This window comes from Oncorhynchus nerka, linkage group LG7 (genome assembly GCF_034236695.1).
Source record: "Oncorhynchus nerka isolate Pitt River linkage group LG7, Oner_Uvic_2.0, whole genome shotgun sequence".
Lineage (NCBI taxonomy): Eukaryota > Metazoa > Chordata > Actinopteri > Salmoniformes > Salmonidae > Oncorhynchus > Oncorhynchus nerka.
This window is the reverse complement of record NC_088402.1, coordinates 32,078,564-32,150,652: the sequence shown is the minus strand read 5'-3', so window position 1 is coordinate 32,150,652 and position 72,089 is coordinate 32,078,564. Positions and strand designations below refer to the sequence as shown.

Here is a 72,089-nt window from a genome sequence, read left to right as displayed (position 1 = left end):
CTTAACCAGCATGGCTAACACAGCATTCTGCAGCGATACGCCATCCCATCTGGTTTGTGCTTAGTGGGACTATCATTTGTTTTTCAACAGGACAATGACCCAACACACCTTCAGGCTGTGTAAGGGCTATTTGACCAAGGAGAGTGATGGAGTGCTGCATCAGATGACCTGGCCTCTGCAATCACCCAACCTCAACCCAATTGAGATGGTTTGGGATGAGTTGGACCACAGAGTACAGGAAAAGCAGCCAACAAGTGCTCAGCATATGTGGGAACTCATTCAAGACTGTTGGAAAAGCCTTCCAGGTGAAGCTGGTTGAGAGAATGCCAAAAGTGTGCAAAGCTGTCAAGACAAAGGGTGGCTACTTTGAAAAATCTCAAATTTAACTTTTTTTTGGGGGTTACTACATGATTCCATGTGTGTTATTTCATAGTTTTGATGTCTACACTATTATTCTACAATGTAGAAAATAGTAAAAATCAAGAAAAACCCTTGAATGAGTCAGTGTGTCCAAACCTTTGACTGGTACACACATTTTATATATAAAATATTTTGGGGGGCATTAATATGTGCCACATATCAGTTTGCAAACAATGTATAAACTAACAATTATTGAGTTAATAAAGCTGCATACATACATGCTCTTGTTTTGCTTTATTGAGCAAGGCAGCTCCAAAAGGCAGGTGTTTAAGCCTAGCTCAGCTTTCTGTGGTGGTGGAAAATACAGAGCTTAGGGGTTGGTAATGTTCTCTAGTTACGCCGTGATTGGCTCAGTGTTCTGTCACTCATGGGGATACTACGTCACCGCAAAAACTATGGGCAGAGTAAAAAAATTCAAACTCCTTGGGTGCTGCCATAAAGTTACAAAAGAAGTGCCCATCCAAGAAGGCTCATGGTCATTGGCCACAGATAAGCTAGATATAACGTCATTTTATCTTTGATTGGACTGATCATGTCAACATCATACTTTCTGAATCTTAGCTAGCAAGCAGTCTTCATAATGAATCACGTCGACAATCTACTTGCAAATCCTTTTCAATCCTATGAAGATAAATTATAGATACAACGTATCGGTGCTCATCGGCCATTGGACATAAACATTACACAAGTTGTGTTTTGGAAGGAAGCAGTGGCTAACTGCAAGTGTTGCAAAGCAATCACTATCCTGCTATTCAGTGGAGTGGGTGTGTGGTCCAAGTCAGGGTTTAAAGGTCTCTTTTCCAAGATAAACATTCAACACCATGGGCTAGAATAGGTTGAATACATTGACCATGCTGTCAATCCAGCATGACTTCTGCCGCGTTCAAAACAATTGGAAATCAGAGAGTAATGGACAAAGGGTAAACATTAACAAAGCCGGATTGCATCACAGCACTGTGGAGAGCGAGAGAGAGAGAGAGAGTCCTTACCAGTCCAGGCAGTGGGAAGCCAGGGAAAACGCACCAACCAATTTACAGATTATAAACTAGTCATGTATTACTGTACGATCACGACTGTTACATACATCATTTGACACCATGTCAATTGAAAATGTTCAATATGACACAGTAGCTTTCAAAACTCAGTCAACACAAGGTCAGGACTTTTCCAGACCAGAGAACAACTAAGCAAATATATTCTAGGACTAAAAGTGAGCAAGTAAAAACAACTGTTACAGCAAAGTGACAAATACATAAAAAAAAAAAAAGCAGTTAGATTCACCTGCCCCCCCAATATAGAAAAGACTATAAAAGTTTACATTCTAATTCGCTTTGTTCAGTGATAGATCTAGCCCGGATCCAGATTGGTTTGCGCTATGACAATAAGAGTTGGCAAGACAGCACAAACAGATCTGGGACCAGGCTAGTGATAGGACTCGTCATCTCCCGTTATGTAAAAGATAAATACTCTCAAGGCACAACAAGAGCATGTTGACATAATACAGTGACTACACAAGGTGTTTACTATAAAAATATACTGTGTGTATAGTGGCAAGAAAAGTATGTGAACCCTTCGGAATTACCTGCATTTCTGCATAAAATCTGTCAAGTTTTATCTGATCTTCATCTAAGTCACAACAATAGACCGTCTGTTTAAACTAATAACACACAAACAATTATACGTTTTCATGTCTTTATTGAACACACTGTGTAAACATTCACAATGCAGGGTGGAAAAAGTATGTGATCCCTTGGATTTATTAACTGGTTGACCATCCTTTGGCAGAAATAACCTCAACTGAACGTTTTCTGTAGTGGCGGATCAGACCTGCACAACGGTCAGGAGGAATTTTGGACCATTCCTCTTTACAAAACTGTTTCAGTTCAGCAATATTCTTGGGATGTCTGGTGTGAACCGCTCTCCTGAGGTCATGCCTCAGCATCTCAATTGGGTTGAGGTCAGGACTCTGACTGGGCCACTCCAGAAGGCGTATTTTCTTTGTTGTCCTGTTGCATCACCCAACTTCTGTTGAGGTTCAATTGGCAGATAGCCTTACATTCTCCTGCAAAAACAAAATCGTTTTCCCGTCAATGATAGCAAGCTGCCCAGGTCCTGAGGCAGCAAAGCAGCCCCAAACCATGATGCTCCCTCCACCATACTTTACAGTTGGGATGATGTTTTGATGTTGGTGTGCTGTGCCTTTTTTTCTCCACACATAGTGTTGTGTGTTCCTTGCAAACAACTCAACTTTCTGTCCACAGAATATTTTGCCAGTAGCGTTGTGGAAAATCCAGGTGAACATTTGCAAACTTCAGACGTGCAGCTATGTTTTTTTTTGGACAGCAGTGTCTTCTTCCATGGTGTCCTCCCATGAACACCATTCTTGTTTAGTGTTTTATGCATCGTAGACTCGCCAACAGAGATGTTAGAGTGTTACAGAGATTTCTGTATTTCTTCAGCTGACACTCTAGGATTCTTAACATCCACTCCTAGGGAGAGTAGCAACAGTGTTGAACCTTCTCCATTTATAGACAATTCGTCTTACTGTGGACTGATGAACATCAAGGCTTTTAAAGATACGTTGGTAACAAGGCATGGTTCACATAAAGGCAATGGTTCTTGTGAACAGCAAACTCAAATTGTGTGAGTTTTTTATTTTTAATTTTTAATAGGGCTAGGCAGCTCTAACCAACATCTCCAATCTCATCTCATTGATTGGACTCCAGGTTAGCTGACTCCTGACTCCAATTAGCTTTTGGAGAAGTCATTAGCCTAGGGATTAACATACTTTTTCCAACCTACACTCAATGTTTAAATTATGTGTTCAATATAGACAAGAAATATACAATCATTTGTGTGTTAGTTTAAGCAGACTGTGTTTGTCTATTGTTGTGACTTAGAAGATCAAATTGAAATCCAGGTAATTCCAAAGGGTTCACCTACTTTCCTTGCCACTGTACGTGCATGTCTAATCTTACGTAAGGTTTACATTGACGGATTCATTAATACACTTTCTCAGCAATTGGTCCAGTACAGCCTTGATTTGTGACCCTACATGAGAAATACTCAGTTTATACTCTCATAGGTGAAAAAGTGCAATGTGGGTAAGTCAATTTGTCTGCCTATAAAAGTGCTCTAGACGTGGATAGATTGGTCTGGCATTAAAATGTGAAACTCCTATAAAAAGCATAGTTAGCAGTATTGTTGATATTCAGAACCACGCCCACTACACAGTATGCTTCCTTTTCCAACATAATCCTACTTTGAAAGTGAATAAACCATCCCTTTAAGATCAATTCATTTCATTGTTTGAGTGCCGACAAGGACTCATATCACAATGTTTCTTGGCAGTAGTTAGACATACGTTGTTGTAAAAAACAAAACAGAATGGAACAAAACTAGCACAAATTTAACAAAAGCATTGAGACATGATTAGACAATACTTCCGTCATCGTCAAGGACACAGGTGCTGTAGAGAAACATTATATTATAGAAGCAAACTCGAGCAGGCTAGGGAGTTTGTGTCGAGTCGAACAAGGCCACATTGATCACTTTGGTATCAACCCAGCGGGCAAATCTGGGCATAAGTTTTTGGCTGTAATAACGTCAACTCATTTCAACCAGTTTTGCCCACAGGGAAGTGATTGTAAGTCTCCTACACAGTGACCTACCCAGTTCATTTGGACTTGTCTCTGCAGTTAAGCAACCGTTTTGCTTTCCTTGCAATGAAGACTGCTATGCAGACACAGGCCACCAGCGTGGCTCCATACTGCACCAGATAGACAGTGGATACTCCCTCTCCGTGTAGCTGTGTGTAGAGTGGCCGTCGGCCCAGGTAGTCCAGGTGAGAGGCCTGGATCTGACAGAGAGTACAGATAACCAGGAAGACGTGGAACAGCTGGTGGCCCTGCCCCAGGAAGTCACAGTGGCCTGGGAACAGACGCTCTGGGAGGGGGTTGGTGAAGAAGAACGCACTGGACAGGAAGAAGGCTACCTGGCTCCCATGGAAGGATATAGCCGGGTCGCCGACTATGCCACTGGCGGGGGCAGCGATGTCATCACTGTGCGACGTGGTCCAGAGGGACTGGAGGAGGCGGTGGAACACCGGACTAGTATCCCAGGCATAGGCCATAGCCGAGGGAATCACCTGGCCCACCTTCCGGACCCAGACCCGTAGGCTGTAGTTGCGATACTTCCCATAGCAGCAGCCCAGGCAGGACAGGCAGCAGAGGAAGGTGGCAGTGGGCATGAAGACTGGGGAGACCCACTGGTGGTAGTTTGGTTCCACAGCATAGTAGAAGTGAGCCACGGCGCTGCCGTACTGATACTGAGCCACTCCTACATAATCCAGGAAGAAGAAGCAGTAGTGGTAGAACTCTGATTTGGCGGCCAGGAGGTGGGCTACAGTGCTGCAGGCCATGTAGGCCAGGGAGGACAGCAGGAGAATGAGGAGGGGCCAGGCGTGGGCGTCATCGATGAAGTCCACCGTCTCAGCTAGCTGTAGGAACTTGACCAGGACCAGGAGAGACCCTAGCAGGTGGGTCCACACGTTGATGGTCTCGTTGTGACGCTGGAACAGCGACAGGAAGTAGTACCTGTATTGATCAGGAGACGGGACAACATTATGTTCGCTTCTTTAAGAGACGTCTTTACTATGATAAAACCGGATATGATGTACATAGCATTATGGGTAATGTAGTACATGTTACAGTACCTCCAGCCCTGGTGGAGCGGTCGGTAGCCGGCGTGGATGTAGCGCTCTCTGAAGAATCCGGGCACTTCGGTGTCCCGTAGCGTGCCTGGCATGGAGGGGGCGGCCTCTGTCAGCATCTGGGGCAACGCCCTTACCTGCTGGAGGTTGATGAACAGACGCCCAATCCGCTCCATAGCGATCGTTGCCATGAGGGATAGTTTGACGGGGGGACTGTTGTTGTTGCTGACTGGACAGCTTCAGGAGACTGGCAACTGAAAGAGAAGGAGGGTAACACCATTAGAAAGACATGCTGACACTTAAAAGGCTTAAAAATGAAAACTAAGAACAAAAAAAAGGTTCAAAATGACCATTTATTTGAAAACTGCAGCGCAAGTACAACTATTGGCAAACATAACTGACACACAGGTAAAAAAAGTGCAATTAAGTGCAATTATGTGCACCTGTGTCAGTATGCCAACGCGAAATGAAAAAATGTAAACAATCAGCAAGACAATAAGCATTTGGGGTGTGTGCAATTGGCAATCAGCGCAGGCTAGGAAAACTTTGAATGTTGAAGGAAATGGCAATAAATTATTATTTTTTTAAAAAATGAACACATCACATTACTTGCTTCAGCAGTTCAATTACTTAAAATGAGTCTCTAGTCCAAGTGAAGGTCTCTTCTTTAACAGTTCCTCTGTAAAATGCTGCCACCTCAGTAGAGAGGACTAGCCTGGTGAGTTCATGTTCAGTTTAACCAGGCAAACAGAGGACACCCTTTATGCTGGCCCTACCTGGCTAAGACACCAAGGCCTGGGACAGGAGGCCAGAATACACCAGACATGTTTTGATTCCTGCAGCAGACCTGACAATTTATTAACAGTAGTTAGCCTTAATCTGCAACTAATATGCAGTTAACATTGGAGGGAGAGGAACAGGGGGAAGAACAACATGAACTCTTCAACCTTGAAGATGAGCAGAGGGCAGAGATCTTCCTGAGCAGTGCGATGTATAAACCGAACTTTAAATGCTCCAGTAAATCATTCTGGATAAGACCGTCTGCTAAATGACTAGAATGTAAAATGTCATGGGAGCGTACCAACTAAACACGCAAATCTGTTTTTAATCAAGAAATCAAGTTTTAATTTCCTGAACTGGTGAAAGAATGTATTTTCAGAAGCATACAGCATATGCATGTCATCCAACCACAAAGCACTATCAGACATGTTTACACAGTAACTTTTTTTAGTAGATATTGGCCACATGCCCATATCTGATAAAACAGAGTTGCTTATGAACAGCAACTTAGTTGCAACACTTTCAAAAACGGGATCCTTAAAAAAGAATGACATGATAACAAGGCATATGCAGTCAAGTAATATAATTTAATCAACACCTATTTCCAACCCTGTCAAGTATTTGCCTATGGCTTATGAGACTGAGGGATTTACACTGTGGCACCCGTGGATGAAAAATATTGTTGACACCCGTGGAGGCTCCTCAGAGGAAGGACCCTCCTCCTCAGTGAATTTCATATAAATAAAAAGTGAAACATTAAAAAAAAGTTATCATATTTAGATTAAACTATACTAAATATATTCACGTCACCAAATCATTTATTAAAAACACAGTTTTGCAATGAAGGCCTACAATAGCCTCAGCAGCACTCTGTAGGGTAGCACCATGGTGTAGCCGGAGGACAGCTAGCGTCTGTCCTCCTCTAGATACATTGACTTCAATACAAAACCTAGGAGGCTCATGGTTCTCACCCCCTTCCATAGACTTACAAAGTAGTTATGACAACTTCCAGAGGACGTCCTCAAACTTATCAGAGCTCTTGCAGCATGAACTGGCATGTTGTTCACCCAATTAAAGGATCAGTGAATGAATATATTACTGAAAGCATAAGCTACAGCTAGCTAACTAGCACTGCATACAATGTGGTGAGTTGTTGACTCAAAGAGAGAGAAAGACAATATTGGAACAGTTTTTAATATTTGTTTAAATAAAAAAATTAAGGAGAAGCAAGAGGGAGAGAGATTTATTTTTTCACTTTCACTTAGCTAGCGAATGCAGCAGCTCGTTTAGCCTATTCAAACACCCAGCTCAAACAGAGAGGGATGCTATGTTAGCTAGCTGGCTATGGCGATCCATAGACCTCTTCCAAGTAAAGGTAAGCTTTTGGTTTTATTAATTTATTCCCACCGGGGCCAGCCGGTGTAACTGCAAAACTGATTGCTGACTGTACACTCTACTGCATGATTGTAGCAGGTTTACTAATGCATTAGTTCTAGTAGCTAGGTTGATTAGCTAATATGGTGACAATGACTTAGGCTGTGTGTAGCAGTTATGAAATGGTTTGGCTTGAAAAGTTTTTTTCACCTGTTTACAGACAGCTGATGTTGTGCACTGAAGTCCACAAGCGAAGGGACAAAGTGAGAGGAGGAGAGCATGAAGATGAGAGAAGGAATAATGCAACAAACAAAATGCTCATGCTGTTTGTATGCAGCTGCTATGATAGTGAACTGCGTTTGCGTGTGATCAGGGATATATTCATTCCGCCGATTCTGTTGAACAACGTTTATTAAAACGGAAGAAAGCGGAACAAAATGGGGATAAAATTACAGAAATGTTCCTCCCGAGTGGTGCAGTGGTCTAAGGCTCTGCATCGCAATGCTGGAGGCATCACTACAGACCCGAGTTTGATCCTAGGTTGTGTCGCAGCCGTCCGTGACCGGGAGAACCATGAGGCGGCACACAATTGTCCCCGCGTTGTCTGGGTTAGGGGAGGGTTTGTCCGGCCAGGATGTCCTTGTCCCATCGTGCTCTAGCGACTCCTTGTGGTGGGCCGGGCGTATGCACGCTGACTTCGGCCGCTAGTGGTACAGTGTTTCCTCCAACACATTGGTGCGGCTGGTTTAAGCAAGCAGTGGGTCAAGAAGCAGTGCGGCTTGGCAGGTTCGTGTTTCTCAGGACACATGGCACTCGACCTTCGCCTCTGCCGAGTCAGGAATTGCAGAAATGGGACAAGACTGTAACTTCCAATTGGATATCACGAAATTGGGGAGAAAAAGGGGTAAAAACTAATTCAAGAATTTGTACAATGGAAATTCTTGTTTGCAACTGTTGGACTAATGATTACTCCCTACATCAGCTCGATGCAAGCAAGAGTGTGCAAGGCGGTATTGAATAATCACTGTCTGTCACCTTGATTACTCAAATTTGTTTGTTGTAAACTTTCATTCATAGGCTAGGTTGTAGCAACCTCATGATGGGTATAGGGAAAATTCTAATATCATGTAGTAGCCTAAACATATTGATATTACATTGAGCTGGGTGAATGGAATATTAATGAAAGTCATCCAATATGCTGTAATAGAAATAAGGCAATGCTCAAAAAAAGAACGCTCATCCGCCCTCATCTTAAACGTCACTGACAGCAACTGGTTGACACCCAATAATAACTAACTCAAGACCTCACATAAACCTACAGTATACATCTCTCCCTTCAGCATCTCTCTTCAGCATAAATGTTTCCCTTTGCTGTGGCAATAGTGATCGAATCAAAGCAATATTAGCCATTTCAATGCAACATACCGAAACAAAACGAACCAAGCAAGATATTTTGTTGTAGGCATAGGAGTAGGATTCTATTGTGCATAACTCAGCCCATACTCTACACAGACGGGTGTGGCATAGCCAATCAGAGCTGCAGTAGGCCTATATGCAAATTGACCATTGCTATATGGATATGTGCCATTTACTTTGAACTGGACTGTGTTTACAGCTGTGGCCATGAGTAGATGCACTTGTTTTGAGATCAAAGCAAGAGCTGCATGTAGCCACATTTTGTTCATATCCTGTGCTAGTTAGTGAGTTATTAGCCCAGTTATAGAAAATGTGTAGTCAGCAATAGGGGAGTGACTACTTCTTACAAGAGCACAGAATGTGTACATTTCTAGACATCTTTGAAAAGCTAGTCAGGTAAAGAGTTTGTCAGGGTCTTAAAGGGGCAGTGTTGTATTTTGAGACAGGCTTTAATAACCTAAGTAGCCAATAGGTAGAGCATAGCATAATTTGTCTGGTTCTATCTAATAATGGTATGGGAATTATAATGCATTTTATTTTGTAAAGTGGTTTCTTGCATCAAACACCACAACATTTCAGTCACCTCCTTGTCTGGAGGACAAGTGGATAAACCGGTTAATGTCAAGCCCTGCATGTTCTTTTCATAAGTATCATGGAATGTAGGCCTACATTGAACACCACACATTGGCTGCTACTGTAGGCTGAATGATAGAACAGCTATTTCCATGTTAAAATGCATTTTCTCCATTGTTTTTGACAGTAGGCCACTACATCGTGATCAAATAACCGCAGAAGACTACTTGGCCACCTAAAACTGTAACTTGAAGCAGGTACGCCCAGTGTTCACAGTAAACGCGTGCTGGAAGCTGCACAGAATTTTCACAACGTTCAGGTTTGCGCTCAGCTGACCTGAAATTTGCTCAGTGCCCCAAAAAATGAGGGAACGTTGACATACATTCAGTTTCATTTGGTATAGGCTACACTAAAATAAGTTGTGCTCTTTCTTGCGTACATTGTTTAACCTGAGAAGTAAAAAGTTAGAAAATATTGCGCAAGACAAGAGGGAGGAAATACCAATGCATGTGGTTCTTCCTCTTCAAAGCTGCTGCTGTAGACCTACTTTATTAGACTCCACCAGACGCAGGACAGTCGGCAGGTTCTTTCACCTTCAAGATGTGATGATCGTCCGACTGTCTCCGTCCCTGTGCCCTCCGACAGTCATCGGTCGCCACGCCTCCCCGACCGGTGTCAGCCTTGTCATCCACTCATATACTGGAATGCAACAGATGTGTGTAAAATATGAACAGGAGTTGTCCAATGGCAAGTAAAGTAGGCGGTGGTTAGCAGCAGAGGACAGAGAAGAAATATGGTATTTATCTTGGCTACGGGAAACTTTGAGTTGGACGTCTGATTGACTGCGAAATGTCCGTCATGCCTTTCAGAAGAGTCACCATGTAACTGTTTCTAGTCAAGTTTAGATTGCTCTCTGTTTCACATGCTGGTGAAATTGTTTCAATAGGTTAACACAGTAGTAGCCTATAACCTGTTGGTTTCGAGAGAAGAATACCGAGGTACAAAATACTGACGAAATTACTTTCTGAAAAACCACACCCTCTTCAGCCGGAAAAATAAAAAATGAGAACTCCAGTTGAAATACATCAAAAACGAAGTGGCCTAGATTTTAGCCTGCTGTATAGCTTCTACGTGGAGTCTAAATATAAAATGTCATTTAAGTCCCAATGGTATAAAACGCCGCAAATACAACAACACAAACTCCAGAACATGGGCTCATCAGGGACATTCTTTCGCATGGATGTGTCCAGAACGTGGTATCATGGAACGAAAACTTTCCTGCCTGTGTGTTTAACCGGTTTCAAACAAGGAGAGGCAATGTCAATGGCATAGCACTATTCAAATGTTTGAGGGGTTATATGTCTATGGGTCTTGGTGCCTTTAATTTCAAATATGTAATATTCTGTATTATCAGCAAAAGCATTTGAAGTGGGCTACACAATCAGGTTTTTAAAAACTGCCCTATCCTATTTGTGTCTGCAGTTAGGTAACTCAGTATTGCCTGCATATTAAACCTGATTGGAAACCATACCACGGATGTTTGTCAGAGCATATACAATGTACAAAACAAACTAAGAATGAACTGCTTCAGATAATCAACAAAGGTCTACTTTGTAGCTTGGAAGCTCCCTTCAAATGGTGCAGACAATTATGTAATATGTTGACATTACCAATTTGGGCAGTACCTCATTGGCAGTGCCCTACTCATGGGGTTGTTCCCCAAAAGATGTGGGGAGGACATTTTCCTCTGCTGCTGAAAGACCCACTTTAGCTATTTTTGAACTATAACAAAAGATAAAGGGGGTGTTCTTGGCAGCTCCAAGCTCGTTCTTAGAATTTGGTTGAGTGTTACCTTTTCCCTAGGGTTCTCTGGGTGTACTACACTATATATACAAAAGTATGTCGACACCCATTCAAATTAGTGGATTTGGCTATTTCAGCCACACCCGTTGCTAACGGGTGTATAAAATCGAGCACACAACAATGCAATCTCCAAAGACCAACATTGGCAGTAGAAGGACCTTACTGAAGAGCTCAGTGACTTTCAACATGGCACCGTCATAGGATGCCACCTTTTCAACAAGTCAGTTTGTCAAATTTCTGCCCTGCTAGAGTTGCCCTGGTTAACTGTAAGTGCTGTTATTGTGAAGTGGAAACGTGTATGAAGAGGAACAGCTCAGCTGCTTAGTGGTAGGTCACACAAGCTCACAGAAATGGACGGGCGAGTGCTGAAGCACGCAACACTCACTACCGAGTTCCAAACTGCATCTGGAAGCAACATCAGCACAATAACTGTTCATGGGGAGATTCATGAAATGGATTTCCATGGCCGAGCAGCCGCACACAAGCCTAAGATCACCAATGCGCAATGCCATGTGTCGGCTGGAGTGGTGTAAAGCTCGCCGCCGTTCGACTCTGGAGCAGTGGAAACGCATTCTCTGGAGTGATGAATCACGATTCCTAACCCTACAACATACAGTGACAGTCTAGATGATTCCGTGCTTCCAACATTGTGGCAACAGTTTGGGGAAGGCCCTTTCCTGTTTCAGCAAGACAATGCCATCATGCACAAAGCGAGGTCCGTACAGAAATTGTTTGTTGAGATCGGTGTGGAAGAACTTGACTGGCCTGCACAGAGACCTGACCTCAACGCTATCAAACACCTTTGGGATGAATTGGAATGCCGACTGCAAGCCAGGCCTAATTGACCAACATCAGTGCCTGACCTCACTAATGCTCTTGTGGCTGAATGGAAGCAAGTCCCCGCAGCAATGTTCCAACATCTAGTGGAAAGCCTTCCCAGAAGAGTGTTATAGCAGCAAAGGGGGACCAACTCCATGTTAATGCCTGTGATTTTGGAATGAGATGTTCGATGAGCAGGTGTCCACATACTTTTGGTCATGTAGTGTATTTTGCTTCATGGTATAGAGAATACACCGAAGTGGTGAAAACATAGGTGTGTAAAGCCTAAATTCTGTGGGTAAGTAGGTAGGTATACCCAAAACACTTATCTAGCACAACAGGTGGGTTAACCCCAAATGCAAAATACAGTTAAAGGGATAGTAAACGCAAATGACAAAATGACACATTGGTTTTCTTACCCTGTAAGCAGTCTATGGACAAGGTAAACTGAGTTTACTTGAATTACCCTCCATTACTGATCCTCTGCTTTCAAGATATGTGTTAATGGTCAGCTGTAAGCAACCTAGAAAACAAATAAGTGTAGGTTACTGTCGCCATTAGCCAGCATTCAAGCTTTTCTTGTTCAGATAATTGCTTGGGGATTTTTCAGTTTCTGCCTTGTATTTAAGAATTATGTTAAAATATCTGAAACCCCTAAAGAATCATCTGGTCAGACACAACCGCTAGGCTGCCGTACGGACTCTAAAGGTTACATAACATTTAGGGCTGGATTCACAGATTCAGATTTTCCATTGAGATTTTTTTTTTTGTCCAGGAGTTGGCTTAATCTGGGTGTGGAAAACCCTTCCTTAGAAAAGCTCTTTTTTTGCCAAACTATTTGAAATCATTTAAAATATATCCACTGTGTGGCACTGTTTCCTTTCACATTGATGTACGCTGAGTACACAACATTACGAACACCCCCCCCACCCCACACACACACATTTTGCCCTCTGAACAGCCGAAAGTGTCGAAAGTGTTCCACAGGGATGCTGGCCCATGTTGACTCCAATGTGTCAATTTGGCTGGATGTCCTGTGGGTGGTGGACCATTGATTTGATTTAATTCTTGTTGCACACAGGAAACTGTTGAGCGTGAAAAACCCAGCAGTGTTGCTTTTCTTGACACAAACCTGGCACCTACTACCACACCCTGTTCAACGACACTTGCATCTTTTGTCACGCTATGAATGGTACACATACACAAACTGTCTCAAGGCTTGAATATCCTTCTTTAACCTTTCGCCTCCCCTTCATCTACATTGAAGGGGATTTAACAAGTGACTTCAATAAGGGATTATAGCTTTCACTTGGTCAGTTTATGTCATGGAAAAAGCAGGTGTTCTTAATGTTTTGTATACTCCGTGAAGGTTACATGCAGAAATGTGGAGTGAGCAGAGCTCACATATTTGTATCTCTTCATTCTCCTGGTTGTGAGATAAAAATGGAGCTTTGACCCGATAATTTTATATACATGTACGATCCAGATGTTTAGAATGTACTCAACTTTGATTGAGCATAAATATCTCCAGCATCTTCTGTAGGGTTGTGCTTTGCTCTCGTGAGTTGTGAAATAGAGCAGCTTGTGGAATAGATCAGATCTATCCAATCCATTTGATTAGGTCCCATTTTTAATGGTCCTTTTATATATATATATATATATATATATATATATAAATAATTATTCTTCTTTTTCATATATTGGCCTCTTATTTCTTATATTTGAAAATCATGTCAACAATTTATTTCTGATGGTAATCAATCAATAACAACAATGTCAGCTAATATGTTTGAGTTAGAATGAGGGTAATGGCCATCCATTGTGCATCTACTTCAATACCGTAACATACACTTCCAAGGCAATCTTGCTGTTTCCCTTGCAATATATTGCTCTATACATTAATCTTCCTGAAATGACCATCCATGCAAACACATTTATAACAAAACTTTTGGGACCTTATCAATCAATATTCCTCATTGTTGATGATGTTGAAAACCAATGAGCCAGTCTGTATTGACAGCATCATCACAAAACATTTGCCATCTGTTATAACCTAAACAATATGACCCCTTTAAATTGCAGCATAAACACTAACAGATCGCTAAAGGAAATAAACATTTTCATGGACAAAACCATTAGGATACTGTGGTCTCTAAGGATTGCTTTGTACTGCCTATTTCCCTATTTCACATTACAGTACATTACAGTATTCACTTTAGGCTATACACTCTACCCAACAAAATTGACAGAGAATCTATCATTTCCATAATATCTATTCAATACAGTGAGGGAAAAAAGTATTTGATCCCCTGCTGATTTTGTACGTTTGCCCACTGACAAAGAAATGATCCGTCTATAATTTTAATGGTAGGTTTATTTGAACAGTGAGAGACAGAATAACAACAAAAAAATCCAGAGAAACGCATGTGAAAAATGTTATATTGATTTGCATTTTAATGAGGGAAATAAGTATTTGACCCCCTCTCAGAAAGATTTCTGGCTCCCAGGTGTCTTTTATACAGGTAACGAGCTGAGATTAGGAGCACACTCTTAAAGGGAGTGCTCCTATAAAAGACACCTGTCCACAGAAGCAATCAATCAATCAGATTCCAAACTCTCCACCATAGCCAAGACCAAAGGGCTCTCCAAGGATGTCAGGGACAAGATTGTAGACCTACACAAGGCTGGAATGGGCTACAAGACCATCGCCAAGCAGCTTGGTGAGAAGATGACAACAGTTGGTGCAATTATTCGAAACACAAAAGAACGGTCAATCTCCCTCGGCCTGGGGCTCCATGCAAGATCTCACCTTGTAGAGTTGCAATGATCATGAGAATGGTGAGGAATCAGCCCAGAACTACACGGGAGGATCTTGTCAATGATCTCAAGGCAGCTGGGAACATAGTCACCAGGAAAACAATTGGTAACACACTACGCCGTGAAGGACTGAAATCCTGCAGCGCCCGCAAGGTCCCCCTGCTCAAGAAAGCACATATACAGGTCCGTCTGAAGTTTTCCAATGAACATCTGAATGATTCAGAGGCCAACTGGGTGAAAGTGTTGTGGTCAGATGAGACCAAAATGGAGCTCTTTGGCATCAACTCAACTCGCTGTGTTTGGAGGAGGAGGAATGCTGCCTATGACCCCAAGAACACCATCCCCACCGTCAAACATGGAGGTGGAAACATTATGGACCTGGAATGGCCTAGACAGTCTCCAGACCTTAATCACATAGACAATCTGTGGAGGGAGCTGAAGGTTTGAGTTGCCAAACGTCAGCCTCGAAACCTTAATGACTTGGAGAAGATCTGCAAAGAGGAGTGGGACAAATTCCCCCCTGAGATGTGTGCAAACCTGGTGGCCAACTACAAGAAACGTCTGACCTCTGTGATTGCCAACAAGGGTTTTGCCACCAAGAGGGGTCAAAAAATGTCCCTCATTAAAATGCAAATCAATTTATATTTTTTTTTACATGCATTTCTCTGGATTTTGTTGTTGTTATTCTGTCTCTCACTGTTCAAATAAACCTACCATTAAAATTATAGACAGATCATTTCTTTGTCAGTGGGCAAACGTACAAAATCAGCGAGGGATAGGGCCTCCCGGGTGGCGCAGTGGTCTAGGGCACTGCATCGCAGCGCTAGCTGTGCCACCAGAGACTCTGGGTTCGCGCCGGGAGGTCCGTGGGGCGATGCACAATTGGCCTAGCGCCTGTCCGGGTTAGGGAGGGTTTGGCCGGTAGGGATATCCTTGTCTCATCGCGCACCAGCAACTCCTGTGGCGGGCTGGGCGCAGTGCACGCTAACCAAGGTCGCCAGGTGCACAGTGTTTCCTCCGACACATTGGTGCGGCTGGCTTCCGGGTTGAATGCGCGCTGTGTTAAGAATCAGTGCTGCTTGGTTGGGTTGTGTGTCGGAGGACACATGGCTTTCGACCTTCGTCTCTCCCGAGCCCATACGGGAGTTGTAGCGATGAGACAAGGTAGTAATTACTAATAATTGGATACCACAAAATTGGGGATAAAAAAGGGGGTAAAATTGTAAATAAAAAATCATCCAGGGATCCCCCTCACTGTATGTTATCAAAGGTGTGATCAATGACATCCTCTACAATCATTCATGTAAAAAATATATATATTTTTCAGATATAATTGTAACATAGGATAAGTGTACTGTCTGTAATCAAATGTAAGAAATTATACTGAACAAAAATAGAAATGCAAAATGTAATGAGCATAATAGGACAAATAGGATACATTGAAATATAGGGGCCAAAATACCAGTACAGGATAAATCATTGACAAACAGTTTAGGGGACAACCAGTGATATGAGGAGGTTGGTTTAAAGTGTGGTAGACATACATAGTGCCATAGATAATACAGCAATCATCGCTTGACTGTAACCTTGGCAAACCTTTAAGTGTCAAACTAAAGGGACTTCCAGGAAGAAAATAACTGGAGTGTTTAGTGTGAATAGGAAGATGAGGAGGAGAGGTTGGAGGATGCTCAATTGACTTCCAGGAAGAAAATAACTGGAGTGTTTAGTGTGAATAGGAAGATGAGGAGGAGAGGTTGGAGGATGCTCAATTGACTTCCAGGAAGAAAATAACTGGAGTGTTTAGTGTGAATAGGAAAATGAGGAGGAGAGGTTGGAGGATGCTCAATTGACTTCCAGGAAGAAAATAACTGGAGTGTTTAGTGTGAATAGGAAGATGAGGAGGAGAGGTTGGAGGATGCTCAATTGAGACTGACGGCAGGAAAAACACCGTCATCATTATCTGAAAAAACCTAGTGGGTGGTATTCCTTTCCAAACTATTTTACTACTGAAGAACTAATACTTAGAAATCAGTGTTGGGGTCAATTCGAATTGAAGGCAGTCAATTCAGGAAGTGATTTGAATTTAAATCAAAAAGGAAAAACGTTTGGAAATAAATACACTGAACAAAATATAACATGTTAAGTGTTGGTCCCATGTTTCATGAGCTGAAATCAAAGATCCCAGAAATGTTCCATATGCACAAAAAGCTTATTTCTCTCAAATGTTGTTTTGAGCATTTCACCTTTGCCAAGGTAATCCATCCACTGGTGTGGCATATCAAGAAGCTGATTAAACTGTCATGTATTGTCATGTTATGTCTTGTCCCTGTGCTTTCTCTTCTCTTCGTTTCCCCCTGCTGGTCGTATTAGGTTACTTTCTCTCTCTCTCTCTCTCTCTCTCTATCGTTCCGTTCCTGCTCCCAGCTGTTCCTCATTCTCCTAAAGACCTCGTTTACTCTCTCACACCTGTCCCCTCTTTTGCCCTCTGATTAAGTCTCTATTTCTCTCTCTGTTTCTGCTTCTGTCCTTGTCGGATTCTTGTTTGCTTTGCCCTTGTCCCGTCCTGTCGTAATCTGCCTCTTCATCAGATGCTGCGTGTGAGCAGGTGTCTCTGTCCTCTACGGCCCGCGCCTACCCGGAGGGACCAGCAGTCTGTTGCCGCTAGCCCTGCTATTCTCCTCTACTACTAGAAGGGGGACTCTCCTGTAAAGATAGAGGATTTATGTTTTCCCTGTTTGGACATCTCCTGTAAAGATTGAGGATTTATGTTTTCCCTGTTTGGACATTAAAAGACTCTGTTTCTGTTAAATCGCGTTTGGGTCCTCACTCACCTGCATAACATAAACAGCATGATCATTACACAGGTGCACGTTGTGCTGGGGACAATAAAAGGCAACTCTAAAATGTGTAGTTTAGTCAGCGGCCAATTGGCATGCTGACTGCAGGAATGTCCACTAGAGCTGTTGCCAGAGAATTCAATGTTCATTTCCCTACCATAAGCCACCTCCAATGTCGTTTTAGAGAATTCAGCCCTACGTCCAACCAGCCTCCCAACTGCAGACCACTTGTAACCACGCCAACCTAGGACCTCCACATCCAGCTTCTTCACCTGCATGATTGTCTGAGACCAGCCACCCAGATAGGTGATGAAGCTGTGGGTTTGCACAACCAAAGATTTTCTGCACAAACAGGAACCTAATCTGTGTGCTCGTCGTCCTCACCAGGGTCTTGACCTGACTGCAGTTCGGCATCGTAATCGACTTCAGTGGGTAAATGCTCACCTTCAATGGCCACTGGCACGCTGGAGAAGTGAAATCTTCATGGATGTATCCCAGTTTCAACTCCACTGGGCAGATGGCAGACAGTGTGTATGGCCTTGTGTGACTGAGTGGTTTGCTGGTGTCAACCTTGTGAACAGAGTGCCCAATGGTGGCGGTGGGATTATGGTATAGGCAGGCTACAGTGATGGATCTAGCTTGTATGGCTCCCTGGGTGACCCCAACTTCAGCCTCCCCCCCACCAAAAAAGCACCATTCTGAACTAACTGTAATTTTTATTCAGACATTTGGAACAACACCGAATAAATAATCCTAACATTTAAACCATGTAAAAATATATACTAAAGTAAGACTCATATCAAAAAGAAGTAACAAAGACAAATAGAAACAAATGTGTTGATTTGGCACTCGAGCATCAATACATTACCCATCCACCAACACTGTCAAATAAGAATCAAGACTAAACCAATTCACCTTGCTGCTGTGCAGACTGGTTTTATATTATTCTGAACCATTTCACACAAACCAGAAAAACATGCAACAGTATGTCTGTGAAACTATATATTCACAGTAATATGAAGGAATTGTGGTTTATTTGGTAACATTTCGTAGTGTGACTGATTTTACTAATTGCATTAGTACTGTACAAAGTTAGAGGTGCGCTATTTGATAGATTCCCCCACTCCCCATACCTCGGGCTTCAAGTGGGGAGACCTGAGGTCAACCTAACCCCACCCCTCCCCATCTCGTACTTCTGAGTGGGAGACCTTCTCAGGCAGTAGCCTGCCTAGCTCACAAACTAGAATCAGGGCGCCCAAATGGTGACATGATATCATCGACGTGACGTGCAAATGAGCGATAGAAAACCGATCGCGCAAATGTCACCATTTTGAATTTGTTTGTGCGGACGCCCTGTGCTGCCCAGGGCAAGATGGCGCCCTGTGCTGCCCAGGGCAAGATGCCGCCCTGGGCGGCTGCCCATGTCGCCCATACCTAAATCCGCCACTGGGCAGGCATAAGCTACGTACAACAAACACGATTGCATTTTATCGTTGGCAATTTGAATGCATAGAGGTACCATGACGAGGCCACAATCAACAACCTGATCAACTCTATGCAAAGGAGATGGGTCACGCTGCATGAGGCAAATGGTGGTCACACTAGGTACTGACTGGTTTTCTGATCCACGCCCCTACCTTTTTTTTTTAAAGGTATCTGTGACCAACAGATGCATATCTGTATTCCCAGTCATGCGAAATCCATAGATTAGGGCCTGATTTGATTTGATTTGATTTGGATCTCTTTTAGTCCCCATTTGGACTAATATTCCAAGAGTCCTTAAACATTAAAATACAATTTATAATACGAACACATTTCCACATATAACACACTATTACAACTGCAGTACAGCGCCCTTAACCACTGCGCCACCTGGGAGGCCGGAGGCGACTAAAGTCAGCTTACAGGTGCCCGGTCCACCAGAAGGAGTCGCAAAAATGTGATGGGACAAGGAAATCAAGGCCGGCCAAACCCTCCCCTAACCCGGACGATGCCATGCCAATTGTTTGCCGCCTTATGAGTCTTCTGGTCGCGATGCAGTGCCTTAGACCACTGCGCCACTTGGGAGGCCCATATCCTGCAGACTTACCGGTTTTCTTGGCGAAATGTTCTCATGATCGAATTGACAGTTGATCTTTTCAGATTGGGGTGAACTAATCTGGCAGCCTCGGCCATGGTAAGGCCTCTGTTTACCACATGGGCAACGACAGTGGCCCGGACTTCATTAGACACAACAGTTCCCTGCCGTCTACCTCCCTCTCTCTGATGCCCACCTCTCTGATGGGCCTCTTGTCCACAAGCTCTTTCATTTCTTCCTCTCCCTTGATGTCTATCCTGCTCCATGTCTTCCTCTCCCTTGCTGTCTATCCTGCTCCATGTCTTCCTCTCCCTTGATGTCTATCCTGCTCCATGTCTTCCTCTCCCTTGCTGTCTATCCTGCTCCATGTCTTCCTCTCCCTTGATGTCTATCCTGCTCCATGTCTTCCTCTCCCTTGCTGTCTATCCTGCTCCATGTCTTCCTCTCCCTTGCCGTCTATCCTGCTCCATGTCTTCCTCTCCCTTGCTGTCTATCCTGCTCCATGTCTTCCTCTCCCTTGATGTCTATCCTGCTCCATGTCTTCCTCTCCCTTGCTGTCTATCCTGCTCCATGTCTTCCACTCCCTTGCTGTCTATCCTGCTCCATTTCTTCCTCTCCCTTGCTGTCTATCCTGCTCCATGTCTTCCTCTCCCTTGCTGTCTATCCTGCTCCATGTCTTCCTCTCCCTTGCTGTCTATCCTGCTCCATTTCTTCCTCTCCCTTGCTGTCTATCCTGCTCCATGTCTTCCTCTCCCTTGCTGTCTATCCTGCTCCATGTCTTCCTCTCCCTTGCTGTCTATCCTGCTCCATTTCTTCCTCTCCCTTGCTGTCTATCCTGCTCCATTTCTTCCTCTCCCTTGCTGTCTATCCTGCTCCATTTCTTCCTCTCCCTTGCTGTCTATCCTGCTCCATGTTGAAATAAATTGCAAGTGTTCACACACACCCTTTTATATGGTGACCAATTGTGGTGACCACTTTGTGAAATCAATTAGCAGTAACAAGTAGTCATTATGTATGGTTATCATGTGTCCTACATGGACTTTAGATGTTTATACATGGCAAACACACATTTTATTTATGTAGTTCAAATTCCATATATAGTAGACAAACCAGTTTAAAATCTATAGGTTTACCAAATGGTTAAGTGAATTAAACACAGTTGGATTAACTGATGGTCAAATGTATTTAAACGAATGAGAAGAGAATCATATGAAAACTATTGTGAGCCTTGCATTGTGAAAGACAATTACTTCATATGGAAGGTATTTCTAGATGAAACACAGATTAGGTTTGGGGAAAAGAGTTACATTGTAATCTTATTTGTTGTACTTAGTCAATTGAAAATGTGCTTAACATTTTGAAAAACAGCCTTTTTGATTTGAGTTTTGTACTAAGAGTTGGGAAATTGTACCACATACTTGTGAAAATAGTCCCAAAGCGATTAAAAAAACCTGTAATAGACCCTCACCAAACCTTTCATGTTTCCCCAACCAGCTAAACAGGGCTCATCTGGAAAATGGACCTTGGTTTCAGCATTGACTTCCTGTCAAATAATGGTGAAATAAAAAATAAAGGTAATCACAAATATGAGTGTTGGGAGGATGAGAAGTTCACGTATTGACATTTAGTATTTCAAACCTTTTGACTTGAAAAGGAACCTCAAGCTGCCATGGAGTCACAGCAAGTGCTATTCTCCACATCCTGTGGCCTAATTGGAGAGGATGGTTGTGGGCCAGTGTTAGCTGGATATTGAGGTGGCATTTCGCTGGAGAATTCCCTTGGTTCCACTACGACCAGCCCGCTGTTCCTTCCTCCTTCCTTCATTTATCAACGTCTGCCTGCTTTTGCTGAGTAGTTTGTTTTTGCCCTTCGCACAATATATCACCTGTCATGTTTAATAGGATGCTGCATGGAGTACACTGAACCCAGCCACGTCCCATGGGTTCCTCTCTGCTTCCAGTTTCAGTATTGCATCGCCATAGATATAGAACTTCTTTAATAGCTGTGTCTTCCTCTGCTTCTGCCTGCAACCTGTGCACCTCCCACTCCACCTCTGAGTACTTCTCCTCTCTGTGCTGGCTTGAACATAAGCCAAAACTGTCTATTTATGGAATATAAAGCAAATATTGATGGATTTAAAGTCCCATAAACCACCTGTAATCCACGATTTAGCAGAACTTTAGGGGGAATGTTAGTCAGTGCATCTATACGGAGCAAAAATATATATGCAACATGTAAAGTGTTGGTCCCATGTTTCATGAGCTGAACTAAAAGATCCCAGAAATGTTCCATACGCACCAAAATCTTATTTCTCTCAAATGTTGTTTACATTTAACTAGGCAAGTCAGTTAAGAGCAAATTATTATTTACAATAATGGCCTACCCCGGGCAAACCCTAACAATGCAAATAGTCTAGGTAGCCATTTGATTAGCTGTTCAGGAGTCTGAAGGCTTGGGGGGTAGAAGCTGTTTAGAAGCCTCTTGGACCTAGACTTAGCGCTTCGGAACCGCTTGCCATGCGGTAGCAGAGAGAACAGTCTATGGCTAGGGTGGCTGAAGTCTTTGACCATTTTTAGAGCCTTTCTCTGACACCGCTTGTTTTAGAGGTCCTGGATGGCAGGAAACTTGGCCCCAGTGATGTACTGGGTCGTACACACTACCCTCTGTAGTGCCTTGCGGCCGGAGGCCGAGCAGTTGCCGTACCAGGCAGTGATGAAACCCGTCAGGATGCTCTTGATGGTGCAGTTGTAAAACCTTTTGAGGATCTGAGGACCCATGCCAAATCATTTCAGTATCCTTTGGGGGAATAGGTTTTGTTGTGTCCTCCTCACGACTGTCTTGGTGTGCTTGGACCATGTTAGTTTGTTGGTGATGTGGACACCAAGGAACTTGAAGCTCTCAACCTGCTCCACTTCAGCCCGGTCAATAAGAATGGCGTGCTCGGTCCCCCTTTTCCTGTAAGTCCACAATCATCTCCTTTGTCTTGATCACGCTGAGGGAGAGGTTGTTGTCCTTGCACCACACGGACAGGTCTCTGACCTCCTCCTTATAGGCTATCTCACCATTGTCTGTGATCAGGCCTGCCACTGTTATGTAATCAGCAAACTTAATGATGGTGTTGGAGTCGTGCCTGGCCGTGCAGTCATGAGTGAACAGGGAATACAGGAGGGGACTGAGCACGCCTCCCTGAGGGGCACCCGTGTTGAGGATCAGTGTGGTGGATGTGTTGTTACCTACCCTTACCACCTGGGGGCGGCCCGTCAGGAAGTCCAGGATCCAGTTGCAGAGGGAGGTGTTTAGTCCCAGGGTCCTTAGCTTAGTGATGAGCTTTGAGGGCACAATGGTGTTGAACACTGAGCTGTAGTCAATGAATAGCATTCTCACATCGGTGTTCCTTTTGTCCAGGTGGGAAAGGGCAGTGTGGAGTGTAATAGAGATTGCATCATCTGTGGGTCTGTTGGTGTGGTATGCAAATTGGAGTGGGTCTAGGGTTTCTGGGATAATGGTGGTGATGTGAGCCATGACCAGCCTTTCAAAGAATTTCATGGCTGCAGACGTGAGTGCTACGGGTTGTGTATGGTGTGTATGGTGACATTTGGGCGAGTGCTTTGCTGATGTCAACGTTGTGAACAGAGTGCCCCATGGTGGCAGTGGGGTTAAGCTACGGACATTGAATACAATTGCATTTTATCGATGGCAATTGGAATGCACAGAGATACCATGACGAGGCCACATTCAACAACTTGATTAACTCTATGCGAAGGAGATGTCACGCTGCATGAGGTGGTCACACTAGATACTGACTGGTTTTCTGATCCACCCCCTACCTTTTTTTAAGGTATCTGTGACCAACAGATGCATATTAGTATTCCCAGTCATGTGAAATCCATAGATTAGGGCCTAATGAATTTATTGATTGATTTCCTTATATGAACTGTAACTCGGTAAAATCTCAGTAAAATTATATTTTTGTTCAATATAATTGCAAATAGAAATATGGGTTTAGAGACTGAGAACTCAGCATTCACAGTCCTGGCTGTCTGATTGTGAAGTGTCTATGTTGTTCCCTTTCCCCTCTATATAGGCCTATTGGCTTTTTATAAGTGAAGTGACTCTTCACTTTTTCTGTATGTCTGTAATTATATTGTTTGCGATTGAGAGTTTTACATTGTTGAATGTTCATAGAGATAATATGACATTTGAAACAGGACAGGTGGTAGGATTTTTCTACAATGTGGTTTTAATCTGTCTTCACATATTGTTCACATAGCCTGGAAATAATTTGATCTTGTTTATTCTATATATCTTGCAGAAGCTCAACGATTTAGGGGAAGACTGTAGCTAATTCTGATCACTGATACTGCTGCTTGTAGAGTGCGGACACCCTGGAAGTTCGCGCCTGCTGTCAAAAGGGAGACGCTGGTGGTTGTCACTTGCCAGGAAGTGGGGCGAATGAAGTCAGAGACTAAGAGGAGAAGCGAGAGGGATAAGTGGGCCTAAAATCTGTCTTCTCCAGCAGGTGGCGGGTTTTCGTTTTCTTTCGCTCACCGAGCAATTCATTTTTGTATGGACGTCAATGTGTGTCGAATTTTGTTAGCAAACAAATATAGTTATTTATTTGCTACGTGTGGCTTATTTGATCGAATACAAGTTTCGTAATGATTAGGTTTTTATGAATGTACTGATATAAGTAGGACACGTAACATCATAGCAATTTTGAGAAAAAACACTTTATATCGGAGGTGTGCCTAGGCATCACTAGTTCAAGCACATCGGTAAAGTCATAAACCCCGTCTTTCTACAATTTCTCTTCTTAAAATGGGATTTTAAAACTAACCCTAACCACACTGCTAGTTTTATGCCTACCTTTAAATTAAAACCCTAAATATGCATTTTCAGGACTTTTTACGTTTTAGACAATGTTCATGTTGTGCTGTGGTATTGTAACTAGTGCCTGTTGTTCACTCTCGTATCTGCTCTCTCATTGGCTAGAATGGTCCCACCTGATCATGCCTCTTCCCGACTGTCTTCCATTTGTAAATACATTTATTTTCATTGGTAGCGCGGCCACTAGAGTATCTGGTCAATATAATGGAGAATCTGTGATGAAGTTCATTTTTCACAGTTGGTGATGGCGGGTGTTGTCGAAATCGACACCATGAAGAATTACCACATAGCCTTTGAGAGAATAGACCCCGATACGAGTCGTTATCCCTACTGTATTGTGTGGACACCTATCCCCGTGCTATCGTGAGTTCCCGGATTAAACATGCATGTTTACTTTGTTTTGCGCGTGATCATAATGGGGCGAGTTATTGGTGACAGCTCGGTAGCTAACGTTAGCGAGCTGGCTAGCCATTTGCTATCAGTCAGTTTATTAACTGTTCTCAAGCCCAGTCGGTTAGAAATGCCGACAGGTTCAGATAAAAAAATATAATTTAAAACGCTGACTTTCCTTTTTCGACGGACCCAGTCGGGACAGTTGACAGCATAGCCCCGTGGCTAGTTAGCCTTTGCTGATATAGAAAGGCACACAGGCTAAATATGTTATTTTAACGTTAGCTACTTGGCTACAATATGATTAATCCAACAAATTGGTTTTGTATCAAAGTGGTTTAATACAATCTATCCGTTTCAGCCAGGCAACTCGCTACATTTTATCAAAGCCACGAGCTGCTATAGTAGTTCAAAGTTACGTCATCTTCACACACAGGTTGTAGGCTGCTATATCATTGGCATTTTGCACATTATACGTTTTTATCAGCCTACCAAAACAAAATCGGCTAATTGCTAGGGTTTGGCTGTTTCAAAACAAATGTGTTTTATGAAATCACCAGTTCTTTAGTCTACCTGTTAGCTATGATTTTGTTGTGGTGTTGTAGGGAGTGTGTTTTCGATCAACCAGGAGACTGAAACTGAATGTGTACTTAATGGAACCCTATTCCCTTTATAGTGCACTAATTTTGACTGGTCAAAGTTAATACACTAAAGAGAATAGGGTACCATACAGTCCTCACAACCTGCTTTTTGGCCAATAACCCACCCGCCCTACATAATATCTCACTGCTTAGTATTTAGGTCGGCATGACTGCACTGCACTCTCTCCAGGAATCCTGTGAAATTAATATTGGATCAGGCATTATCTAGGATGCCTCCTCCTGCACCATTTCACTGTTGCAAAATGACATCTCTTGAATGCATAATATAAGGGTATCATTGGTATAAACCAATCATATGAATATGCTCTTAAGCGGCTGCCAGATTTATGAGCACTTCTATAGAAGAAATTATGTTCTATGTCCAAAAGGCACCCTGTACCCTATGTACTGCACTATAAAAGAAATAGGGTGCCATTTGGGACTTAATCGCTGTAACTCGATGCAGTTATGCCTCGATCAGACCGACAGCATCATTGCATCAATGCTGCATAATACATTTAAAACAATTTTTGTGGATATGTGTGCAACAAAAGTTCAACATTCACATTTTGCTACTATTTCTGTCAAGTCTACTCACACACTTTGATGCATATGTTGGGTAAATCCAACGAATGCACCACACAGAATGCACTGCCTCTGCAAAGCAATACTGCAAGGCAAACGCAGCATTTCTTTGGAAATGAATGTACTTCTGGTGTACAAAAATGCAATGCTGCTGTTGGTCTGATCAAGGCGTGAGGGTTCGTGGACAATACACTGCCCAATTTGTTAATTTCAGCTAGGCTTTATTCCACCTTGGAACTGGAGAGAACCTTTGCATTGAAAGTCATCCACAGTGAATACATTGTGTAAATCCTGAAGAACTTTACAATTATTTGTTTTATTTTTATTGTGACAGTGTGAGGCAGGCTATTTTATATTTTAATGTCTATTCAAATCATATTCTTCGTTTTCAGATGGCTGCTACCATTCATTGGACACATGGGAATCTGCACCTCTTCAGGTATCATCCGTGACTTTGCTGGGCCCTACTTTGTCTCTGTGAGTACTTCTGTTCTTCCTCTCCTCTCTTCTTCGGTTCTTTCTTTCCTCCTCTCTTATTTTCTTTCTGTTCTTCCTCTCAAGCTGCTGAAGGAAATTGACACGTAATTTGGTTGAAATCCTAACAGGCCTAGACACACTACACACACTGGCATAGATTTAGGGCCCATTTCCCAGAACCAGATTAAGCCTACTCCTGAAGATGAATCTTGGTCAGTGGGAAACCGCCGTCACTGTTCCAGAATGTTGAGTTTCGTCTTTAATACTTGTTTTCCCAGACGTCATAAGAGTTGGCAAACAGATTTGGGACCGGCGGCAAGTATACATTGGAGCTGGCTTCAAACCACATTGAAATATCTCTCGGCTGCCTGTAGAGGGAGTGAACTATAGATTTTTATATACAGTGCATTCAGAAAATATTCGGACCCCTTGACTTTTTCTGCATTTTGTTACATTACAGCCTTATTCTAAAATTGATTAAATAAATGTTTTTCCTTATCAATCTACACACAATACCCCATAAAGATAAAGCAAAACAGGTTTTTATAAATGTTTGCAAATGTATTCAAAATCAAAACAGATACCTTATTTACGTGAGTATTCAGACCTTTTGCTATGCGACATGAAATTGAGCTCAGGTGCTTCCTGTTTAGGGCTGTCCCTGACAAAAAAATCTTGATCAACCGAAAGTCGTCTGTTCTTTCGACCAAACGTTCAAAATAATTTTTTAAACATGTATTTTTCCATTATATAGACACACCATATGTGTTTTTAATAAAATCAACTAAACTCAGCAGTTCATAAATATTTGTATGAACATAACAAGATTCAACAAATGAGACATAAACTAAACAAGTTCCACACACATGTGACTAACAGAAATGGAATAATGTGTCCCTGAACAAAGGGGGGGTCAAAATCAAAAGTAACAGTCAGTGTCTGGTGTGGCCACCATCTGTACTGCAGTGCATCTCCTCATGGACTGCACCAGATTTGCCAGTTCTTGGTGGAAGAGGTATTTGGATTTTTACGAATTATCTTTGAAAGACAGGGTCCTGAAAAAGGAAGTTTATTTTTTTGCTGAGTCTATATGCATTGAGCTTGTCTTATGCTTAAGGTTTGATGAAATAAGACAAATGCCTCAAGAGGGCACCAGAGATCTAGATAACCCGAAGAAAAAACCTTAACCTGACCCAACTTTTCTCCTCCTGCTCTTGCTGGCTTTCGCAGATTCTGCCATTACTCTCCTGAAGTTGCCGGTAATGGGCTACACGAGGAGTCGGCAACATTTCTCATGTGGAATGTGCCAATTTATCTTACAATTTCTATCGATCTGCTTGCCAGTTATGGTTTTGATATGCATATTTGTGAAACTGTTTAATTTAATTTATAATATCTCAGTCATTGTCATGTGCTTAATCAAAATTCTATCCAAATCTTAAACTAAAAAGTAACTTCTATTGCTATTGCCAACTATTTGAAAAATAGCATACATAAAGCCAACAAATAACAACGTTGTGTCCTGCAGGTAGAAAATATCAGGCTAAAAATAAATATCCTATAAATCACATTGGCTACACATGGCCTGTCTGCAATTAACTTGCAACCTTTTGTTAACTTGGGTCAGTCTGAAGCTTCCATTAGCAAACTTGCAACATTGTATAAAATATTCTGGGCCTCAGTTTCCTGTGTCAGTGAGCTTGGGACAGACACAGCTGTAGGATATTTGCGCAAGGGATAAGAAGCAGTGCTTGACCTGGGCAGGAGCTCACTGGAGCCGAGTGCCGGAACCTCAAATTTTCTAAAATGTTTCCCTTTTACGCTTAGTGGTTATCAAAATGGAGAGAGCTGGAAAGATTTTTCAAATACATTGGCATTCTCTCAACCTACTTCATGAGGTAGTCACCTGGAATGCATTTCAATTAACAGGTGTGCCTTGTTAAAACCTCTATGGGCTAGGTGGCCCGCTAGCGGGATAATAAAGACAACTTCCTGTGAAATTGGAGAGCACCAAATTCAAATGACAATCGTATATCCATGAATGTTTAATATTACAAGTGTCTTACATCATTTAAAAGGTTAACTTCTTGTTAATCCAACTGTGTTGTCAGATTTCAAAAAGGCTTTACGGCGAAAGCATACCATGTGATTATCTGAGGACAGCGCCCCACATCAAACTACTTTTTCAACCAGCACCGGCTTCACAAAAATCACAAATAGCAATAAAATAAATAATTAACCTTTGAAGATCTTCCTCTGTTTGCAGTCCCAAGGGTCCCAGCTGCACAATTAATGTTTTTTTTGTTCGATAAAGTCCTTTATATCCAAAAAAGTCAGTTTAGTTGGCGCCATTGATTTCAGTAATCCACTCCTTCAACATGCATACAAAGGAATTCAAAAAGCTACCTGTAAACTTCGTCCAAACAAGTGAAACAATGTTTCTATTCAATCCTTCAGTACCTTAATATGTAAATAAATGATCATATTTCAGGTGGGTAGAACGGTGTTCAATAGGAAAGGAAAATAACGAAGAGCGCGCCCTCATTCACGCGCGCCAAAAGCCTACCTTTCCTGATGACAACACCTTGGACAAACTACAACTACTTGTTTGTTTTTCAAAAAACAAGCCTGAAACCCTGTATAAAGACTGACATCTAGTGGAAGCCATAGGAACTGCAATCTGGGAGAAATTTTGATATATAGACCCATAGACTTCCATTGGAATGGCCTGTGACCGCCCCCCCCCAAAAAATTACGAATGGATTTTCCTCGGGTTTTCGCCTGCCATATCAGTTCTGTTATACTCCGACATTATTTTAACAGTTCTAGAAACGTCAAGGTGTTTTCTATCTAATTCTACCAATTATATTCATATCCTAGCCTCTGGGCCTGAGTAACAGGCAGTTGACTTCAGGCACGTCAGTCAGGCAGAAATTCAGTATACTGTCCCCTAGCTCGAAGAAATTAAAAGCTAATTTGTGGAATTCCTTTCCTTCTTAATGCGTTTGAGCCAATCAGTTGTGACGAGGTAGGGGTGGTATACAGAAGATAGCCCTATTTGGTAAAAGACCAAGTCCATATTATGGCAAGAACTGCTCAAATAAGCAAAGAGAAGCGGCCTTCCATCATTACTTTTAGACATGAAGGTCAAACAATATGGAAAATTAAGGACTTTGAAAGTTTCTTCAAGTGCGGTCGGAAAAACCATAAAGCGCTATGATGAAACTGGCTCGCATGAGGACCACCACAGGAATGGAAGACCCAGAGTTACCTCCGCTGCAGAGGAAAAAATTCATTATAGCTACCAGCCTCAGAAATTGCAGCCCAAATAAATGCTTCACAGAGTTCAAGTAACAGACAAATCACAACTGTTCAAAGGAGAATGATTTTTTAATTTTTTATTTCCACCTTTATTTTACCAGGTAGGCTAGAGAACAAGCTCTGATTTAGAACTGCGACCTGGCCAAGGTAAAGCAAAGCAGTGCGACACAAACCACACAGAGTTACACATGGAATAAATCAGACCTTCATGGTTGAATCGCTGCAAATAAACCACTCCTAAAAGACACCAATAAGAAGAAGAGACTACCTTGGGCCAAGAAACACGAGCAACGAACATTAGACCGGTGGAACTATGTCATTTGGTCTGGAGTTCAAATTGGAGATTTTTGGTTCCAACTGCTGTGTCTTTGTGAGACGCGATGTGGGTGAACGGATGATCTCCGCATTTGTATTTCCCACTGTAAAGCATGGAGGAGGAGGTGTTATGGTGCTTTGTTGGTGACACTGTCTGTGATTTATTTAGATTTCAAGGCACACTTAACCAGCAAGGCTACCACAGCAGTCTGCAGCGATACGCCATCCCGTCTGGTTTGTGTTTAGTGGGACTATCATTTGTTTTTCAGCAGGACAATGACCCAACACACCTCCAGGCTGTATAAGGGCTATTTGACCACGACGGAGAGTGATGGAGTGCTGCATCAGATTACATGGCCTCCACAATCCTCCAACCTCAACCAAATTGAGATGGTTTTGGACAGCAGCGAGAAGGAAAAGCAGCGAGCAAGTGCTCAGCATATGTGGGAACTCCTTCAAGACTGTTGGAAAAGCATTTCAGGTGAAGCTGGTTGAGAGTGTGCAAAGCTGTCATCAACACAAAGGGTGGTTATTTGAAGAATCTCAAATATAAAATATTTTGATTTCTTTAACACTTTTTTGGGGTTACAACTTGATTCCATGTGTTGTCATAGTTTTGATGTCTTCACTATTATTATACAATGTAGAAAATAGTAAAAATCAAGAAAAACCCTTGAATGAGTAGGTGTTCTCAAACTTTTGACTGAGTGTCAACAATTGAAGTTGGAAGTTTTCATACACTTTAGCCAAATGCATTTAAACTCTGTTTTTCACAATTCCTGACATTTAATCCTTGGAAAATTCCCTGTCTTAGGTCAGTTAGGATCATCACTTTTATTTTAAGAATGTGAAATGTCAGAATAATAGTAGTGATTTATTTCAGCTTTTATTTCTTTCATCACATTCCCAGCGGGTCAGAAGTTTACATACAGTCAATTAGTGTATGGTAGTATTGCCTTTAAATTGTTTAACTTGGGTCCCACAATAAGTTGGGTGAATTATGGCCCATTCCTCCTGACAGAGCTTGTGTAACTGAGTCCGGTTTGTAGGCCTTCTTGCTCGCACTCGCCTTTTCAGTTCTGCCCAGAAATGTTCTATAGGATTGAGGTCAGAGCTTTGTGATGGCCACTCCAATACCTTGACTTTGTTGTCCTTAAGCCATTTTGCCACAACTTTAGAAGTATGCTTAGGGTCATTGTCCATTTGGAAGACCCGTTCCAATGGCACTCCTGCGATCAAGCTTTAACTTCCTGACTGATGTCTTGAGATGTTGCTTCAATATATCCACATAATTCTCCTGTCTCATGATGCCATCTATTTTGTGAAGTACACCAGTACCTCCTGCAGCAAAGCACCTACACAACATGATGCTGCCACCCACATGATGCTGCCACCCATGTGCATGGTTGGGATGGTGTTCTTCAGCTTGCAAGCAGCCCCCTTTTCCTCCAAACATAATGATGGTCATTATGGCCAAACAGCTCTATTTTTGTTTAATCAGACCAGAGGGCATTTCTCCAAAAAGTACGATCTTTGTCTCCATGTGCAGTTGCAAACCGTAGTCTGGCTTTTTTTGTGGCGATTTTACTGTGGATATAGATACTTTTGTACCTGTTTCCTCCAGCATCTTCACTTTGCTGTTGTTCGGGGATTGATTTGCACTTTTCGCACCAGTACGTTCATCTCCTGAGCGCTATGATGGCTGCGTGGTCCCATGGTGTTTATACTTGCGGTCTTGGCTGATTTCTTTTGATTTTCCCATGATGTCAAGCAAAGAAGCACTGAGTTTGAAGGTAGGCTTTGAAATACATCACTCAAATTATGTCAATTAGCCTATCAGAAGCTTTAAAGCCATGCCATCATTTTCTGGAATTTTCCAAGCTGTTTAAAGACACAGTCAACTTAGTGGATGTAAACCTATCACCCACTGGAATTGTGATACAGTGAAATAATCAGTCTGTAAACAATTGTGGGAAAAATTACTTGTCATGCACAAAGTAGATGTCCTAACCGACTTGCCAAAACTATAGTTTGTTAACAAGAATTTTGTGAAGTGGTTGAAACACTTAGGTTGGAGTCATTAAAACTAGTTTATGTAAACTTCAACTGTATGTATGTGTGTATAATATATGTACACTACCGGTCATAAGTTTGGGGTCACTTAGAAATGTCCTTGTTTTGAAAGAAAGGCAACTTTTTTTGTCCATTTTAAAATGACATCACACTGATCAGAAATACAGTGTAGACATTGATCATGTTGTAAATGACTATTGTAGCTGGAAACAGCAGCTTTTTAATGGAATATCTGCATAGACCCACAGAGGCCCATTATCAGCAACCATCACTCACTCCTGTGTTCCAATGGCACGTTGTGTTAGCTAATCCAAGTTTATCATTTTGAAAGGCTAATTGATAATTAGAAAACCCTTTTGCATTTATGTTATCACAGATGAAAAGTGTTGTGCTGATTTAAAGAAGCAATAAAACTGGCCCAAGATTCTCTGGTCTGATGAAACCAAGATTGAACTCTGGCCTGAATGCCAGGTGTAACTTCTGGCACCATCCCTACGGTGAAGCATGGTCATATTGTATAGTATTGGTCACATACACGTGGTTAGCAGATGTTCTTGCGAAGTAGTGAAATGCTTGTGTATAGTGAAATGCTTGTGTATAGTGAAATGCTTGTGTGTAGTGAAATACTTGTGTGTAGTGAAATACTTGTGGTGGCAGCATCATGCTGTAGGGATGTTTGTCAGTGGCAGGGTCTGGAAGACTAGTCAGCATCAAAGGAAAGATGAATGGAGCAAAGTACAAAGAGATCCTTGATGAAAACCTGCTCGGGACCTCAGACAGGGGCAAAGTATCCCTTTCCAACAGGACAATAACTCTAAGCACACAGCCAAGACAACGCAGGAGTGGCTTCGGGACAAGTCTCTGAATGTCCTTGAGTGGCCCAGCCAGAGCCCAGATTTGAACGCGATCAAACATCTCTGGAGATGTGAAAATAGCTGTGCAGCGACACTCCCCATCCAACCTGACAGAGCTTTAGAGGATCTGCGGAAAGTAATAGGAGAAACTCCCCAAATCAAAGTTTATTTGTGACGTGCGCGGAATACAACAGGTTACAACACCTTACAGTGAAATGCTTACTTACAGGATCTTACCAATAGTGCAAAAAAAGGTATTAGGTGAACAATGGGTAAGTAAAGAAATAAAACAACAGTAAAAAGACAGGCTATAAAAGTAGCGAGGCTTCATACAGACACTGGTTGGTCAGGCTGATTGAGGTAGTATGTACATGTAGATATGGTTAAAGTGACTATGCATATATGATGAACAGAGAGTAGCAGAAGCGTAAAAGAGGGGTTGGCGGGTGGTGGGTGGGACACAATGCAGATAGCCCAGTTAGCCAATGTGTGGGGGCACTGGTTGGTCGGGCCAATCGAGGGAGTATGAACATGAATGTATAGTTAAAGTGACTATGCATATATGATAAACAGAGATTAGCAGCAGTGTAAAAAGAGGTGGTGGGGGGGGGGGGAACACGATGCAAATAGTCCAGGTAGCCATTTGATTACCTGTTCAGGAGTCTTATGGCTTTGGGGTAAAAACTGTTGAGATGCCTTTTTGTCCTAGACTTGGCACTCTGGTGCCAAAAGCTGGTGTGCCACGCTTGTAGCGTCATACCCAAGAAGACTTGAGGCTGTAATCGCTGCCAAAGGTGCTTCAACAAAGTACTGAGTAAAAGGACTCGACTGGGGACTAGGTTTCAAGAGATGTGTGTTTGCTCACTATTACATTGTCCTTCCTGGGAGAACTTGTCAGGGACATAGAAGTCCCCTAAGGGATCAATAGAGTTCAATTTGGTCCGTTAACTCCCTGACGCTCCCCTACATGCACACTTGTTGGCCCCAAAAAGGTCATCCATTATTTGTGATTGCTAAATTGAAAAAAAGTTTCTATACCAATAGGATTACCCTGGTGTGTACAGGGTGAAGAACTAGACCACCCCTCCACCACTTTCTCCACCATGAGTATAATGTTTGTTCTAGCTCATGGGCAACTGGGGTCGCGGCCCCTCTTTGTAGGTCCGCTGATCAATTTCCATTTTTTTCAGGGGGAACTCAATCGGGGTCTCAATTTACTGTTGTTAGAATAGTGGAATACTATAGTTTTTCTCTTGCTATGTTAGCCACTGACAGTCACTCAATTCGCTCATGTCAGATAAACCTTTTTTCTTCTTCTAGCCAGCTATCTAAACTTGTAGTAATCAGGCTCGAATTACCGACCGGGTGGCCCCATTGATTCACTTATGTCCCCCAAAAGGCTAGGGCCGGCTCTGACTGCATGTGTGGGTATGGATGTTGGTATGCAGACCCTCGAGCCACTGCGGTCCCTCATAAAATGAGTTCCAGTGGAGGCTGCTGAGGGGAGGATGGCTGGAATGGAGTGAATGGTATCAAACACATGAAAATCATGTTTGAGTCCTTTCACTCCATTCTACCCTCCACTGATGAGTTTGGATTTTGTATGGCCCCCAACCCCGTCAAAGTTGCCTATCCCTGTTGTAGCTAGACGTTGACTTTGTCTTTGTGGCGTTTGGAAGATCCCAGTTATAAGCTTTGTATCTGTTCACTAGTTTTAATGGCCTCATTGGGAATTCCATGATCTGATGCACCTCTGCCCCCTGTCCATGTTTCGTATTCCACACCCAGCCAGCCTGGTTGGCAGAGTCGTAATAAAATAGGTTTATAAATACTGAGATTCTGTTTATAACACTCAAGGTTGTTTCATGGTTAAATAAATAAATTGGGACAGTAAGTGAAACTGCCCCAGTGGACAACAAGTGGGGTATACTGTAGCACGCGCACACACACACACACACACACACACACACACACACACACACACCAATGCTATTACCTCCTGGGTGGTCTTTATCTGTTTCCTGTATCACTTCAACACCTTATATGGTTTGTTGTTTATCTGCTGATTTATGAAAATTAACATACCCCAAAAACTGCACTTTAGGATGATTTAACATTTAGTTTTTGCATCATTCAATAGGTTTGATATAATAAACACATGACCATTTATATTGCATATTGTTTTCTTTTTGTTTTATTGCAGGAAGACAACATGGCCTTTGGGAGACCAACAAAGTAAGTGAATGGAATGTTCGTGGGAGGTGTTATTCTTATCTTGATGACTGAAATGTTTGTCCTCTTCATGGTCAAATCAGTAGAGGGATATGAAAACCTCAGCATCTTTTCTCAACATACAGTGGGGTCCCAAATTATTGACACCCTTGATAAAGATGAGCAATAATGACTGTATAAAATCAATCAGATTCTGGGCTATATAGTATGCAACAAAAAAAAGTGATATTCTATTTTATACTAATGCAATTAGAATAATCCTGAATGAATTGTGAATTATGATCAGTGAGAAAGTTACAGATGGTCAAAGATCATATCACTAAGACATGCTAACCTTCCCTGTTATTGTAATGGTGAGAGGTTAGCATGTCTTGGGGGTTTGATGTTTGAACCTCAAACTTTCTCATTAATCATTGCTGGTGATTCTTTCAGGATTATCCGTAATCATGGTAGCATCCATATTTAATGTTGAAGTGTTTTGCGATATACTTATTTTACAATAAAAGTGACTCCAAAATGACACAATACATTATTTACCATTCATTTCTATTTGGCACAAAATCTGAAACACCACCAAAACAAACTGCAAATGCATCCAACAAGTTTGTAGTCCCACGCTTGATGTAGTCATTGCATGCAAGGAATATGGGACCGAATACTAAACCTTCAACTTCTTTATTTACATGAGTCTTTAGGGGTGTCAATCATTTAGACCCCTCCTTTTTTGTGTTTTTGTTACTTGTTAAACAAAATTGATTTCTCAGAGAAAATGCATTAATATAAAATATAATTTCCCAATTTTTTTGTGGTTGTTGAATACAATATACAGAGCGTCCAAAACAATAGGAACACCTTCCTAATAATGAGTTACACTCCCCCCTTTTGCCCTCAGAACAGCCTCAATTCGTTGGGACATGGACTCTACAAGGTGTCAAAAGCGTTCCACAGGGATGCTGGCCCATGTTGACTCCAACGCTTCCCACAATTTTGTTTTCTGCAAGTTGAGTTTGCTGCATTTCATTTGGGTGGTGGACTTTTCTTGATACACACAGTAAACTGTTGCGCCTGGAAAAACTCAGCAGTGTTGCATTTCTGGCACCTAATACCATACCCTGTTTAAAGGCACTTCAATATTTTGTCTTGCCCATTCACCCTCTGAATGTTACACATACACAATCCATGTCTCAAGGCTTAAAAATCTGTCTTTAACCTGTCTCCTCCCCTTCATCGACACTGATTGAAGTGGATTTAGCAAGAGACTTCAAAAAGGGATCTTAGCTTTTACCTGGATTCATCTGTTCACTCTGTCATGGAAAGAGCTCGTGTTCCTAATGTTTTGTACACTGAGTGTAGCTCAGTATTTTTAATTAGTTATTTTATACAGTCATTATTGCTAATCTTTATCAAGGGTGTCAATAATTTCAGACCCCACCGTATCTTGAATTAAAGCACTTGTTGATTGTTTAATTACAATTCTGAGAGAGAATATTGGTGCAGAGCAGTTAACTTGGACCCAGATCTATTTGTGCTGTATACCCAACTCTAGCACAAACAGATCTAGGACCAGTAGCTTTAGTTTCTGATAGAAGATCTATGTATTTGAAGGTACTGGATGCTGGACGTAGCCAAGGTGTATGCTAGTGGCTCCAACGCCTGGGACACAGCAGTGCATGACGCCTCAGAAGAGTACAAAAACAGAATGGTAAGGAATTGTGGGTGTAAGGTTGCAACTGGAAGGTTGTCGGTTTGAATCCAAATTCTGGTGGTGTTCTAGGTATCGTAGATGCCATCTCGTGCCTTTGAGCAAAGCACTTAACCCCTAAACTGTTCCAGGGGTACCGCACCGTACTAACGTTGATTATACTTCTCTCTCCCCAGCACAACCTCTGCTGTGACAACTGTCACTCCCATGTGGCCATGGCTCTGAACCTGATGCGCTATGAGAACAAGACCTCGTGGAACATGATCAACCTCTGTCTGCTCTCCCTAGTCCACGGAAAACACGTCAGGTACTGACATACTGACTTTCTGTCTTTGTCTGCTCTCCCTCTGCTACAGCAAACACGTCAGGTACTGACATACTGCTGCAGAAATGGTTCAAGTCAAAAGAATCTCCTGCATTTGCATTGTTCAGATTTACCACAGTGTGACGGAATTTTTTAGAGCCAAAACTGTATCTTACTTATGCTCCACAAAGCCATGCGAGGTAGGGCTAGATATTGGGGATGTGTAATCTCTGGGTCCCATGAGCTGATGGTTATGATGTCACTGAATTTCCTCTGAATACAGGGAATCCTGAGAGACAGAAGGACAGAGGGCCTCCTGATGATTTTGTGGAGATATTAGGCTTGAGTCTGATGGACGAGCAGTATGTTGTGGTTGAAGGAATGTGACAGCTCGTTCCCATGCCCCCTCCTGTGAGAGTGGTAGTGGCCACTAGTCTTCCCACTAGCATACTACCCAGATACAGTTCCTATTTCTGCAACTTTTAATAACCTGTGATTCTCCAAGAGGGATTTGTTGTTGCAATTAATTGAATCTATTTACTACATTGGAGTGTATCCAGGATAATAATTCTCAATACTCTGCGATAAACAAGTGATGCTTCATATCTTGTATAATATCTATGATTCTAATTTAACGGCTTTTATCTGCAGCTTTATTAAAATATGTATTTTTCTTTGAACTCGATTGACAATTATGTTTAGACCTGTTTTAATGATGGCTCTTTTTGAAACGGGATTATAGATTTCAGATAATCTCATTAAGTGTGTTGGATTATTTGGATACTTCCTGCAGTTGCCATGGTAACCTCTGTGGAACCCTGGACTCATAACTCTGGACTGCAGATGGGAATGAAATGCATGATGTTCTAGAATGCTCATTTGTTCATTTGTGTTCTAGAATGTGAACCCATACCATGTATTCATGCAATCTGAGTGGTATGCATGCTACTATGCACTAAGCTCCTGGCCTGGCTGGAGTTTAGCGGTTGCCGTGGCGACTGCCTGAGCCTCAGCGTAATTGATTATGTGCATGCGATCTCAAACATGTGCTGTCACGACAACGGGGGAAATTATGTGAAGAGTCAGATTTTGACTCGGTCACTCCTCAGACCTCAGATATGATGATTTACATCTTGTTGTTGTTCCAGAAAGCCAATGTCTCTCTCGCTCTTTCCCTCCCTCTTGCTCTGCTCCTCATCTGTATCGCCCACTCTCTTTGCCCTCCCCTCTCGGTCTTTCTCTCCCTATTTCCAGCTGTGCAGGGTTCTTGAAGACCTGGCTTCCCTTCCTCATGTTGCTGGGTATTATCCTGACTGTGGCTCTAACCATTAACCTGCGGTGACCAGCCAACCAGGTGGGAGGACACAGCTTAAAGGGTGGTAAGGGGGAGGGACTCCTTGCAGGAGGGGGATGGGGGTTGAGTGAGGTGAGAGCACACACGGGGAGGGGGGACCCCCTGCAGGTTGGAAGTTGAGGTGGGAGGTGTCACTCTACACCTACTCTGCTTGTGAGGATCGAGTGGGAAAAAGACATGGAACTGTGACATCCCAGCAACAAACAAACCAATGAGAGAAGGGCAATAACATCCTCCTCTCGACTTAACACAAAGCCTGCTTGTTTCTAGGACCAGGCAACCAAGCTTTCAATGGTGGCGGATGGCAATTTAGATTTTTGTTTATTTTGGCATTGAGGTTAATTGTTCTTGATGGACGGTAGCTTACTTATAAATGTTTTAATCCCCCTCCACACACATCCCAACCCCATGCAATTTAATGCAGTTTTCAAATGTTTTGATTTTCAATTAAGTCCTACTATGGGGTGTATAGACCCTCATAATTTCTAGGTAATGGATGATGTTGCAGGTTCTGTAGACTAGAGGAGCGATAATAGTGGTGAAGGGGGCAGGGGTTGTTGTTTCTTTCAGGGGTAGTAGTCTTGTCTTCCACAGCGACAGCAGTATCCATCTCTTTCTCTCTGCCATGCTGAAACAAACACCCACCATCCATCTAATGACATGGGACTGATGATGACTCCGTGCTTCCCATACTCCATCTTGATGATTGGAACAGAAAACATGACATTTCCCTTTTAATGCCTTTAAAGGAATGTGTTATTGTGTTGACATTTTATACTTGTATTGATACAGTTCCTATTTCTGCAACTTTTAATAACCTGTGATTCACCAAGAGTGATTTGTTGTTACAATTAATTGAATCTACTACATTGGAGTGTATCCAGGATAATAATTCTCAAAACTCTGCTATAAACAAGTGATGCTTCATATGTTGTATAATATCTATGAGTCTAATTTAACGGCTTGTATCTGCATTTTATTAAAATATTTATATTTTTCTTAGAACTCGATTGACAATTATGTTTAGACCTGTTTTAATGATGGCTCTTTTTGAAATGGGATTATATATTTCAGATAATCTCATTAAGTGTGTTGGATTATTTGGATACTTCCTACAGTTGCCATGGTAACCTCTGGAACCCTGGACTCATAACTCTGGACTGCTGATGGGAATTAAATGCATGATGTTCTGGAATGCTGCAGAGTTCATTTGTGTTCTAGAATGTGAGCGTGCCAAATGTAGAGCTTCCCGGTCCCTACAGGAGAGGGATCACCGCTTTCTGATCTGTTCCACGCGCAAACTTTAACCCCAATGTGCCCCAGAAGAAAGAAGCCCCTCTGAAACCTGGCTCGGCCTGAGTTGACAAATTGAAAGTAATTCATATAGTTGGTGCCTGGAAAAACATGGGTCTTCCTGGATAACATGTATGTGCATGAATGGCTCAATTTATATCAAACTTCATTTTTAGACCGTACCATCTATATTGATTTTGTATGTAGTAGCCTACTTTCAAACACTGGCTAATCCTAGATCAGGGGTTCCCAAACTCGGTCCCGGGGCCTCCCCTGGATGCACGTTTTGGTTTTTGCCTAGCACTAAACAGATGATTCAAATAACTAACAGAATCATCAAGCGTTGATTATTTGAATCAGCTGTTTAGTGCTAGGGCAAAAACCAAAACGTGCACCCATGGGGGGCCTCTGCACCGCGTTTGGGAAACCCTGTCCTAGATGATGGTTGGCTCACAAAATCCAATGACATGGCTTTCTTTTGCGGTGGCAGGTTCAAATCCCCTCATTGTTTGAGTGAAAGCGCTGAACCTTTTCTTTTTATCTGTGGAGCTGCCAGAAGCAGCAGGTAGCCTGCTGGCTCCTCCAGGTTTACACACCCTTGTCACACTACCGAGCTGGACTGAACCGATGTACTGAGCTGGCCTGGTTACGCATCCAGCATAACGTGTAACCGTGCTGACTAAAAATGACTGTGCCAGAACAGTTTGGTTCGTTTTGGGTTGGGTTGGCACATTAGTGTTAGAAGCATACAAGTCTTTGGCTTAATATCCTGTGGTCTCCTCCTGTGCCAGAGAAAGTTTCACTCCTGTCTCAGATGAGATTAGGACATAGTGAAATGCCAATGCATCTCTATGCAGCCCTTTTCACATTCCTGCTTCTTTCTCTCTAGTTGGACTTTATTATTTGAAATTCCAGTAAATGTGATATGTCGATCTACTGCAATAACCCCAAATTGTATGTAGAAAAACAAACAGAAAACCATGTTTAGATTTGTATAGGAAGTCTTTAAAGATCCTTTTGCTTTCCATTACTTTCACAGTCAAGGCAGTTTTACACTACTTCTGTAGCTGTTGGTGATTTTATGTGAGATGCCAATTGTTTCCAGGGTATTGACATTCCTTTGGTGTGCTTATGGCGTCTTTCATCTTTCTTTTTCCTTTCATGTTCATGTGTAAATATTAGACCAAGTGCTTTTATCTTCGGATACTTGATGATAAATCACACCTGTTTTTAATGTTCTGTTTTAATTTAGATTGTAAATGAACTATCCTCCTTAATTCCCTTCATTTTCTACAAGCAATACCATATGATACAATATCAAAACTCATCACTGTTCTGCAATGAAGCAATTTTGTGCCTGAATGCATGAGTGAGTGTGTGTCAAAAGAAGCGTGTGGGCGTGTACATGCATGACGACCGGTTGTGCATGTCCTGGCTGCGTGTTCTATGTCTTTGTGGACACACAACTATTTTCTTGAATCCTGTGGCTTTTTGGGGAATTGACGATAACTGCATATGATATTAGATGGCTGCATATAACTTCCTTTATATACACTTATTTATTACCCAAATTGTTATCTAAAATGATGTAAATGGATAAAGGTGTATATAGTACATAATAGACTAGACTGTAATGGACCTTTTTTAAATAATCCATAGTTGACCCAAGTTTCCCAGTCTTGATATTAATTGTGTCTACACTCTTAGACAAAAGGGTTCCAAAAGGATGCTTCAGCTGTCCCCATAGGAGAACCCTTTTTGGTTCGGCGTAGAACCCTCTGTGGAAAGGGTTCTACATGGAACCAAAAATGGTTCTTCAAAGAGTTCTCCTATTGACATAAGGTCAATCTTGAGGGAATCTTCTTTGAGTCCAATAAGGATGTCCATATGATAGGCTCTCTGCAAGGTATTGTATAGTTTACCTATCCAACTGACAATCTCTTAGGCTTCTTTGAGTCCGATAAGGATGTCCATATGATAGGCTCTCTGCAGGGTATTGTATAGTTTACCTATCCAACTGACAATCTCTTAGGAAAAAATATAAATGATCAGAACCAAGACTTAAAAATAACTGATATTGGCACAAGGTGGAGGGAATGTTGGATCACAAGGTTACAGTTAACTAAAATGAACGTATTCATAGAATTTATTATACAATAGACAGCATTCACAAATTCTACAGCACAATGGCAAGAGTCATGTCTGAAGTGTAACACTAATAATGACTCAATAATCCATGCCTTCTGGGAATGTTAAAGTCAGAAAGTTATAGGCGGAGTTAAAGTTGGCTGTCAGAAGTATTACAGTGTAAATGTACTTTCAATCTGTCTCTCTGTATACTTTAAGACATGGCATACTGTATGAGGGTGCAGTGAGATACCCAATGTGTTGGACCATACTTTTCTCGCCAATCATCTTTTAAAAAATTATACTTAGACTGGAAATCGACCAATACTCTGTCATTTATGCAATGGAAAGTTCAAATGCTTTATCTAAATGTTGAAAGTGCGTGGGCTACAGAGAAACAAAATGGTGCCGTTTGAGGCCATGTGGCATAAAGGGATGTGGGCACTGGAGATGGGTGTTTGTGCTAGTGGTTCTGGGCAGGTGTGATGTAATTGATGTTTGTATGATGTTTTGTGTTTGTTCTAAAAATAATAATAATTAAGTTCTCCAGTGGGGACACCCGAAGAACCCTTTTAGGTTCTACAGTAGCTCTTTTTTTCAAAGAGTGTAGGAGGTGCCATGTAATAGTAAAGTAGATTAAAACTAACAGCAGAAGGATTGCACCTCCTTTCTGATGTCATTGGTGACTGATATTGTCGTTGAGTGATGAGCATCACCTGAGATGCAGGAGAATAGCTCTGCTCAGTGTTAACAAACCGACTGGGGCTTGAAAACAGTGCTTAAGTACCAAAAGTGGTCCCTGTTTTTTGTGTACCGTCATCAAATTGTGTACTATGTCATCCATTTTGTATGATACACTATAAAGAGTGCATTCTGAAAGTATTCGGACCGCTTTCTTTTTTTCTACATTTTGTTACGTTACAGCCTTATTCTAAAATTGATTAAATTGTTTTTCTCCCCTCATCAATCTACACACAATACCCCATAATGACAAAGCATGCACTATATACAAAAGTATGTGCACATGTTACGCCCCTGAAAACAGGGGAGAAATAATCACGAGAGTGATACGGTGTTGTATTCTCAAGTCAACATTTAGTTCAATGAGAAAAAGACCGCGAATTTCCCCAGGAATATGGGTGGAGACCAGAGCAATCGATCTCCGGCTCATAGATTAAAAGCATTTCGTAGATCACAGATTAACACTTTTAGGCACCACAAAATAAAGTAATCAATATAACGTTTACACATTACTCACACAATTCGTACCCTTTGACAGATTTGAACTTTAACACAATTATATGAATGTTATCAATCTCTATCAACTAATACTGAATGCATATTTTAACCTTAGATGTTTTAAGATCCTCACATACTATGAACTTACTAATACTTTTCAATGTATAACAGGCTATGAATATGTCCTTTAACCTGTCACACTCTCCCCGACAAAATAAATGTTGTCCCAACATTACCAACATTGTCTTCTTCAACAGTTCGTATGCACTGGACCTAGAAAATCCTCTTCTGTAAGGTAGTACTTGAGCAGAAGTCACGGGTCACAGTTCAAATATAACTAACAAGTTATATTCACAGTCCATATCTGTTGACCAGCTATATAACATAAGCAGTATTTTCTCATACTATTGATCAACAGTCCATCAATTTTAATGATCTATATGCATAGTCTGTAAATTGTCTCTTTTGACAGTCTGTGAAATCTGACAGTAGTCCATGGTCAAACATGTCAACTCTGTAGCCTCATGTTTGCTGAAGCCCATACATGTAAGGTGGCTGAAAGTAACATTGCTGTAGTGATGGCAGCCATGGAACCAGTCCTGGTGCAGAGTAGACAGGGAACAACTGTGGCTGTGGCTGTATACTGTAGCAGGAAGGGATACCAAGCTGATCATAGGTGATACGTCTTGGAGGGTGTCTCTCTCTTTGTGGCAGCTGGTAGGCTGGTTCCTCAGGTTCAGCAGCATCAGTATATGAAGGAAAGGCACTTGGTGGACGATCATCAGGCAAATTTTCAGCAGGCAAGTTAATCTCCTCAGCAGGTAGGTCTTTAACTGTTGTCTCCTCCAGCCGCTTTTCAACAAGAGGCTGTGCTGGTAGTGTATAAGGGACTGGCACTGCAACTGTCTGTTTCACTGTTGGGGGTCTGTGTTCCCACTCTCTCGCTGGTTCAGCATTCCTCTCCTCAGGTACTGTAGGAGATGTGGGAACCTGTAGCGGATCATGATGAAGGTCATATTCATCCCCACTGTCTTCATCAGAATCTAGAGTCTGTGATGCAGGCTGGTGTCTCCTCGTTTTCTGACTTTTGTCCACTTTGGTCATTTCTGGTTGTGTCTCAAAAGGTAAGTGGTCACAGGACATGAGCAGATTTCTGTGCAGGACCCTGGAGCGTCCCCTAACCTTTTCTGGTCTCAATTCATAAATCGGCAGGTCTGAACCCATTTGTCTCACCACTGTGTGAATTGTATCTTCCCAATAGTTACGGAGTTTTCCTGGTCCTCCTCTTGGTGTCAGGTTTTTAATCAGAACTCGCTCGCCAGGCTGTAGCACTGAACTCCTAACTTTAGTGTCATAGTACTTCTTACTTCTTTCAGCGGCTTTCTGAGCATTTTCATTTGCAATGGCGTATGCTTCTTCCATCCCTCGTTTCCAGTTCTCCACGTATTCTCGCTGGTTACTGGAACCTGCCTCTGTGCACAATCCAAAGAGCATATCAACTGGAAGCCTGGGTGATCTCCCAAACAGAAGATAAAATGGTGAATAGCCAGTCACTTCGCCAACGGGTGCAGTTATAGGCATAAACCAGTTTGTTCAGAGACTCCTTCCAATTTGACTTTTGTGTCTCAGTTAGTGTCTTTAACATTTGCAACAATGTTCTGTTCATGCGTTCCGCTTGACCGTTTCCCATCGGGTGATAGGGTGTTGTCCTGGACCCCGCCATGCCACTGAGTTTCTTTAACTGATGGAACAACTGATTTTCAAATTCTCCCCTTGGTCATGGTGGATGCGGACGGGAACCCAAACTTCAGGGCAAAATCATTGAAGATGAGATTTGCAGCAGTTTTACCTGACTTTGATGTGGTGGCGTAGGCTTGAGTGAAACGTGTAAAATGATCAACAATCACGAGGATGTACTCATATCCTCCTTTGCATCTGTCGAGATGAAGGAAGTCTATACATACCAGTTCAAATGGCTGTGTTGTCACAATGTTTGTCAGAGGAGCTCTTGTTGCATGGGCTGGCCTTTTCTGCTTGACACAGCTACAAGTTTTAGTCACATAGTGCTCGATGTCAGATTGCATATATGGCCAGAAGAAGCGGTCACGTACTAGTGATACAGTGCGGTCAGTACCTTGGTGTCCCATGTTATTGTGCAACTCTTCCATCACTTTACCTTTGTACTGCTCTGGTAGAACTAACTGCTTGCGGGCTGTAGTGATTCTGTACAAAATGCCATCACTGTCTATTGTCAATTTGTCCCATTCTCTGAATAGGCATTTTGTCTTTGGACTGAATTTCTTTTGCTCTTTAACTGGCGGTTTGGAACCCGACAGTTTGAAATTGAGCACAGGACGGATGACTGGATCAGATTCTTGTGCTTCTCTAATCCCATCTTTTGGGATCGAGCTGGTTGTTGCAGTGGTTGTCTCACCTTCAGCTGATACTGACATAGATGCAGCTGAAAATGACCAAGGTACAACAGCCTCTTTCTGTACCTCAACTGCTTGTATCGTGGCGGCGATGGTGTCTGGTGTAAGCTCCTCAGAACATTCTCTCATCAGTGACTCTACATCCAGTGGCATCCTTGACAAAGCATCTGCATCACCGTTCTCTCTGCCTGGCCTGTACTTTATTGTAAAGTGGAAATCAGCCAAGTCTGCAACCCACCTGGAAGTGGTTGCGTTCAGTTTTGCAGTAGACAGAATGTAGCAGAGCGGGTTGTTATCGCTGTATACAGTGAAGGTGGGAGCATAGTACAAATAGTCATGGAACTTATCAGTGATTGCCCATTTTAGAGCTAGAAATTCTAGCTTGCTCGAGTGGTAGTGATAGTTCTTCTCAGCTGCTGTTAAGGTTCGAGAGCCATAAGCAATGACCCTAAGCTACCCCTCTTGCTTTTGATAAAGAACTGCTCCCAAGCCTTGGTGTGACGCATCAGTGTGTACAACAAATGGCTGAGTGAAATCAGGGAAACCTAAAACTGGTGGGTGAAGCAAACACTCAATCAGCTGTTCAAGTGCCTGTTGATGCTGGTCAGTCCACAGGATTGGCTTGTTTGAGGGCACCACATGACTTACTTTCTTTGTTTTTGTTTTCCGTGGGTGGTCAGGTAATTTCTCTGAATCTGCTTTCAGGAGGTCATACAGGCAGCTGGCACTCCTAGAAAAGTCTTTGATGTACTGCCTGTAGTACGTGAGTAAACCAAGCATTTTTCTGAGCTGGCCCACAGTCTCTGGTCTGATTTCTTTCAATGCTCTTACTGCTTCAAAATCGGCTGGGTCAACTCGGCTGCCCTCTGCAGACACTATTCTGCCCAAATAACGGACCTGGGGTTTAAAGAGATCACACTTACTTGGTTTGAGTTTAATGCCATACTCTCTGAGACGCTGCAAAACTTTTCGCACATCATTCACATGGCTGTTGAATGTTTTACTGAAAACTAGCGTGTCGTCCAGATAAGGAATGCAGATGTTATCCCGGAGCCCTTCCAAACACTCCTCCATACACCGCTGAAAAGCTGCAGGAGCGTTCATGAGGCCGAATGGCATACGTATCCACTCATAGAGTCCCCACGGTGTCACAAATGCTGTCAGTGGTCTGCTTTCTTCAGAGATGAACCCCTGGTGATACGCTTTCCCCTGATCTAAGAGGGAGAACCAGGAATTACCACCTAAACTGTCCATGATGTCTTGGACCCGAGGGATGGGCTGGCGGTCGGGATGTGTCTTTCTGTTCAGATCTCTGTAATCTATACACAACCGGAGGGTCCCGTCCTTCTTACGAACGCACACGACAGGTGAGGAATATGAAGAGTTTGACTTCTTAACCCAGCCCTGGACTATGAGGTCATAAATGTAACCCTTCATCTCCTGATACAGTGGCCTGGGCACTGACATGTATGTGCGCTTTACTGGTTCAGAGTCCTTTAGAGAAATAGTCATTTTCAATCGTTCAATGCAGCCAATGTCATTGTCTGATCTGGAGAAGGATTGACACTCTTCTCTAAGCATTTTCCTAACAACCTCTCTCTGTTCTTCGGTTAGGTGAGTTAAACCTACTGGTGGATCCCACTGTTCAGTAGCAGTACATGGGGTTCGAACGCTGGTGTGATTCACTGTGGCTGAGGTGACAGTTTTTTCAAAGACTTGGGCAGGTAACACAGTCATAATGGTTTGTACTGTACCGATGATTGTGCGTCCTAGCAGGGCAATGTCGTGGTCAGTGGGGTTAGAGACATCAAGCAGGATAACTGGAAAAACACCTTTACTGACTCTGACTAGTGTGTCAAAGAACTCAAGGTCATCTGGCCACTGCGGGTTCAGGTCTGGCTGGAAAAGCATTGTCATGTCATCTTTGAAAGGCTGGGAAGCTACACGGCACTCAATCTGAATGCTACTGTGTTTTGGTACAGCAACCTTCTCTTTCTTGGTTTTCACTGCGTATTCATCTGTCTGTTCTGCGCTAACAGCCTGTATAAAAGCCCTCACCTTGTTTCTTTTGAGGCTTGGGAAAGCTGTTTTTACTGTACTGTATAGTTTAGTCTTTTCGGTCATTGTCAGGATGTGCTCGATAACATTGAAACCTATGATGGGATGAGATAGGTGACAGCCTTTCATTACCAGCACTGGGATGATCAGTTCCTTTGTTTGGTCAGTTTCAGAGGCTAGACGAAAAGTTGTTTCAATCCATCCCAGGTACGGCATTTCAGTCCCATTTGCTGCAGTCAACCTTAGATCATCAGGTGAGTCCAAGATTTCTGAAACATCTCTCAGCCTTGCGTTTGGGAGAGATTCCTCTTTCCATCGTTCATCAATGACCGATACCTGAGAGCCTGTGTCCCATAAAGCTTGGAGGTGGTGGCGATTCAGGTGACACTCAATAAGGCACTGTCTGCCGACTAGCGAGGTGACCTTACGGGGTGGCAACCTTGAGCTAGGGATGGTAAGGAGTGGGCATTTTCTCTGTGCAGGAAAACCTTTCACTGGTAGAGTCAATTTTCAGGTGAGTGCATTTTTCTTATGTTTAGTCCAATGTTGGTTTTGACATACTTTGGAACAGTACAGTGTCTCTTTACATGATGAACATTGTTTCAGGTTCTCAAATGACTCTTCTCTGGCACAATTTGCACATTTCTGGGACTTTTTGGTAGCTACGGTTAACACTCGTCCCTCAGCGGTAACCCGTTTCCGTTTAAAGGGCCTCCTTGATGGCCTGGCTCCCGGATTTTACATCCAGCTTGAAAATGTTCTCCACTCCCACATCGGAAGCAGTGTGTGCAGCGTGCATCTGTTCTGGCCTGCTGGCAGACAAAACACCTCCTTGGAGCTTGAGCAGAGTGGTTGGTATACCGGTTAGGTGCATATTGATGCTGTGCAGGCTCAAGTGCTTGGGACCGACTGTAGTTGCTGTAATACTGCTGCTGGGAAACAGGTGGCTGGGGGTCCCTATCTGGCCTCCTAACTGGGGGTGGGGCATAGGCACAAGGCTGTGACTGAAACATAGGCTGCTGTAATGTTTCCTTAATCTGAGCAATCTCTGCACTGAGACCTTTAAGAGAAGCTACACCTGTCTTAAGTTCAGCTAACTCTGTTAACAGTTCTGCGCGTATCGTAGCTTTGGCTTCCTTCACAGAACACTTTGCAGATGGCATATCCTCTAACTGGACTACACTTACAGTTGTAGCAGGCTGTGGGGCATTAAAACGCTTTTTGTTTAGTCTTTCTCTCTCATTAGCACAAGCAATGTTAAGCTTCTCTAGCAAAACCTCATCTGATGTTTCGCTCTCTAGCAGGAGAGGCTGCATGTCTATCCTGATACTGTCACTCTGGAGACCCGTAAGGACTGTGTGTAAACACATGCTCTGGACTAGAGCAGGGTCATACTTAAGCCCTGATTCTGACTCCTGGGATGCAAACAGTACTTTTTTCCTCAAATCTAAAACGCGCATCAGGAAGCTTTGAGGGGTCTCCTTGCTATGCTGTGCTTCTGAAGCTAGCTGTTTGTAAAGCTCTGTTGCACTCTTCTCTTGGAAGTGGGAACGCAGGATACATCTAAGTGTGGGAAGAGTAAGCTGGGGTTTACCTTCCAAGTAGCTGCGTAGCTGTGAGCCTGGAGAAATAGCCCTGACTACTGCGTCTACTATTTCTACCTCAGGATATCCTCTTTTAAGTCCATTTTCAATCTGATGGGCAAGGCTGGAAAAAATCCGTTTTTCTTTTTGGCCCGGTTCACCTATCTGACCAGAAATTTTAAACTCTTTGCGCCAGTATGAGCTGGGCTGTGCATTGGGTGAGAGCGGCACGCTCCCCTGAAAATTGGCATGGTGTTGGGGCTGACGCAGAGAATCACTGACTTTGGCTGCAGTAATCTGCTCAGTTCCCGCCCCTTGTTGTGGGGTTACAGTTCTCAGTTCCTCTATTCTGTGATGTGTTCCAGCTGGTTCAATATCATGGTCAATTTGCCCTGTTTTGTTATCTCTGCCACTGATCATCTCTGTCATTTCGTCTTTAAGTAGCAACAATTCCGACATGCCGCCATCTTCTAACTCTGTGACTTCCTCTCTTACAAGGAACATCATAATGCGAGTCCTTAATGATATGCGGGATTTATCTTTAACATCTCTTCTCTGTTCGCCTGATATTTCAAGGAAATCACATATCTCTAGTAATTTGTCTTTAGTCAGGGTGTGCAATTCTCCTACTACCTCTTCCTGTAGTTCTTCCAAGGCGCTTGTCATGTTGACAGAACAGGAGGAACTTTTACTGTGCAGGAGTTGACTCTGAATTAGATGGTCCTTACTGTCTCTGATGGTCGATCAATGGCCTCAGTTGACACGTACTTAACCACTAACTTCCAACTTCCTCCAAACAGCAACACTTTCCTCACTGCAGCCTGCCTGAGTTGTTATGTGGAGATTTAGCTGGCTCGGAATTCAGCGACCAGGGTGTGGAAACTGGACATCTGAGCAGCAATCTCAGCGGAGCCTCCAAAAATGTTACGCCCCTGAAAACAGGGGAGAAATAATCACGAGAGTGATACGGTGTTGTATTCTCAAGTCAACATTTAGTTCAATGAGAAAAAGACCGCGAATTTCCCCAGGAATATGGGTGGAGACCAGAGCAATCGATCTCCGGCTCATAGATTAAAAGCATTTCGTAGATCACAGATTAACACTTTTAGGCACCACAAAATAAAGTAATCAATATAACGTTTACACATTACTCACACAATTCGTACCCTTTGACAGATTTGAACTTTAACACAATTATATGAATGTTATCAATCTCTATCAACTAATACTGAATGCATATTTTAACCTTAGATGTTTTAAGATCCTCACATACTATGAACTTACTAATACTTTTCAATGTATAACAGGCTATGAATATGTCCTTTAACCTGTCACACACACCTCTTCAAATTAGTGGATTTGGCTATTTCAGCCACACCCACTGCTGACAGGTGTATAAAATTGAGCACACAGCCATACAATCTCCATAGACAAACATTGGCAGTAGAATGGCCTGACTGAAGAACTCAGTGACGGCCTCCCGAGTAGCGCAGCCATCTAAGGCACTGCATCGGAGTGTTGCGGCAACAACTAAAGCCTGGGGTTCGATCCCTAGCGACTCCTTGTGGCGGGCCGGGTGCCTGCAGGCTGACTGCGGTCGTCAGTTGAATGGTGTTTCCTCCGACACATTGGTGCAGCTGGCTTCCGGGTTAAGCGAGCGGGTGTTTAACAAGCGTGGCTTGGCGAGTCATGTTTCAGAGGACGCATGACTCAACCATCGCCTCTCCCGAGCCTGTTGGGTAGTTGCAGCGATAAGAAAAAAAAAAAAAGAGCTCAGTGACTTTCAACTTGGCGTAGTCATAGAATGCCACCTTGCCAAAGAGTCAGTTCGTCAAAATCATGCCCTGCTAGAGCTGCCCCGGTAAACTGTAAATTCTGTCATTGTGAAGTGAAAAGCAACAACGGCTCAGCCATAAAGTGGTAGGCCACACAAGCTCACAGAACGTGACCGCCGGGTGCTGAAGTGCGTAGCGTGTAAAAATCGTCTGTCCTTGGTTGCAACACTCACTACCGAGTTCTAAACTTCCTCTGGAAGCAACGTCTGCCATGCACAAGAACTGTTTGCCGGGCGCTTCAAGAATTGTGTTCACATAGCCGAGCAGCCACACACAAGCCTAAGATCACCATGCGCAATGCCAATCTTCGGCTGGAGTGGTGAAAAGCTTGCCGCCATTGAACTCTGGAGCAGTGGAAACGCATTCTCTGGAGTGATGACTCACGCTTCACCATCTGGCAGTCCGACAGACGAATCTGGGTTTGGCGAATGCCAGGAGAATGCTACCTGCCCGAATGCATAGTGCCCGCTGTAAAGTTTGGAGGAGGAATGATGGTCTGGGGCTCTTTAAATTACCTGTAACTGGTTCGGGATAGGCCCCTTAGTTCCAGTGAAGGGAAATCTTACCTATACAACATACAATGACTTTCTAGACGATTCTGTGCTTCCAACTTTGTGGCAACAGTTTGGGGAAGGCCCTTTCCTATTTCAGCATAACAATGCCCCCTCTGCACAAAGCGAGGTCCATACAGAGATGGTTTGTTGAGACCGGTGTGGAAGAACTTGTCTGGCGTGCACAGAGCTCTGACCTCAACCCCATCAAACATCTTTGGGATGAATTGGAACACCGACTGCGAGCCAGGCCTAATCGCCCAACATCAGTGCCCGACCTCACTAATCCTCACTAATGCTCCCAAAGCGGGGACCAACTCCATATTAATTCCCATGATTTTGGAATGAAATGTTCGACAAGCAGGTGTCCACATACTTTTGGTCATGTAATGTATGTTATGTCCTGCAACAACAAAAAACGTAACATATGATACGAAATGGATGACATGTTACAAATCCAATTTAACTATATGTTACCTATTTGTTCTGCTTAGATCCTAGTGTGCGCCTTTATTTTCAAATTATTTATTTTTACCCCATTTTATCCCCAATTAGTAGGTAGTCTTGTCTCATCGCTGCAACTCCCGTACAGACTTGAGAGAGGTGAAGGTCGAGAACCGTGCGTCCTCTGAAACCCAACCATGCCGCACTGTTTCTTGACACAATGCCCACTTAACTCGGGAACCAGCCGCACCAATGTGTCGGAGGAAACACCGTAAACCTGGCAACTGTGTCAGTATGTACTGCACCCAGCCTGCCACAGGAGTCGCTAGTGCACGATGGGACAAGGATATCACTGCCGGCCAAACCCTCCGCTAACCCAGGCGACACTAAGCCAATTGTGCGCCTCCCCATGGGTCTCCCGGTTGCGGTCGGCTGCGACAGAGCCTGGACCCGAACCCAGAATCTCTAGTGGCACAGCTAGCACTGTGATGCAGTGCCTTAGACCATTGTGCCATTCTGGAGGCCCAGAGTGAATCTTTAAGTGGAATTGATTTAGTTCTGATAGGTGGGCAATTTGAGAATGAGAATTTAGAGGCAAGATTGGATGTAAATTGTGGCCTTGATTCCATTCTGAAGCCTTACTCCTTTCCTCTAATAGAAAACAGAGAAGAAAGCACGTTTTTTTTGTGTGCAATGGAACCACTCCTATTTAAATTTGTACCAAGGTTCACCGGTTTGTTCTCAAATTCTGTTCTGTTCAAGAATCTGTTCTAGAATCAGTAATACTCTTTAGAGTGTAGTTGAATCGATATGAATGTTCTTTCCTCCAGTTGTAACTAGGTGCTGGGTTGTGGAATGTGGACACCTGTGGTTTCACACATTCAGTGCTAACAAAAGACAGTTGGGATGCTATTATGACTGAGGGCCAATAATCATATAAAGTCATACAAATCCTAACACCAATAAACTTCTTTTGTTCTTTAAATCCCTTGAAATGTCACTATGCTGCGTAAGATTAGGAGTTCTGTTTTCCCATGAAAGAATCTGCAAGGGACTGAGTGAACTATGAATGTATTTAAATGATACCAATAAAGACGTTTATTTATTGTAGACAATTTGTGAAGAAATGGTGTATACATTACTAGATCACTACTATTTCTAGATCATATCACATGACTTGCGCCTACTCATACAGCACAGACTTATTAATTACTACATGCATTCAACATTAAAGCTTGTGTCATGGAGAAAAGGCTAATTTAAAAAAATCAACGCTCAATTTCAAGCGAATTTCACCTCTGATCCAACCACTCGTAGCGTCTTTCAGAGTTGACACTTGGCTATCAAAAAGGACAACCTCGGATTCAATTGCCATTTGTCATCATCCTGCAAACATCCTATCTATGCTCTTTCCCTCTTTTTCTGTAGAGAGCATTGGGGGAGGACGGGTGGGCAGACATCAGAGGCTCCGCTTCCCCTCCCTCTAAAAAGCATTGTTGATCTAATATCACCTAGAGTGAGAGAGGAAGGCGCGTCTACCTCTCACCATTGTATCCGCATTTTCTGTAGCGCAGCTTTTGATCTGCAAATGCTCGAAGGTGCTACCGTCTTTATTGATTTAGATACATGAACTTTTCTCTTGTGGAACATGAAAAAGATCTACGCATAGCCTAGCCTGTGTTATTCATTGTTATAACATTGTCAATGACTTTGGCGCGTATTCAGATGTATTACACTTGATGGATCAAAATATACAATTAATTAGGGACTTTACCATTTACATCTTGCTGATGTGGACCCCATGAGTGCTTATTCAGTGCCCCAATTGTTATAATCAAGTGTCATTCCACAAGGATCTGGGAATGTGCCAGTTCTTAATCATCTTGGTGCTTACGCCTATAATTCTGGGCATTTTGCGCTTCTGGTTATTAATACATATTGGTAGAATCTTTAGCCTAGACTACCTGTCTATCGAATAGCTTGAAGATAAATGACTTATTTCATAATTATTCGGTAATCGCCTATTCGTATGAGATATATCCTAACAAACTAATCATTTGAAGGCACAGGTTGCAAACATTGATCCATGTTTAAAATCTAAGAAGACACTTCTACAAGACACCAACTTCTACACTTGTTAAGGTTTTTGTCAAATTCAATAGTTGCATTTCTCTTTCCCGCCCGGTGTAGACCTGGCCTGCATGCTGTTAATTAAAGTGGGAGGACAGAAAGGCTCCGGACGGGGTGAGAGGGAAGCTGAAAAGCCCCTCCCCGCAGATTGTAGCCTACGATGCGATGGTGCTTTAATTTCATTGTTTGAGAGGAGCGACGCTCGGTGTGCATCTGCTGGGATCAAACAGCCCGGAAAGAGAGATCCCCTTTTGTCATGGAAATCAGACTCTGACTCTGTCACACGTGGGCTTCAGAAATGCTAAGAAGTTGAACATCCAGCCAGGATTTGTAATACAGAATAGAACGGGTCAAGGAGATGGCGAGGACAATCTGACCAGTGTACGATAGGACTCTCTCTCCACGTTTCACTCTCATCGGCAGTAGGATATATATATTTATATATAGCTAATGTGCACAGTCAATGCGCTGTAGTCTACAGCATATGTTGCATATGCATTTTTTTTGTCGCGCTTAGAAGTAGGCAAGAAGGTTGAGTTTGTTATTCTTCTGAAATGGCAAGTCATTTTCGGTAAATGTCATTCGCTCTGTATAGGATACTTTTTTGTTTTCAATGTATAGAAACTATATTTATCACTGTTCTGGTATCGCGTAGCCTGTTTTTCAAAAATGCTGGATTTGGTTCTACGGATGGTTTTCTGTGCGCTGCTCTGTTCTATTTCTGCGCGCGCATCCGGGTGCCCTCTTCGTTGCGAATGCTCGGAAGCTGCTCACACGGTGAAGTGTGTTTCCAAAGACTTGCGGAGTGTCCCGCCTGGGATACCAGGGTACACGAGGAATCTGTTCATAACTGGAAACCAGATCAGCAGAATTGGACCGGAATCGTTCAAAGGGCTGGACAATATAACAACGCTGTCACTGAGTAACAATAGGTAAGAGAAACATTGCCTAGCGGGAAAAAACAAGACTGTTTTCAGGTTTGGCCTACTTTTATTTGTCCAAGTTTATATATGCCTCACGATTTGAAGTGTCAATGTATTATTATAGCAAAAATGTCATAGAGTTTGTCTGTCTATATTTTCGCACACTTTTGAATGCATCTTAATGTGAAGCCTTTGATGAATGGCATCCTGTTATGTTGGGTAAACTTGAATAAACCGTGTGCTTACTATTGTTTTTTATTTTATTTATTTAACTAGGCAAGTCAATTAAGAACAAATTCTTATTTACAAGGACGACCTACTCCGGTTGTGATACAGCCTGGAATCGAACCAGGGTCTGAGGTGACGCCTCTAGCACTGAGATGCAGTGCCTTTTTAATTTAATTGAACCTTTATTTAACTAGGCAAGTCCGTTAAGAACAAATTCTTATTTACAACGACGGCCTACACCGGCCAAACCCGGACGACACTGGGCCAATTGTGCGCTCCCCTATGGGACTCCCAATCACTGCCGGTTGTGATACAGCCTGGATTCAAACCAGGGTGTCTATAGTGACGTCTCAAGCACTGAGATGCAGTGACTTAGACCACTGCGCCACTGTTATTATAGACTATGAGTGACTATGCATCCTCTGCTTCCTCTGTATCCCTCCCTCACTGCAGGATAACAGAGGTAGAGTCTCAGACTTTCTCTGGGCTGCGTTCCCTCCGCTCTCTGGACCTGAGCTCCAACCAGCTGGCTGTCATCAACCCAGAGGCCTTCACTGTTCCGGGCCACACTCTCAGGGAGCTCAACCTCAGCCGAGCTCTCTACAACTACTCCTCTCTCATGAACCTGGCTATGTCTCTTCGCTGGTCCACCCTGGTTGAGCTCCGGACCCTGGACCTGTCAGGGAACAGGCTAATCTACCTGCCCTCTCACACCTTCTCCTACCTGGGGGCCTGCGGAGGCTCATCCTGGCCAACAACTCCCTGGTGGCCCTCTACAATGGCACCTTCTCTGGGCTGGACTCTCTGGAGCAGCTGGATCTGACCCTTAACGCTCTGCGGACTGTCCAGGAGGAGGGCCTGGCTGAGCTGGCCTCTCTGCCCCCCGGGGTGAGACTCCTTCTAGGGGAGAACCCCTGGACCTGTATCTGTGGCATGGAGCCCTTCGCTGCCTGGCTCAACTCCTCCCAGGGACATGTGGGAGACGCAGAGGGCCTGGTGTGTGCCTTCCCCTCAGACATGAGAAACACGTCTCTGCTGAGGTTGGCGGCTGGACAGGCTGGGGTGGGCGGGGACGGGGTGGCGCTGGGATGCCACAGGGTGGGTGAGGGGGCGGACCTGGCCCTCCAGACTTCCTACGTGTTCCTTGGGATCGTCCTGGGCTTCGTGGGACTCGTCTTCCTCTTGGTCCTCTACCTCAACCGGCAGGGCATCAAGAAGAGGATCAATGACATGCGGGAAGCGTGCACGGAGGTGTTGGAGGGATACCACTACCGCTACGAGCACGACACCGACCCCAGGCTCTCACAGGTCTCCACCACAGCAGACATTTGATGATAGGAGGACACTCCCAGGGGCTTCCATGATCCTTTTTTCATAATCAAAAACGTTTTTTTCTATTGCATTTATAAGTAGATAAGATCATGTAAAAACTGTACATGTGAATTGTATATAAATATAAACATACAGTATATGACTGAGTATTATTATTGTTCCTACTAGCCTTGTCCATGATTTAAGCATGCACTGTCTGATCTGTAGTCCTTCACAACCAGTCCTCACTTTCAGTCTACACATCGTCTGAGACTGGGGATTACCCATGGCTAACAAATGGGCATTGACTGTGAAAGAGAACTGTTGTATGGATGGGGGACTGACTGACTGTTCTTCTACATAGATTTCCCCCTCTTAAAAGTGGGGCTTCTCTGTCTGTCCTAGAATGAAGTGTCATGTGAAGGAGTGAAACTACATTTGGACAATATCATTTATGTATGTTATGATTCTTGGAACTGAGAACAGATATGGATGAATATACTTAATTCATGAAGCTGAAGTAATGAAACTGAAGACTGTTCTTATACATTTCACTTGCTATGACTTTACTTAAGTATTGTTCTTTGAGAGGTCTTGTAAATGTATATACTATCGCTACCAAGCTCACATACAGCATCATTAATCAGCTCATGAGTTGCAAGTTGTGTGACACCAACCCCTGTGAAGCTTATGCACAATGGCCATGTCTGAAATTGCACCATATTCCCTGTATGGGCCCTGGGCAAAAGTAGTGGACTTATAAAGGGAATAGGGTGCCATTGGGACGCAGAGTTCAATGAGAGATTGTCTGAGGGCCAGCTCACCCCAGGACTGAGGAGCATTTCTTTGGTCTTCTATCCCTCTGCCCCAGGGTGCATGAAAGGAATCCCAGCAGATTAGTCTCCATAGCATTCCAAAGGGAGGAGAACCTCTCCTCTAATCTCTCCTAAAAGCAACTCTTTCTCTCAATTCAAAGGGCTGTATTGGCATGGGAAACATGTTTACATTGCCAAAGCAAGTGAAATACATAATAAACAAAAGTGAAAATAAACAAATCAGAAATGAACAGTAAACATTACTCACAAATGTTTCAAAGGAATAGAGACATTTCAAATGTCATATTATTGCTATGTACCGTATTGTAACGATGTGTAAATAGTTAAGGGAAAAAATAAATAATCAGAATATGGGTTGCATTTACAATGGTGTTTGCTCTACACTGGTTGCACTTTTGTGGCAACAGGTCACAAATCTTAATGCTGTGATATCACACTGGTATTTCACCTAATAGATATGTGAGTTATCAAAGATGAGATGAGAAGAAAAAGGACTGTTCATTCAGTTCACACTGTACAGCCAAAGTCATCCAGCAACGGAAATCTCAAAACACTCTCATGAAAATGTGCTTTGTTTTAAGTTCTCTAGTTTTATTGTCAAGATGATGAGAACCAGGATGAGGCTGGAGCTATAGGGCTGTAACTGAGGCTGGGGCTGTAACTGAGACTGGGGCTATAGGGCTGAGGCTGGGGCTATAGGGCTGTAACTGAGAATGGGGCTATAGGGCTGAGGCTGGGGCTATAGGGCTGTAACTGAGGCTGGGGCTAAAGGGCTGTAACTGAGGCTGGGGCTATAGGGCTGTAACTGAGGCTGGGGCTATAAGGCTGGGGCTATAGGGCTGTAACTGAGCCTGGGGCTATAGGGCTGTAACTGAGGCTGGGGCTATAGGGCTGTAACTGAGGCTGGGGCTGTAACTGAGGCTGGGGCTATAGGGCTGTAACTGAGGCTGGGGCAATAGGGCTGGGGCTATAGGGCTGTAACTGAGGCTGGGGCTATAGGGCTATAACTGAGGCTGGGGCTATAGGGCTGTAACTGAGACTGGGGCTATAGGGCTATAACTGAGGCTGGGGCTATAGGGCTGTAACTGAGGCTGGGGCTATAGGGCTGTAACTGAGGCTGGGGCTATAGGGCTGTAACTGAGGCTGGGGCTATAGGGCTGAGGCTGGGGTTGTAACTGAGGCTATAGGGCTATAACTGAGGCTGGGGCTATAGGGCTATAACAGAGACTGGGGCTATAGGGCTGGGGCTATAGGGCTGTAACTGAGGCTGGGGCTATAGGGCTGTAACTGAGGCTGGGGCTATAGGGCTGGGGCTATAGGGCTGTAACTGAGGCTGGGGCTATAGGGCTATAACTGAGGCTGGGGCTATAGGGCTGTAACAGGCTGGGGCTATAGGGCTATAACTGAGGCTGGGGCTATAGGGCTGTAACTGAGGCTGGGGCTATAGGGCTGTAACTGAGGCTGGGGCTATAGGGCTGAGGCTGGGGCTATAGGGCTGTAACTGAGGCTGGGGCTATAGGGCTGGGGCTATAGGGCTGTAACTGAGGCTGGGGCTGTAACTGAGGCTGGGGCTATAGGGCTGAGGCTGGGGCTATAGGGCTGTAACTGAGGCTGGGGCTATAGGGCTGTAACTGAGGCTGGGGCTATAGGGCTGGGGCTATAGGGCTGTAACTGAGGCTGGGGCTATAGGGCTGTAACTGAGGCTGGGGCTATAGGGCTGAGGCTGGGGTTGTAACTGAGGCTGAGGCTATAGGGCTATAACTGAGGCTGGGGCTATAGGGCTGTAACTGAGGCTGGGGCTATAGGGCTGTAACTGAGGCTGGGGCTATAGGGCTGAGGCTGGGGCTATAGGGCTGTAACTGAGGCTGGGGCTATAGGGCTGTAACTGAGGCTGGGGCTATAGGGCTGGGGCTATAGGGCTGTAACTGAGGCTGGGGCTATAGGGCTGTAACTGAGGCTGGGGCTATAGGGCTGAGACTGGGGTTGTAACTGAGGCTATAGGGCTATAACTGAGGCTGGGGCTATAGGGCTGTAACTGAGGCTGGGGCTATAGGGCTGTAACTGAGGCTGGGGCTATAGGGCTGAGGCTGGGGTTGTAACTGAGGCTGAGGCTATAGGGCTGTAACTGAGGCTGGGGCTATAGGGCTGGGGCTATAGGGCTGTAACTGAGAATGGGGCTATAGTGCTGAGGCTGGGGCTATAGGGCTGTAACTGAGGCTGGGGCTAAAGGGCTGTAACTGAGGCTGGGGCTATAGGGCTGTAACTGAGGCTGGGGCTAAAGGGCTGTAACTGAGGCTGGGGCTATAGGGCTATAACTGAGGCTGGGGCTATAGGGCTGTAACAGGCTGGGGCTATAGGGCTATAACTGAGGCTGGGGCTATAGGGCTGTAACTGAGGCTGGGGCTATAGGGCTGTAACTGAGGCTGGGGATGTAACTGAGGCTGGGGCTATAAGGCTGTAACTGAGGCTGGGGCTATAGGGCTGGGGCTATAGGGCTGTAACTGAGGCTGGGGCTATAGGGCTATAACTGAGGCTGGGGCTATAGGGCTGTAACTGAGACTGGGGCTATAACTGAGGCTGGGGCTATAGGGCTGTAACTGAGGCTGGGGCTATAGGGCTGTAACTGAGGCTGGGGCTATAGGGCTGTAACTGAGGCTGGGGCTATAGGGCTGAGGCTGGGGTTGTAACTGAGGCTATAGGGCTATAACTGAGGCTGGGGCTATAGGGCTATAACAGCGACTGGGGCTATAGGGCTGGGGCTATAGGGCTGTAACTGAGGCTGGGGCTATAGGGCTGTAACTGAGGCTGGGGCTATAGGGCTGGGGCTATAGGGCTGTAACTGAGGCTGGGGCTATAGGGCTATAACTGAGGCTGGGGCTATAGGGCTGTAACAGGCTGGGGCTATAGGGCTATAACTGAGGCTGGGGCTATAGGGCTGTAACTGAGGCTGGGGCTGTAACTGAGGCTGGGGCTATAGGGCTGAGGCTGGGGCTATAGGGCTGTAACTGAGGCTGGGGCTATAGGGCTGAGGCTATAGGGCTGTAACTGAGGCTGGGGCTATAGGGCTATAACTGAGGCTGGGGCTATAGGGCTGTAACTGAGACTGGGGCTATAGGGCTGTAACTGAGGCTGGGGCTATAGGGCTGTAACTGAGCCTGGGGCTATAGGGCTGAGGCTGGGGCTATAGGGCTGTAACTGAGGCTGGGGCTATAGGGCTGTAACTGAGGCTGGGGCTATAGGGCTGGGGCTATAGGGCTGTAACTGAGGCTGGGGCTATAGGGCTGTAACTGAGGCCGGGGCTATAGGGCTGAGGCTGGGGTTGTAACTGAGGCTGAGGCTATAGGGCTATAACTGAGGCTGGGGCTATAGGGCTGTAACTGAGGCTGGGGCTATAGGGCTGTAACTGAGGCTGGGGCTATAGGGCTGAGGCTGGGGCTATAGGGCTGTAACTGAGGCTGGGGCTATAGGGCTGTAACTGAGGCTGGGGCTATAGGGCTGGGGCTATAGGGCTGTAACTGAGGCTGGGGCTATAGGGCTGTAACTGAGGCTGGGGCTATAGGGCTGAGACTGGGGTTGTAACTGAGGCTGAGGCTATAGGGCTATAACTGAGGCTGGGGCTATAGGGCTGTAACTGAGGCTGGGGCTATAGGGCTGAGGCTGGGGTTGTAACTGAGGCTGAGGCTATAGGGCTGTAACTGAGGCTGGGGCTATAGGGCTGGGGCTATAGGGCTGTAACTGAGAATGGGGCTATAGGGCTGAGGCTGGGGCTATAGGGCTGTAACTGAGGCTGGGGCTATAGGGCTGTAACTGAGGCTGGGGCTATAAGGCTGGGGCTATAGGGTTGTAACTGAGGCTGGGGCTATAGGGCTGTAACTGAGGCTGGGGCTATAGGGCTGTAACTGAGGCTGGGGCTGTAACTGAGGCGGGGGCTATAGGGCTGTAACTGAGGCTGGGGCTATAGGGCTGGGGCTATAGGGCTGTAACTGAGGCTGGGGCTATAGGGATATAACTGAGGCTGGGGCTATAGGGCTGTAACTGAGGCTGGGGCTATAGGGCTATAACTGAGGCTGGGGCTATAGGGCTGTAACTGAGGCTGGGGCTATAGGGCTGTAACTGAGGCTGGGGCTATAGGGCTGTAACTGAGGCTGGGGCTATAGGGCTGAGGCTGGGGTTGTAACTGAGGCTGAGGCTATAGGGCTATAACTGAGTCTGGGGCTATAGGGCTGTAACTGAGGCTGGAGCTATAGGGCTGAGGCTGGGGTTGTAACTGAGGCTATAGGGCTATAACTGAGGCTGGGGCTATAGGGCTATAACAGAGACTGGGGCTATAGGGCTGGGGCTATAGGGCTGTAACTGAGGCTGGGGCTATAGGGCTGTAACTGAGGCTGGGGCTATAGGGCTGTAACTGAGGCTGGGGCTATAGGGCTGGGGCTATAGGGCTGTAACTGAGGCTGGGGCTATAGGGCTGTAACTGAGGCTGGGGCTATAGGGCTGTAACTGAGACTGGGGCTATAGGGCTATAACTGAGGCTGGGGCTATAGGGCTGTAACCGAGGCTGGGGCTATAGGGCTGTAACTGAGGCTGGGGCTATAGGGCTGAGGCTGGGGCTATAGGGCTGTAACTGAGGCTGGGGCTATAGGGCTGTAACTGAGGCTGGGGCTATAGGGCTGAGGTTGGGGTTGTAACTGAGGCTGAGGCTATAGGGCTATAACTGAGGCTGGGGCTATAGGGCTGTAACTGAGGCTGAGGCTATAGGGCTGTAACTGAGGCTGGGGCTATAGGGCTGAGGTTGGGGTTGTAACTGAGGCTGAGGCTATAGGGCTATAACTGAGGCTGGGGCTATAGGGCTGTAACTGAGGCAGAGGCTATAGGGCTATAACAGAGACTGGGACTATAGGGCTGGGTCTATAGGGCTGTAACTGAGGCTGGGGCTATAGGGCTGAGGCTGGGGTTGTAACTGAGGCTGAGGCTATAGGGCTATAACTGAGGCTGGGGCTATAGGGCTGGGGCTATAGGGCTGTAACTGAGGCTGGGGCTATAGGGCTGTAACTGAGGCTGGGGCTATAGGGCTGTAACTGAGGCTGGGGCTATAGGGCTGTGGCTATAGGACTGAGGCTGGGGCTATAGGTCTGTAACTGAGGCTGGGGCTATAGGGCTGAGGCTGTGGCTATAGGGCTGAGGCTGGGGCTATAGGGCTGTAACTGAGGCTGGGGCTATAGGGCTGTGGCTATAGGGCTGAGGCTGGGGCTATAGGGCTGTAACTGAGGCTGGGGCTATAGGGCTGTAACTGAGGCTGGGGCTATAGGGCTGAGGCTGGGGCTATAGGGCTGTAACTGAGGCTGGGGCTATAGGGCTGTAACTGAGGCTGGGGCTATATGGCTGAGGCTGGGGTTGTAACTGAGGCTGAGGCTATAGGGCTATAACTGAGGCTGGGGTTATAGGGCTGTAACTGAGGCTGGGGCTGTAGGGCTGTAACTGAGGCTGGGGCTATAGGGCTGAGGCTGGGATTGTAACTGAGGCTGAGGCTATAGGGCTATAACTGAGGCTGGGGCTATAGGGCTGTAACTGAGGCTGAGGCTATAGGGCTATAACAGAGACTGGGGCTATAGGGCTGGGGCTATAGGGCTGTAACTGAGGCTGGGGCTATAGGGCTGAGGCTGGGGTTGTAACTGAGGCTGAGGCTATAGGGCTATAACTGAGGCTGGGGCTATAGGCCTGTAACTGAGGCTGGGGCTATAGGGCTGGGGCTATAGGGCTGTAACTGAGGCTGGGGCTATAGGGCTGTAACTGAGGCTGGGGCTATAGGGCTGTAACTGAGGCTAGGGCTATAGGGCTGTGGCTATAGGGCTGAGGCTGGGGCTATAGGTCTGTAACTGAGGCTGGGGCTATAGGGCTGAGGCTGTGGCTATAGGGCTGAGGCTGGGGCTATAGGGCTGTAACTGAGGCTGGGGCTATAGGGCTGTGGCTATAGGGCTGAGGCTGGGGCTATAGGTCTGTAACTGAGGCTGGGGCTATAGGGCTGTAACTGAGGCTGGGGCTATAGGGCTGTAACTGAGGCTGGGGCTATAGGGCTGAGGCTGGGGCTATAGGGCTGGGGCTATAGGGCTGAGGCTAGGGCTATAGGGCTGAGGCTGGGGCTTTCGGGCTGTAACTGTGGCTGAGGCTGAAGCTGGGTGTGCATGTGGCTGAGCCAAAAGCAATCCCTCCTCCTTGAAGACAACAAGCCATTCTCTTTAAAGGAAGGAAAGCCTGGCTGGAGCTGCAGCTTTTTCTGTTTAAGGGACATTTTTCAGTGATAAGATACAGATGATTCTGGAATGCCAGCAGCAGAGCAGGCAGCAGTAGTTTCATTGAGAGGCCAAAGCCTGTTCTGCTCTTATTAACCAGTGCAGTGGAGGAACTGTTGTTGTCTTCCTATAACAGAAATATACTATTTGTTTTACACTTCAATTATATTTAATTCCTCTACTGTAAACAGTGTTTTTGACTTATGAAGTGATAGTTGACTGAAATGGGTTGGGCGTACACATGAAGGGGGTCTGGGTCTCTTTGAGATGTGTTCTTTGTCATGATCTGCGATGTTTCTGTCATGATAATTGGTCCCAGGTTAACGCTCAGTCTGGTGTGGGGAAACTAGAGGGAGAATTAAACAACAAAGAACACATTTCTTATCGATTTCTAACTCCATTTGATGCTTTCGTTTTGATTGCATGTTTTTTTAGTTGAATCAGAAAGCCTGCACATTGTGTCGAATCCTTTTCACCAAACTTGAAATTCTCTAGGCATATTTGAATGAGGTTTTCCTTTTTTATATATACTTCAGATAAAAGCCTATAAGTGTCCGCCTGGTTTTGCCATAGCCCTGGTCAAAGATAGCGCACTATGTAGGGAAAAGGGTACCCGTTCAAACAGACACATTAACTTCCTAAAACAAGAAGGTGCTCTACTCTGCTGTGGTTGAATTGAACAGAATTTGACATTCCTTTCTGACTCTGCTGGCTCTCATCACAGTGTTGTTCCTCATTATCCTCCTGCACAAAAGCTGACTCACTCCCTCTGTGGCCGTGGTGATGTAGGACGTGTCACAGAGAAAGACCTAATGACGAGCAAAGCTCCACTGCTAATTGCAGGGAGTGCTGAGAGAGAGAGAGAAAATAACTTGTGAGAGAGGGGGAGGGAGCTAGAGAGAGAGATGGGGTGGGGGTTGTGCCTATCCTTTATCATATTGAAATGTTATTCAAATCTCTCTGGTTGTAATCAAACAGCATTAGTTACACACTTAGAGTCAGCCAATTGTGCTGCATGCTAAAAATGACAAAATAAAGTATTATTGAAAGGTACAGTATTTTTTTTTAAGTCTGTGTCTATTCATTTATGTTCATGGATGGTACTGTGAAATTGGGCAAGTCTTCAGGTCAAACAAGTGAATTGTGAATCAAATATACATTTCCCAAGTTGCAGAACCCAATCTATGTGGCCATTTACACTGAGAAGAGAAAGCCATTGAGGCTACTACAACAACAAAACAAAGACAGCCTCTAGCTAATGGCATGTTCTGTGAACTGTGCATTGTCCTCCCATGCTAAGATGCATTGTGATGTGACAGCAGCTAGCTTCTCCCACAATCATGACTAGGGTGTGTCTGAAATGGCACCCTGTACCATTCAGTATACTACTCCAGCCACCCTAGTCATAGACTTCTCTCTGCTACCGCACGGCAAGCGGTACCGGAGCGCCAAGTCTAGGTCCAAGAGGCTTCTAAACAGCTTCTACCCCCAAGCCATAAGACTCCTGAACAGCTAATCAAATGGCTACTCAGACTATTTGCATTGTCCCCTCCCCCCCTTCTACGCTGCTGCTACTCTCTGTTATTATCTATGCATAGTCACATTAATAACTCTACCTACATGCACATATTACCTCAATTACCTCAACACCGGTGCCAATAGATGTACCGGTACCCCCTGTATATAGCCCCACTATTGTTATTTACTGCTGCTCTTTAATGATTTGTTATTCTTATCTCTTACTTTTTTGGGTATTTTCTTAAAACTGCATTGTTGGTTAAGGGCTTGTAAGTATTCGGTGCATATGACAAATATAATTTGATTTGATTTCAATGCCCATTCCCTATATAGTGCACTACATTTGACGATGGACAGTAATGCACTATATAGGGAATAGGGTGCCATTTCAGGTACAGCCTATGTCTGGCAGTCTGATACATCAGCCATTATCAGTAAAGTGTCATCATTCCTAATAACTGCCACTGGGAAGGAAATCCATGAGAAGTAGGATTCCATTTGCCTTGATGCAATGTGTCATGACAAGAGCAAAGCATGAGAATGAATGTAGTAGTGCACTATAAAGAGAATAGGGTGCAATTTGGGATGCAGACAGACAAACAGAGATTGGTGACTGTTGGTCATTACTTGCCCCTCAGGTTATTATTGGGTGGATCTGTGACTGGGTTCGATTAACGGACTTATGATGTCTGGCTTTGGCCACAACTGTTCTCTTGAAAAATCAATGGTGTCCGTTTTCAATAGGCTGGGCTGCAAGGTTGTCACGGCAGGGAAGGAAGAGCAGAGAGATTGTCAGAGAGCTAGAGAGAGACAGACATACAGATAGAGAAGAGAGAGAGACAGACAGACAGATAGAAAGAGAGAGACAGAGACAGACAGACAAACAGATAGAGAGAAAGAGACAGACAGACAAACAGACAGAAGAGAAACAGAGATGGGGAGATAAAGAGAGAAATAGATTCAATATAAACTGGCCCGGTCTCTCAGAGGAATACAGCCTAGCTAGTTAAAACCACAAGACAAATTAAACCAATTAGCTGTTGTTTTTTTTGTTGTTGTTTTGTGTTGTATGACGATGAAAAATCATGTTTACATCCCCCACATAGAAATGATTGCCACAATGATAGCACTGTCTCTTCTAGAACATGTCAATCAAAATACTTCCAAGTCTCTCTCTCCCACATGGGAAGTTCCTGTTTGACAGAGAAAATCCCTGGTTTATAATTTGCTTTCATTTCTTCTTTTCCGCTTCAAGCAACAAGCCGTTTTTTTTAACGACTTGAATGATACAACACTTTTGCAAGACCACTGGGCAGCTTTTGAAGAGGCAACTTTCATTCTTTGATATTTTATTATTTTCACTAATCTCTGCTATGCGGTTTGGCTATTAAATAGAGAGAGAAATAAGGGAAAAAAATATTTGTATGTTTCTAAGTTACTTTTGAAAACGTTCCTCTCAGGCAATTAGCCATTTATATGAGTCCTTTCTGTTGGGGAACATCTTGGCGCCATTAGCTGGGTTTAATCGCTATGATAGAGAATATGGCTTAAAAGTGAATCCCACATCTGTGAGAAATTGAACATGTAAAAAAGAAAGAGACCACAACAGTCAGTGGCATGACGACAAAGGCCAAGTGGCAGCCACTTGGCCGCTGGCTATGTAATGGCAAACAGACAGACGGATCTCTAGAGAAAGAGGAGCAACTTCCTTTGTCTTTCGCTCTCTCGTTCTGTCCCTCTCTCTCTGTCTCTCTTCCTCCTCTCCCCCTTTCTTTCTCCCTCCCTCCCTCCCTCACATTTTCTCATTCTACTACCCCTCTCTTCACCCCTGCTTCCACTCGATCGAAGCATCTCTCTTCCTCTCTCTGTCTCTCTCTCTGATCCACGGTGGATCTGTAGCCCCTCTAGCCTCTGACTCTGTCCAGAACGAACCCATGCCATGTTGAAGTGGAGCACAATTGGTTTCAAAGCAACACTCATTATCGACAGGAGTCAATCCCAACCCCCATTTACATGACCAGCACCTCATTGGAACCACAATCAGTTAGAATCAGCACACAAATAACATACAATATGTTACTGTAAGATTCCCGTACTTTACATTTGGTGGCTCTCGTGTTTATCACAGTATGTCCATGTCCATAGTTCCATCAATTGGTTGAAATTAAAGCGCAGGCTCTCCTCTTCCCCTTCGCTCATTTAACCATCCCTCCATAGACCTATCATATTGACCCAGCCGTATCTGTATCTCTATAGCTTGGTGCAGCGACAGTAGGCTCTACACACAAGCAGATGTGGGACCAGGCTAATGTCTCCTGTCCAGCATGTCAAAACAGTCCTGAGACAATAGACAGCTACAGAACCACAGAGGGATTGGCCCATCTATTGTTCTGGTGCGCAATTGATCAATGGCAGCTAGTAGTGTTTGCCAGGGGGTGGAAGATCAGGGAGAGGTGGGAGAGAAGTTGGTACAGCTGAAGCAATACACCCATTAAAGCAGAGCAGCCTCCCATTCATCACTTTCAGAAGGGCCGGCTGTATCGACACACACAAAGGCTGTGTTCACACCATTAGAACAATTCAGATCGTTAGCAAAATATTTGCATATCTGATTAAAAAAAACACATGGAATCGGATCTTTTGACTTCAAATTTATTCCACCTCCATATGTCGATATGAATCCTGATACAAACCTGATCCTTCATATGTGACCTCTGTCTGGATGCTCAGATCAGATTCAGATTTTTTTGCTCAGAATGATTTATTTTTTCTTCAAAACTTGCCATTGTTGGCCTGATCACCAAGAATGATGAGACAGCCTACAGGGAGGAGGCGAGTGCCCTTGGAGTGAGGTGCCAGGAAAATAACCTCTCACTCAACGTCAAGAAAACAAAGGAGAGGATTCTGGACTTTGGGAAACAGCACCCCCCTATCCACAGGGAGCACCCCCCTATCCACATCAACAAGGCCGCTGTGGAGAAGGTGGAAAGCTTCAAGTTCCTCAGCGTACACATTACTGACAAACTGAAATGGTCCACCCACACATACAGTGTGGTGAAGAAGGCTCAACAGCGCCTCTTCAACCTCAGGAGGCTGAATAAATTTGTCTTGGCTCCTAAAACCCTCACAAACTTTTACAGATGCACAATTGAGAGCATCCTGTCAGGCTGTATCACCGCCTGGTACAGCAACTGCACCGCCCGTAACCGCAGGACTCTCCAGAGGGTAGTGAGGTCTGCACAACGCATCACCGGGAGCAAACTACCTGCCCTCCAGGACACCTACAGCACCCGATGTCACAGGAAGGCCAAAAAGATCATCAAGGACAACAACCACCCGAGCCACTACATGTTCACCCTGCTATCATCCAGAAGGTGAGGTCAGTACAGGTGCATCGAAGCTGGGACCGAGAGACTGAAGAACAGCTTCTATCTCAAGGCCATCAGACTGTTAAATAACCATCAGTTGCAACTTAGAGGTTGCTGCGCTATATACATAGACTTGAAATCACTGGCTGCTTTAATAATGTTTACATATTTTGCATTACTCATCTCATATGCATATACTGTATTCTATTATATTGTATCTTCTATTCTACTGTATCTTAGTCTGTGCCGCTGCGACATTGCTCATCCAAATATTTATATATTCTCAGTGTTAATACTCTAATCATATTTTGTTCACATGCAAAAATGGAGTGTGGACAGTCAGAAAAAAAGATTGGATATAGAAAGAAAATCTGATTTAGGTTCTTAGGGTGGCTGTGTAAACACAGCCTTATACACACATGCGCGCGCATGGACGCACACACAGGCTCTGGTTGGTGCTGAAGTGTTGGGGTCTGCTTTATCCTAAGACTGGCCTTGTTGGGGTTTTATGGCGTGGTACATTATATCATAATGGTCTCTACCTAACGTAAAACAATGCCTCTTTTATCACAAGACTTCCATTCACTTCAGATTGGTCGACTAGGGGATTGAGCGCTCAGAGAGTTAGAAACGTAGGCATTTGGTCAAAACAAAAACAGCCATGTGAAGCAGAGGGAAATACTGAAACCACACTAATGTGGCTTCCCTCTGAAGTCTTCACACAACCATTCATCTGAGAAGTGTGTGTGGAAGCATGTGTGTGTATGTGTGTGATGGTTCCTTTGTCTGTCTATCTGGCCATGTGGCTTGTAAGAAGTTATGTTCTGTTGTAGCTGTGGTTGTGGTTGTTTAGAGGGGATGAGGTTAGGCAGTTATTAATTAGACATTCAGTTTTCCCTCACACACACACACACACACACACTTGTGGGGATCAAACAATTGATTCCCCTTCAACATTTTCCCCAACCTTTAATCCTAACCCCAAACTTCTAACCCGAATTGTAACCCTGAATCTTAAAAAAAAAACTGGATTAAGGCAGCCCCCTGCACCTCTCTGATTCAGAGGGGTTGGGTTGAATGCAGAAGACACATTTCAGTTGAATGCATTCAGTTGTACAACTGACTAGGTATCCCCAAATCAAATTTAAAAAAGCATTTTTCCTTCCTGTTTTACTATCCTAGACCTCATCTAAATCATGCATCAATGGCCGTCATTGTAAATAAGAATTTGTTCTTAACTGACTTGTCTAGTTAAATAAAGGTTAAATAAAAAATGATAAAATAAATGGTCTGATATCTAGTATTGATTTAAGCTGTGAGGACAAAGGGCCAAAGACCAAAACAATAAATTCATCTGGAAGCAGCAGTCATCTCAACACATCAGGGACCAGTTCCCTTTCCCTCTCATTAAAGGCCCACTGTGATTTCTCTCATTGAAGGCCCACTGTGATCTCTCTCGTTAAAGGCCCACTTGGGGATATCGCTCAGTGAACAAGAAGAAGAATTTTAGGGATGGTTTTCCCGAACACAGATGAAGCCTAGCCCTAGACTAAAAATCATGGTCAATGGAGATTCTCCAGGACAAGGCTTAATGTCCCGGAAACAAGCCCTCAGATCTATTAATCTCCTTTTCTCGATTTGAGATGGCATCTCGTTTCCTCACACAGCACATATCTCTCTTGTGAAGTGATTATAGGTATCAATTTACCAGTATGCCTAGTTTACTGAGTCAATTGGGACCTTTTAAATGCACAAATAAAATGACACAAATATATATGTAAAATTATTGTTATTGTGGTCAAAACTAAATCTAGATGTAGAGTTGGCAGCTATTATTGTAGTTAATATTATAGTGGCTAAAATAAATGCTTGTGTAATGCTAGAACTCTGGGACAGACTTGGACAGGGCTCTGCTTCACTTGTCATTTCTGATGATGAATCTGTGATCTGCGTGGTCACAGCGGTAGGCATGGCTCTCTATAGGTAGCTTGACCTCTCGCCTGTAGGGTGAGGAGTCTTATGCTCGTTATATCTCAGGTTATTATTACCTTCATTTCTTCACCACAACGACCAGATGCCGAAGCGAGAGGGGGCCTGGCGCGCCCGACAGGGATCTGAAGCACCTGATTGGCTGGGTGGAGAAGTACGTTCTGAAGGTCAAAGGGTAAATTCTTCCAGAGAGGAGATGAGAGGAGACACAACCTGCCTGGTGTTGTGCTGACGGTCGCACCTCTCTCTGAATTCTACTACTGACATTAAAACACGTAACAGACAGGGACAGTCAGTGATGTAGGCATATACTGTACATCTGTCAACCTCCAACAATTCAATGAAGCCTACCTATCGCAAATATCACTATCACTACTGCTACTATCATTACAATCCCTACTACTACTATTATCACCACTACTGCTACCAATTCTACTACTGCTACTATCACTTATTCTACTTGGCATAGAGCCAGAGAGCGAGAGATAGATGGAAAGAGAGCGCAAGATGTACGTTGTACAGTATGCCTATTATGATGAAACATCATGGGTGAAGCAGATTGTTCAATGGCCTGACAGTGTCATCATCCCATTAGAGGGAACAGTCACCTACGCCCTCTTGATTAATAGATCTCATTTTCAGTATGATTTATGAAACCTTCCTCCTCTTCATGCAAATCTACAATCCATCTAAATGTCCTGTCAGAAAGATAGTTTCTGCTGATGCCAGTGGAAGGAAGACATTTCTCTTTATTTTTTCTTCCACATGTTTTTTTCTCTTTATGAATGTTCCCAGTCATGATGGAAAAAAAGAGAGGAAACGAAACAGCTCCTAAAAGAGTTCCCTCTGTTCCACCGCTACTTCCTCTGGCAGGAAATAGCATGGCTTTTATTTGAACCACCACACATGGCTGGTCAATGCATACGAGGTGTCGCTCTCTCATTTAACTGTGACAGACGGGGGTAAATCTGTTGTTCCCCTCCTGGCTCGTCATACACCTCACTGTAAATGTCAAACAGGTCATCAATAACCTAACATCTCAAATGTAAGCAGTCATTCTGAATCTTGACTCCCCGGCTAACTAGTCAGACCTGCGATCAAACTATTTGATATCT

At 44.0% G+C, this 72,089-nt stretch overlaps 1 protein-coding gene, 1 long non-coding RNA gene and 2 pseudogenes across 4 annotated transcripts in view; 3 read left to right on the top strand and 1 right to left on the bottom strand.

Annotated features, from left to right (window-relative positions):
- The window catches only part of LOC135572450 (uncharacterized), a 5,676-nt gene extending 5,039 nt beyond the window's left edge, over window positions 1-637 (top strand). Inside the window, exon 2 of the long non-coding RNA XR_010464302.1 lies at window positions 1-637. This exon is cut by the window's left edge and continues 1,537 nt beyond it. This is a non-coding gene — a long non-coding RNA (uncharacterized LOC135572450).
- LOC115131472 (membrane progestin receptor alpha-B-like) overlaps window positions 1-9,783 on the bottom strand; it is a 9,825-nt pseudogene extending 42 nt beyond the window's left edge.
- A 14,948-nt stretch (window positions 9,784-24,731) lies between these two features.
- Window positions 24,732-43,124, top strand: LOC115131470 (transmembrane protein 222-like). Of its 3 annotated transcripts, XM_029663219.2 has the most exons (7): window positions 24,732-24,937; window positions 26,583-26,667; window positions 35,434-35,465; window positions 37,068-37,164; window positions 37,341-37,471; window positions 38,723-38,822; window positions 39,941-43,124. In XM_029663219.2, exons 1-6 carry the CDS (start codon window positions 24,819-24,821, stop codon window positions 38,808-38,810), a joined length of 552 nt encoding a protein of 183 aa, XP_029519079.1. In that variant the 5' UTR covers window positions 24,732-24,818; the 3' UTR covers window positions 38,811-38,822; window positions 39,941-43,124. The 3 variants fall into 3 exon arrangements, with proteins under 3 accessions (XP_029519079.1, XP_029519078.1, XP_064876506.1); XM_029663218.2 differs by having other exon boundaries at window positions 38,723-43,124; XM_065020434.1 differs by lacking the exon at window positions 24,732-24,937 and adding an exon at window positions 30,573-30,784 and having other exon boundaries at window positions 38,723-43,124.
- Window positions 43,125-50,859: 7,735 nt separating this feature from the next.
- On the top strand, window positions 50,860-58,172 carry LOC115131469 (trophoblast glycoprotein-like; annotated as a pseudogene).
- The last annotated feature ends 13,917 nt before the right edge of the window (window positions 58,173-72,089 follow it).

What these genes read in the sequence shown, in the direction of transcription:
- LOC115131470 (XM_029663219.2), top strand. Translation starts at nt 24,819, where the DNA reads ATGGCGGGTGTTGTCGAAATCGACACCATGAAGAATTACCACATAGCC. An exon ending in CTGGGCCCTACTTTGTCTCT is followed by an intron (nt 26,668 to 35,433) that starts GTGAGTACTTCT and finishes GTTTTATTGCAG; the next exon opens with GAAGACAACATGGCCTTTGG. An exon ending in GTCCACGGAAAACACGTCAG is followed by an intron (nt 37,472 to 38,722) that starts GTACTGACATAC and finishes CCCTATTTCCAG; the next exon opens with CTGTGCAGGGTTCTTGAAGA.